Source organism: Panicum virgatum, chromosome 4K, assembly GCF_016808335.1.
Source record: "Panicum virgatum strain AP13 chromosome 4K, P.virgatum_v5, whole genome shotgun sequence".
NCBI lineage: Eukaryota > Viridiplantae > Streptophyta > Magnoliopsida > Poales > Poaceae > Panicum > Panicum virgatum.
The window spans coordinates 11,313,613-11,383,134 of NC_053139.1; the positions used below are offsets into that span (position 1 = coordinate 11,313,613).

Genomic DNA, 69,522 nt, shown 5'->3' on the forward strand with positions numbered 1-69,522 from the left:
AACATCTAAGGAAGGAGCGCAGAAAGGTGGGAGGAGGGATCTGTAAAAGTGGGATTATCTAATCTACGGGCAGGTTCAGATTGTAAAATTATCTAATTTTCTGTATCTTTTGGATGTTGATCCAATGACTCAGATTGAAATTTTTATAATTTGTACGAAGAGATTAGTTTACAGCTGATACGTTCCCATGTTGGGTGGTGCGGCAATAAAATTTCTTTCGTCCGTCTTTGTTATAGCCGAAAACGGGTAACGGCACCGTGCTTCTGCTAAGTGGGCTTACGGCCGTGTACTTTGAAAGGCAGCCCAACTGCCCACGCCGGCCACCCAGTCCATCACAAAATCACCGCAATTACCAAGGTGACTCAATGGACTAGCGCACCACCCCGTCCAGGCCCGCCTCATGCCACCACCGCCGCCGTCCACGGCCGCGGCGGCGGCGGCGCAGCAGCTGGAGTCCCTCCTCCCGCGCCTGGCCACGCTCTCCCACCACGAGCAGTTCCACGCGCGCCTCCTCACCTCGGGCCTCCTCGGCTCCCACCCGCCCCTCCGCGCGCGCTTCCTCGACCGCCTCGCGCTCTCGCCGCACGCCGCCGCGCTGCCCCACGCGCTCTGCCTCCTACGCTCGCTGCCCAGCCCCGCCACCAACGACCTCAACGCCGCGCTCCGGGGCCTCGCGGCCTCCCCGCAGCCCGCGCGCTGCCTCCTCCTCCTCGCCGGCCGCCTCCACCCCGCGACCGCGCCCGCGCCCGCGGGCGCGCCGCCGCGACCCCGCCTCGACGCGCTCTCCCTCTCCTTTGCGCTCAAGGCCACCGCCCGGTGCTCCGACGCGTTCGCCACGCTCCAGCTCCACGCGATCCTCGTCCGCCTCGGCGTGGCCGCCGACGTCCGCCTGATGACCACGCTGCTCGACTCGTACGCCAAGTGCGGCGACCTCCCGTCCGCGCGTAAGGTGTTCGATGAGATGCCCGTCCGGGACGTGGCCACATGGAACGCGCTGCTTGCGGGGTTGGCGCAGGGGACGGAGCCAGACCTCGCGCTGGCGCTGTTCCACAGGCTGGCAGGGAGCTACCGGGAATTGCTGCCAAGGGAGGAGCCCAATGAGGTGACCGTTGTCGCCGCGCTTTCTGCATGTGCACAGCTTGGAGCATTACAGGATGGATTGGGTGTGCACGATTTTGCTCGTAAAATAGGCACTGCAAACAACGTTCGTGTCTGCAACTCGCTTATTGACATGTACTCCAAGTGTGGCTCATTGAGCCGGGCTCTCGAAGTGTTCCATTCCATGAAGCTAGAAGACCGAACACTTGTGTCCTACAATGCTACAATTCAGGCGCTTTCCACCCATGGGCACGGAGCAGATGCATTGAAGTTGTTTGATGAAATGCCATCGTGGATTGAGCCAGACGAAGTAACTTACCTTGCTGTTTTGGGTGGGTGCAACCATGCTGGGCTTGTCAATGATGGGCGTAGGGTTTTCGATTCCATGCGTGTTCCTCCCAATATGAAACACTATGGCACTGTTGTGGACCTTCTTGGCCGTGCAGGCCACCTTGATGAGGCACATGACATGATTATGCGTATGCCATTTCCAGCAGATATTGTCCTCTGGCAAACAATGCTCGGTGCGGCCAAGATGCATGGAAATGTGGAGCTAGCGGAATTGGCTGCCACAAAGCTTGCTGAGCTTGGTTCTAACGTTGATGGTGACTACGTGCTCCTCTCCAATGTGTACGCATCCAAGGCTTGGTGGGCGGATGTTGGTCGAGTTCGTGACGCCATGAGAAGCAATGATGTGAGGAAAGTCCCTGGCTTCAGCTACACAGAAATAGATGGTGTAATGCATAAATTTATTAATGGTGACAAAGAGCACCATAGGTGGAGGGAGATATACAGAGCTCTAGATGACATTGTGTCAAGAATTAGTGAACTGGGATATGAGCCAGAAACAAGCAATGTGCTACATGACATTGGGGAGGAGGAGAAGCAGCATGCTTTGTGCTATCACAGTGAAAAGCTGGCTATTGCATTCGGATTAATTTCTACACCACCTGGGGAGACTATTCGAGTGATAAAAAATCTCCGAATATGTGGAGACTGTCATGTGGTGGCAAAACTTATCTCTAAAGCCTATGGCCGGGCGATAATCATCCGGGACAGGGCCAGATTCCACCAGTTTGAAGATGGACAGTGTTCCTGTAGAGATTACTGGTAAAATGCTGGTACACTGGTCATGAGAAGGACTACTACACATGGCATGAGCTCCTGGATACAGGATCATGTGAGATGACTCCTTTTCTAGTGCGAAATGTGGATAAAATTGGATAATGTGGGAACTTAACTACCATTTGTCAGCTCAGGTTCACCACATCAACAGGTTCTCAGAAGATGCAAGCTATCTTACTTACATTTGCATGACGAGCTCTTGAGTATGCCTATTTGAGGAGCTATCTTGGAAGCAGAAGGAAACTTTGTGCATTGTGCAAGCTTGGAATTTAAGTTGTTCAACGACTGCTACCTACCAATATTCAGTTATTCACTACCCTACAAGGTTTGTGACAACCAACACTTTTAGTATTTTTCATTTGCACCTATGTCTAAGAGGCGAAGTGGACTATAGCTTGTTACTAGCATTACTCAAGTATGGAACTTGAAGAATGTTGAGGTGTATGCTGACAGTGCTTTTACTGATTTTTTTCATCAAAGGAATTAAGCTAAATTTTCCACATTTGTAGATTCTTTACATTGTTGATTCCCAACCATATCCTGGGTTGCCATTTACCAACTTATCATGAGAATTTTACTCATGAAATGATTTTTATTTGTATCCATTTACATCATTTCAGCTTCAACTGTCTGAAATTTGGGGCTGAAAAAAATATGCATCTTTGATAGTTGGTAGTCTTCAAGGAAGACCTAGTCTTTTAAGCCTATGGTACTAACTGGAATCGAATCCACTTGATACTGCTAGGTAATGCATCTGTCACAAAATTCTTCATAAGCTTCATTCTTGTTTACTTAAATTAGCGGAGGAGGGGAAGGGTGGGGACAACACCCCCAGCCTGACAAATTTTCTTACCAAACGTATTGGCAGTAGGTATGGAATTTCACTGTGCAAAATGGAATTATCATTATAGTTTGATGCTTTCATCTACATATTATCTACTTCTATTTTTCATTCTACTTGGAATTCAAATATTTTTTCGCAGAACTTGTTCCTTATGTGACAATCATATAAAGAAACAATATGCAACATTAACTGGATTGTTAGCGAGACATGTATAGCTAGGCCCATGGGCCTTTGGTTAGCCAGCCCTTGTGGCCTTTAGGGTTGGGGCGCCGCACTATCTAGGTGCGCCCCCCTAGTGTTGATTAGGATAGGCAAGGATCCCCCTGATCGGTTACTTCCATATACCGTGGCACCCTTGCCTATATGTACTCATACCTGTGCCTTGCACCCTAATCAATCAATTATCCCTAGCCATATTGCTCTCATGGTATCAAGAGTTCAGGTTGCACCTGAATTCGCTTCCGCACCCTAGCGTCGCCACCCCCCGGCAACGCCCCTACCCGGCGCGCGCAGCTTCCTCTGCTGCGCCGCCCCTCCCCGGCGCGCGCGACTTCCTCTGCTGCCCCGTCCCTCCCCGACGCACAGGTCCCTTCGTCGCACCGCCACACCAGGCGCGCGGAGCCCACGCCGACTCCCCTACTTCGCCTGTGCCGCCAATCTGGGCGCACGAAGCCCCGTCGCCTCCTCTGCTTCGCCTGCGCCACCAATCCGAACGCGCGAAGCCCCATGGCCGGGACCCCCCCATCCCCAAGGCCGCCGCCGCCGCCGCTGCGGCCGCAGAGGCCGAGCGCACGAAGCGCCAGGCCGCGCGCGAGGAGGCCCTCGCCCAGGCCGCCGAGGCCGAGAAGGAGGCGGCCGACGCCGCCAAGGAAATCGACGCCCTCGCCGCGCGTCAGCGTGCCGCCGCAGCCCGCAAGGCTGCCGCCGCCGCCGCCGACGCCCAGGAGCCGGACGGCCAGTCCACCGCCTCCAGCGGTGGCGGCAATGACCTCCACGCCGCCATGCTTCAACACGAAGCCGCCGCCGTGATCAACCTGCACGCCCCGGCTGTGGGCGTCCAAACCATCCGCAGCCTCGTCCACTCCGTCCTCGACCTCGCCACCGGCAACTACAACTGCTGGCGGGATCAGTTCCTCCTCGCCATCGGGAAGTACTCCCTCGAGGATCACGTGCACCTCGACACGCCGGCGCCAAACTTCCCCGACTGGGTACGCATGGATTGCGTCGTCAAGTCGTGGATCGCGGGCACCATCTCCACCGATCTCGCCGAGACCGCGATGGAGCGTGGCGCCACGGCGCGCGACGTCTGGCTCGCCCTGGAAACCCAATTCCCGGGGAACCGGGAGACGCGCGCCCTCCACCTCGACTACCAGTTCAGGAACTTCGTCCAGGGCGAGCTCTCCATCACCGACTACTGCCGTCGCTTCAAGACCATGGCGGACGGCCTCGCCGCCCTTGGCGAGCCTGTCACTGACCGCACGCTGGTCTTGAACGTCATCCGCGGCCTCAACGACCGGTTCAGCGACATCGGTCGTCATCTTCGCTGCGGCCGGCCGTTCCCGGTGTTCAAGGACGTCATCTCTGAGCTGACCCTCGAGGAGATGACCATGGCGCACAAGGCAGCTGCGCCTCCCACCGCCCTTCTCGCGTCCTCGGCAAAGCCCCCCAGCGCCACCCTGGGCGGCGGCCAGTCATCTGACCAGCGCCCTTCCTCGGGGGGGCGGGTCTAGCTCTGGGGGCGCCTCCTCCAAGTCGAAGCAGCGGCGCGGCAAGCAACGCGGCGGCAAGTCCTCCAGCAACCCGCCTACCACGGGCGGCACGACCACTCCTTCTGGGACGGCAAAGGGGGCCAGCTCGGGTGCTGCCACCGCACCCTGGCCTTCGCTGCACAACCCGTGGGCCAGGTCCATTCAGATGTGGCCCGGCCCGCGCCCCCCGCTGGCCCCCTGCCTCTCCCCGCCGGTGCTCCCCAGCAGCAGGAGCTGCTGGCTCAGGCGTATGCCCAGGCACAGGCATACGCCATGCAGCAGCAAGCGCAGGCCCAGCAGCTCTAGGTGCAGCAAACCTGGGCGCCTCCAGGGTTTCAGTACCCCTCTGGCGCCCCCTCCTCCTAGGATCAGCAGTCCTTGGCTTCCTCCTTCAGCACCGTGAGCCTTCAGCAGCCTCCTGCCACCGACTGGTACTTCGACTCAGGTGCCACATCTCACATGACTTTTGACCTAGCGCTCTTTCACATACTTCCTTCTCGCGGTGTCCTTCTCCTTCGTCCATTATTGTCGGTAACGGTTCCCTTTTACCCGTCACTGCCACTGGCTCAACACAGCTTCTTGGTTCGTTTTCCCTTCATAATGTTCTTGTTTCTCCGAACCTTATTAAGAACCTTATATCTGTGCGCCAGTTTACCTCTGACAATAATTGTTCTATTGAGTCTGATCCCACTGGTTGCTCTGTGAAGGACCTTCAAATCCGGAGAATTCTCGCCAGGTGTAATAGCTCGGGGCCCCTCTATCTGTTGTGTCGTCCTGCAGCCGCAGCTCTTCTCGGCGGCCCCACCTCCTCGCTTTGGCATCGACGTCTCGGGCATCCTGGTCATGAAGCTTTGTCCAAGCTTACTTCTATCCTACCTTTTTGTAATAAAGACAGTAGCAATTCATTGTGTCATGCCTGTCAGCTAGGACGACATGTTCGTCTTCCTTTTCATGCGTCATCCTCTCGTGCATCTAGCAATTTTGACCTTATACATTGTGATCTTTGGACATCACCTGTCATTAGTGTCTCTGGTTACAAGTATTACTTGGTCATTTTGGATGATTGTTCGCATCATTTGTGGACGTTTCCCCTACGTATGAAATCTGACACATTCTCGACACTTGCTAACTTCTTTGCCTATGTAGCAACGCAGTTCGGCGCACACATCAAGGCCGTCCAGTGCGACAACGGCCGAGAGTTTGACAACTCCAGTGCCCGAACTTTCTTCCTCACCCACGACATTCACCTTCGCATGTCATGCCCATACACTTCGGCCCAAAACGGTAAAGCTGAGCGCATAATTCGTTCTACCAACAACATTATCCGCTCTCTTTTGTTCCAGGCCAGCATGCCTCCTTCCTACTGGGTCGAAGCTCTCACCACTGCTACATACCTTCTCAACATCCTACCCACCAAGACGCTCCAGTTCGTTACACCGCACTTTGCTCTCCATGGCAAACTGCCGTCCTACGAGCACCTCCGTGTCTTTGGGTGCACTTGCTATCCGAACCTGTCCGCCACCGCTAGCCATAAGCTCGCACCCCGCTCCACCTTGTGCGTCTTCCTTGGCTACTCTCCCCACCATAAAGGATACCGCTACCTTGACACTGTTTCCAATCGGGTCATCATCTCCCGTCACGTCACATTCGACGAGGCCATGTTTCCTTTCTCTCGGGAGACCCCTTCTCCTACCGCGGCAGACTTTGAGTTTTTGGATGAGTTCACTAATGCTGCGCCGGTTCCCATTGGACCGTCTCAGCGTCTTCTGCCTGCAGGTACCAGCGGCCCCCCTCCCGCACATCCATGTGCGGACGACTTCCAGGCGCCCTCTCCCGCACTGCCATGTGCGGCCCCTGGAGCTCCCTCTCCTGCACTGCCACGTGCGGCCCCTGGAGCTTCCTCTCCCGCACTGCCACGTGCGGCCCCTGGAGCTCCCTCTCCCGCACTGCCACGTGCGGCCCCGACGGTCCCGCCCGGCTTCACTCCCCGAAGCCCAGCTCCAGCTGCTGTCCCTCCAGCGCCCAGCTCCACCACGCCTGCGGGCGTGCCCAGGGCACTCGTCCCCTGGCGCCCGTGCAGCCCTATGCCCGTGTTTACACACGCCGTGGTAGGGCTGCGCCACCACCGCCGCCTGCCGCCGGCGCACCTCCCCTGCCTAAGGGAGCTGTGCCGGTGGCCCCCGTCATCAACGAGCATCGCATGATCACTCGTGCGAAGCTCGGCTTCTGACAGCCTGCACTATTTGCTGCAGCCCCCCTGTCACCGATCCCGAAGACCTTCCGTAGCGCCCTCGCCGATCCTAATTGGCGGGCTGCAATGGAGGAGGAACATGCTGCACTTCTGAGGAACCACACGTGGGATTTGGTTCCCCAGCCGCCGCGGGCCAATGTGGTCACCGGCAAGTGGATCTTCAAGCATAAACTCCAGGCTGATGGTTCTTTGGAGAGGTACAAGGTCCGCTGGGTTCTTTGCGGGTTCACTCAGCATCCAGGCGTGGATTTTGATGAGACTTTCAGTCCTGTGGTCAAGCCTGCTACTGTCCGCACTGTGCTATCTCTGGCGCTCTCTCGACGTTGGCCCATTCATCAGCTCGACGTCAAGAATGCATTCCTCCATGGCACCCTGTCCGAGACAGTATATTGTGCGCAGCCAGCTGGGTTTGAGGACTCTGCTCACCCTGACTTCGTCTGTCGGCTCAACAGATCACTATATGGGTTGAAGCAGGCTCCTCGCACGTGGTATAGTCGCTTCGCCACGTACCTGCTCAGTCTGGGATTCATTGAAGCCAAGTCAGATACCTCGCTGTTTGTCTACCACCGTGGTCCTGACACCATATACTTGCTTCTCTATGTTGATGACATCGTCCTCACTGCCTCTTCACCAGCTCTCCTTCAGCGGACTATTCAGGCCCTGCAGCAGGAGTTCAGCATGAAGGACCTCGGTAAGCTTCATCATTTTCTGGGAATGCATGTTCAGCGTTCTGGCTCAGGCCTTCTCCTCTCCCAGCGGCAGTACATGTTGGATATTCTGGATCGTGCTGGTATGGCTGACTGCAAGTCGTACTCTACCCCAGTGGACACCAACCCCAAGCTGGCAGCTGATGGTCCACCTGTTCAGGATGCCTCAGATTTTCGGAGTCTCACCGGTGCTCTCCAGTACCTTACCTTCACCAGGCCGGATATCGCCTATGCAGTTCAGCAGGTTTGCTTGCACATGCATGATCCTCACGAGCCACAACTTGCTGCCCTGAAGCGTATCCTTCGCTATGTCAAGGGGACTCTACACCTGGGGCTTCTTCTTCGTCCGTCTTCGCAGAGTGAGCTGACAGTATACTCTGATGCTGACTGGGCAGGCTGTCCGGATACACACAAATCCACATCGGGTTATGCTGTTTTTCTGGGGGACAATCTGGTTTCCTAGTCGTCGAAGCGTCAGAATAAAGTCTCCAGATCCAGTGCTGAAGCTGAGTACCGTGCAGTGGCCAATGGTGTCGTCGAAGCCACTTGTGATGAGAGCACGACACCTTCGGATACTACCATTGATTATAAGGTGAGCTCGTTCCAAATAAATTTGTCATCTAGATTTGAGAATAAATTACTACCTAATGATTTAATTATTGTTAGAAACCATGGAGATGATGAAGAGGACATTGGGGAGGAGTTTGGAGGCGTGGTGGACCTGCAAGGGCAGCCAAGCCGAGTTGGAGGTCCAATCCAAGTCGAGTTCGAGTCTGCTTCGGAGTCCAGGAGCAGCCCGCACCAAAATCAACGCTCAGGCCGCATACGGAGTCGGTTTGGGATGCTCTTTATATGGATGGAAAGATAATTTCAAGGAGCTTCCAATGGCACTAGTTTGAGGCCCAAATTCATTTGGAGTCGACGGGAATCGTCGAAACAAGTGAACGTCCAAAATCTGTCAAGTTGCAACACCGTTTTTTGGGCTGTTGGCCCGTGTACCGTGTTGGCCCAAGTGGTGGACGCCCCCTTGGCCTCCACCAGCAACCCTAGGACGTCCCTTAGGATATAAACTCAGTAGCCGCCGTCTTTTAGACTAGGGTTTTGTTTAAATCTAGTTTTCCATTGAGGAACTGAGATAGATTCATTGTAACTGTGGCGACAAGTCCTTTTACTGTGATCCAAGGCTCCCGTTCTTGATCTCCTCCACTGTGTCGATTAGTCCTTTGGAATTGAGTTCTTAAACCCCATATTTATCCTTGCTTCATTTATATTTGCAATTTCAGATTGCGTGTTTCTACTTTTTTACTTGTGTTCTTCGATTCGCTTGCAGGAAAAGCCTACTCGGCGAGGTCAATCAAGTTGTGCTTGGTTGATAACCAACGGAGCAGCGGTGTAACGGTTGCGGGACTTCAAATCGTATCTGATTAGAAGCCGGATTGCCAACGTCACATACTCCACCAATCGAATTTACCCCTACCTCTCGGAAGATCGGGCCGCGTCTTCATCAAGTGGTATTAGGATTCCAGGTTGTCCGTGAGGTATTATCGTGTTTTTCCTCCTTTAGATTCGTTTTTGTTCATCACCCATAGTCCACAAAAAGCCCTAAAAAATTTTGTTTCCGCTGTCCTATAACCCTTTTGTGCCCCCACAATTTTTTAGTTCAGTTTGCTTTGCTGAATTTTAGTCCCTTGTTGTGTCGTTGTGTTTGTCGTGTCTGGATCTTGTTCGTGGTCTTTAGTGTCAACTCTGGTTTTTAGTTCACTGGTGCATGTGATTGTTGCACATCATATTTGATTGCTTCAGTTCTGAAAAAAAAAGAAAAAGTCAAAGAGGTGCTAATAAAAAGGAAAAGAAAAAGCCGCACAACAAGAAAAAAAAACAAAGAAAGAAAAGGCAGCAAATAAAAAAATTCAGAAGTGCTTGCATCCTTTTGTGGTCTCGTGGTGAGTTGTTTTGTTGTTTGCTTGAACTAGGTCCAGGACGGGTTTAGGCCGGCGACATAGACAATCTTGGGACTACTTTTCAGTCTTGTAATTCTGAATTGAATAATTGCTATTCCTTGCTACTATATTGTGCCTACCCAAAGCTACACATATACTTCTATCAGTACAGGTTTATCTTGCAACTGTTACACCCAAACTTGACAACTGATTGTGCCGCCTGTTGGCTTTGGTAAGAACATTTGCAAGACGGTGATAAGCCGCTTGAGATATTGCATTCCACTTTCACCACTTTTGTGTTGTCTTTCGCTGTCTTCTAACAATGACAGGTTCTTCATATTCACCAACATATGATGGTGTGGGTGCTGATGCGTACTTGGAGTGGGAAATTGCTATAGATAACATATTTGCAACTCGTTGCATGTGTCCAAGGAGGATGGTAAAAAATGCAGCTAGTGTTTTGCGACACTCAGCTTTAGTTTGGTGGGATTCGTTAAGTTCTTCAGATAAACCCCAAACTTGGATAGATATGAAACTTCTTATGCGTGAAACTTTTGTTAATCCACCTCCTGCTTTGAATTCATATGATGAGGTGCAAAACATAGAGGTTCAATCCATTGTTGTTTCTCTTGCTACGCCTATACTTTTGCAGGATTCTGAACAAAAACAAGAGGAAAAGGTTGACATGGACAAAAATGAGGAGCTCACATCCTCATGTGAAAATTCAGAGCCATCATTTCACAATGCACCTATTACTCCCGCTGAAATTGAGAGCAAAGGTAATGCTCATGGTGCAGCACTCATGGATGGTGAGGCTTCTTTTGATGTGCTAAATTCTTCCACCAATCATGCTATGACAGAGAAACTATGAGTGGGACCAACTCTTGATTTACCTTTGTCACAATATGATCTGATTCATATTCCCTGTGATAAAGATGACTTACCTGGTCATGAACATGAGAGCACTGAACCACACGTTTTTGCTGAATTTACAAATGTGATTCATGTTGCTAGTGATACAGATGAGATGAAATTGTTGTCTTCTTTACATACCTTGGGCTATATTGATTTTGATGTTTTGTGTAATCTAAGTAATTTAAAGGAGAAACTTTTTATGTGTGCTGATTGGCCATGGTTGTATAGACATACATATCATGTTATTGGCAAATATAACAATAAAGGACAATATTTGATACGTCGGGTTTACATTTGTGCAAATCTGAATTATTCTTTTATTGTTCAAGATTGTAATCAACTAAGTGGATCCGACACTATTGATATTCATACGCCATCTATTCCTATGCTGTCTTTTGTTAGTACTAATCTTTTGCAGGATAGTATCGACAAAGCTCATGTGGATTTGGATCAAGGAGCCTACAGGATCAGTTTCGAGTACAATCGGTGCTGAGGACGGCTTTTCTTTCAAGAAGGGGAGGATGATGAGAGCACGACACCTTCGGATACGACCATTGATTATAAGGTGAGCTCGTTCCAAATAAATTTGTCATCTGGATTTGAGAATAAATTACTATCTAATGATTTAATTATTGTTAGAAACCATGGAGATGATGAAGAGGATATTGGGGAGGAGTTTGGAGGCGTGGTGGACCAGCAAGGCAGCCAAGCCGAGTTGGAGGCCCAATCCAAGTCGAGTTCAAGTCTGCTTCGGAGTCCAGGAGCAGCCCGCACCAAAATCAACGCCCAGGCCGCATACGGATTTCGTTTGGGATGCTTTTTATATGGATGGAAAGATAATTTCAAGGAGCTTCCAATGGCACTGGTTTGAGGCCCAAATTCATTCGGAGTCGACGGGAATCGTCGAAACAAGTGAACGTACAGAATCTGTCAAGTTGTTGCAACACCATCTTTTGGGCTGTTGGCCCATGTACCGTGTTGGTCCAAGTGGTGGACGCCCCCTTGGCCTCCACCAGCAACCCTAGGACGTCCCTTAGGATATAAACTCAGTAGCCGCCGTCTTTTAGACTAGGGTTTTGTGTAGATCTAGTTTTCCATTGAGGAACTGAGATAGATTCATTGTAACTGTGGCGACAAGTCCTTTTACTGTGATCCAAAGCCCCTGTTATTGATCTCCTCCATTGTGTCGATTAGTCCTTTGGAATTGAGTTCTTGAACCCCATATTTATCCTTGCTTCATTTATATTTGCAATTTCAGATTGTGTGTTTCTACTTTCTTGCTTGTGTTCTTAGATTTACTTGCAGGAAAAGCCTTCTCGACGAGGTCAATCAAGTTATGCTTGGTTGATAACCAACGGAGCAGCGGTGTAACGGTTGCGGGACTTCGAATCGTGTCTGATTAGAAACCGGATCGCCAATGTCACATACTCCACCAATCGAATTTACCCCTACCTCTCGAAAGATCGGGCCTAGTTCTCATCAACTTGGTTGCGCCAGCTTCTCCTGGAGCTCCATGCTGCTCCTCAGCGCGCCTTGTTGGTCTATTGTGACAACATCAGCGCTGTCTACATGTCCTCCAACTCTGTCCAGCATCAACGCACCAAGCACATTGAGATCGATCTTCACTTCGTGCGGGAGCGTGTTGCTATTGGTGATGTCCGCGTCATGCATGTTCCTACTTCATCACAGTACGCCGACATCTTTACCAAGGGGCTTCCGTCTTCCGTGTTCACGGAGTTCAGGTCCAGTCTGAACGTTCGTGCTGCCGATGATCAGACTGCGGGGCCGTGTTAGCGAGACATGTATAGCTAGGCCCATGGGCCTTTGGTTAGCCGGCCCTTGTGGCCTTTAGGGTTGGGGCGCCGCACTGTCCAGGTGCGCCCCCCTAGTGTTGATTAGGATAGGCAAGGATCCCCTGATCGGTTACTTCCATATACCGTAGCACCCTTGCCTATATGTACTCATACCCGTGTCTTGCACTCTAATCAATCAATTATCCCTAGCCATATTGCTCTCATGGATGACTTATACAATTAGGAAGTTCTGCTAGGGCAGCAGTTCATGTTACATTTTTTTGTTTTATGGGAAATAACCTTTGATGAAAGTAAAGTGCAAGACTATTTCTATTTGTGAAAGCCCCTGGGTTACGCGGCCTGGGAGGCTGTACACGTCGGTCCAATTTTTGCCCACTGTTTGATCTAGTTTCGATGATCTGGATACCTCTTCAGCTAGACTACACCTGCTTTGTTCTATGTGGCCAGGTATTTTCCTGCAAGCATTTTCTTCCCTTTCCAATGTTTTCATTTCCTCGTTCTTGGTTAATGCAGATCTGATTCCCTAACTGTTCAGTTTTGTTGGAATCTGCGGCATCAAGCATGCTGCTGGTTGGATTCTCTGCAGCTCCGATTTTGGTATATCCCACTTTCCTTCTCTGAATTCGGCTCTAAGAAGCACGGCCAAAGCATGGTACTGTCCGGACCTACTTGAACGAATGTTTCCCATTCCTCCTCTTCATGCGCTGCTTCGATTATTTTTTTCCCCTCCTGTTAATATGCATGCTTATTCTTGTTGACGTTGTTTTACTCATCAAACTGTTCGTCGAAAGGGGACCGTCTGTTTGTATGTCTTGGTAGTTAAGCTGGACCACTGGCTCAGTTTATTGTGCTTACAGCAGGGACACCTGGCTGTGTTCTTCTCTTTTACTGGATAATGACCATTCTATCAGCTGTTTGATTTGTGTGATGAGGTTGATCCCACCGTGTCTGTTTGTTAAGGCAGAAAAGAATGTGTCTTGTCTTCTTTCTCCCATATCTAAGATGTCGTATTTATTGTCCTTTGAATAATACAGCTTGCGGAAAGTATTTTTATAGTTCTGATTGCTAAGGATGCTGTCGGTTAACTGACAAAATTTATTAACTGGAAAAACAATTTAATACCAGATACATGTAATTCTGACGTATCACCAGCACCCCCCCTTCCCCTAAGCCAGCCAAAGTGTATTTCTTCCCTATAATTCAATGCATTCATAGGTTGATCTTGCATATACATTACAACGCGCCATCTTTCATAAAACCAGGTTCCTACTTCATGTTGTTAATTAAGACCATTTTTCCATCCAATACATTCTGAACACAAGCATATAGTACTATATAGTGCCAGGCTGCTATAGCTATCAAGACAACACACTGGTCGACCAGTTCATTTCAATCGACAGAACATCTCCACCTTACTATCAGCTTCTTTTTTGACTTTCTTGCAACTCCACTCTGCCACCCTCTCCTGCACGTTCTGACTTATAAACCTTTACCTGATCAGGCTTTGTGTGAACGCCAGGAAAATAAACAAGCACAGCTGTGAAGCCACATCAATAGAGGTACACATTGCAGCAGGTTCATACATGCTCTACTCCTTTTCCCTCTATCTATAATGTTCTAGGCATCTTCATGTTGCATTGAAAGCTTTGCCATTCTAACCAGGACTCCTTTCTTTTTTATCCCTCCTAGCTTGCAACTCAGCCCACCATGGAACCATCAACATTAGTTTAGCTACTATGTGTCAAGCGAACTACACTGATTTAATATGTTGCTTTTATTTGCAAGGTAAGGAGAAGCTAAGGAAGTATTATGCTCTCTTGATATGCCTGCTTCAATTGTAGTAGAGAATTCAGGCAGCAGGTGCAACTCCGAAGGTATGAAATAGCTCTTCTGATCTTTGCCTCTTAGAGGATAAAAACATTGACTATCATCGCAAAATGCAAATGTTCTTTTTTTTTGCAGAAGATCTACATATTCCCGCTACTACCCCTGTGAATATTTATGCTGATATGATGTTTCCTCTACTCAGCATGAGGAAATTACTGCTGAGACTTCTTATTCTTTTCCTCCTCCAACTTCCAAGGATATCGAAGCCCACCATAAAAGAGAGGGTGGAAACAAGCCGGTCAAACCCTACTTGTTGTGGGAGCCCGAGTTGCGTAGGTTGTAGCTATGGCTGGTGGGAGGACGAGGGCGTGGTTCTCGCCATGAGCGAGCTCTCGACGCTGTCCTGGTGTCCGGCGTCGGAACAGAGGCTAGGGCGAGAGGCAAAAGAACGAGAGAGATAACTCTATCTCTGGCTGATCCTTTTCAATCACAATAGTTGCGGTTTTATACAAGAATCCTAACAAACTTCAATTCAAATCTAACAACCCAATCGAGTACTAGCGAGATCCTGAAATCCAGGCGGCCGGTGGCGCCGCGGCCGCGTCGCACTGTGTCGCGCCGTGTTGTGTCACGTCGCGGCTTGTGGGCGCGCACACGAGTTGACTCTTAGCCACTGGCGCGGTTCTTCGCTGGTAGACGCGTCCCACAATAACATCTCTCCTTCACAAACAGCTCGTCCTCGAGCTGGAATGAGGGGTGGGCCGCACGAAACTCCTCCACTGGCTCCCAAGTCGCTGCTGTCGCTGGAAATCCTGACCACTGCACCAAAATGTACCAGACGACGCGTTGGAGCTGCGAATGGAGCACCTTCTCTAGTGATTGTAGTGGCCGACCGTGATGAAGCGGAGGAAGAGGCACCATAGTCGTCGGCGGTGTGCCATGGAACGGCTTGAGGATGCCCACGTGGAAGACGTCGTGGATGCGGGCGCCCTCCGGTAGGCGTAGGCGGTACGCGACGTCGCCCATGCGCTCCGCCACCTGGTACGGCCCGGTGTAACGCGGGCTCAGCTTCCCGTGGCGGCCCGGAACAAGCGACTGCGCCGGTCGATGGAGTAGCCGGAGCCAGACCCAATCGTTAACGTCGAAGGTCAGCTCCAGGTGCTGGGCATCGTAGTGGCGCTTGGCGTAGGACTGCGCCTGCAAGAGCCGCTCCTGGACATCGGCGATGAAGGCATCGCGGTCCTGCAGCAGGCTGTCCACCGTCGATGTCTGCGCGGAGTTTGCCGTGTACTGGAGTAGCGCCGGTAGAGGCCTCCCGTAGACGACCTGAAACGGAGTTGTGTGCAGCGACGAATGGAAGGCGGTGTTATAACAGTATTCTGCCCATGGTAACCAGTCAAGCCAAGCGCGGGGACGATCGCCGGTGATGCAGCGCAGGTACATGGCGATTGTCTTGTTTACAGCTTCGGATTGGCCGTCAGTTTGCGGATGGAAAGCCGTGCTCATCTTGAGTTGTACGCCCGCGCACTTGAACAAATCGCGCCACACATGGCCCGTGAACACTGGGTCACGATCACTGACTATCGAAGCTGGAAATCCATGGAGGCGCACCACCTCGGAGAAGAAAGCTCGGGCCACCGAAGCCGCTGTGTAAGGGTGACCCAAGGGTATGAAGTGGGTGTACTTTGACAGACGATCCACGACCGTGAGGATGACGCTCTTGCCATGCACCTTGGGAAGGCCCTCCACGAAATCCATGGAGACATCTGTCCAGATGTGCTGCGGAATCTCCAGGGGTTGAAGTAGGCCGACTAGATGCAGAGATTCGGTCTTGTTGCGCTGACATGTGGCACAAGAACGAATGTAGTCATGGACTAGAGCACGGTCGCCATCCACGATGAAGTCCGCGCGCAGTCTGTGCAGGGTCTTCTGAATCCCTTCATGGGCGCCGGTGTGTGCGAGTTGCAACACTGTCGGCAGCACCTTGGAAGTCGTTGGGATGAAGATGCGCGCTCCGCGGAGAATGAGTCCATCCTCGACACGCCACAGGGCGCTGCGCGCCGCGACGATGGTGTCGCGCAGCTTGCGCAGATCATCTTGCTCCTGGAGCTCAGCGCGGAGGTCGGCGAAGAACATGAATGACGGTCCAGAAATAGCTGTGAGCAGCGATGCCTCAGACTCACGGCGGGATAGGGCGTCGGCCACAATGTTGAGACGCCCTGGTCGAAACTCCACTGAGAAATCGAATCCAATAAGCTTGCTGATCCACTGGTGTTGGGGAACGGTGGACAGGCGTTGATCCAACATAAACTTCAAGGCATAATGATCTGTGCGGATGATGATGTAACGAACATGGCACCATTTATGTCATTTCGAGTGATTTTGGTGATCGTATGATAACGCAATCAATGGGACTAATGATTTTGTTAAGTGAATATTTCTAGATCCCAGGGATGAAGTAAAAATGCCATACAAAGCAATACACGAAGAAAGAACTCAAAGAAACGCTGAATTGGATGAGTTCTGCAGAAAACAGGAGCACCGGAAGAACCGATGCATGTAGCATCGGTGCATCAGATGGTTGTAGGAAGTTCCGATGCTCTGGCATCGGTGCAAATCTGAGCACCAAATGGAGATCAAGCGAAGACCAAGTCAAGATAGCCATGTCACCGGTTGAACCGACGGCGTCATGCTAGGCATCGGTGCATTGGATGTACTATGTTACAGAGACGATGTCAAGCACGCAGGAGCCAAGTCTTCAGCACCGGTTGAACCGGTGATGCATCGGAGCATAGCACCGGTGTAATGACGTCAGCAGGAGAGAAAGAGGCAAACATCTAGTTGAGTGCTGTGAGTGACCGGTTTAACCGGCACACAGTCATCGGTTAAATCGATGGTGTCGCAGACAGTGCGTCAGAAGCTCAACGGCTATTTCGGGTCTGAGAGTGACCGGATGAACCGACGCCACCCCAGGCAGAGGCATCGGTTCATCCGATGGTATGCTGTTTTCTGTTGACCGTTGGAGCAACTGCTACAAGACTTGGTGGCCTATATATACGCCTCACCCCGGCCATTTGAAGTTTGTTAGAGTTGCTGAACATCCCACACACCCAAGAACATCTCCAAGCCATCCAAGAGCATAAAGATCAAATCCTTAGTCCTTAGCACAAGCTTTGTGAGTGTTAGTGCAAGGTTAGCTCTTGAGTGAGTGATCAAGCAAGGTTTAGATCCTTGTGCTGTGGTTCTAGAGTGAACCATCCTTATATCTTGGTGTGCCGGCCATCCTTGGAGCTTTGGTGGCTCGCCGGCAAGTCAACGACCCTCCGGCTTGGTGTGGAGCGGCGTCGATGACATTGTGCGGGGGATGGAGACCCCTCCTTCGTGAGTAATCTCTTATAGTGAAGATCGGGATCAAGGTGACCGTGATTGTGTTCACGAAAGAGACTTGATTGCCGGGAAGCGATACTCTTCGTGAGTGCTTCAACAACGTGGACGTAGGGGCGCCTTTGTGGCAATCCGAACCACGGGATATATCCTCGTGTCGAGAGTTCGCTTCCTCTCATCCCTCCCTTTAAACTTCCGTATTTTATATTGCAATTTGTGTGCCTTTACTTTCTTAGTGTAGTATCTTGCTAGGATTGGCTATAGGTTGCAAAACTCTTTTGGAATGAGGGTTTTACACTAAGGTGAACCGTAGTTGCACATCTAGATAGCTTATAATTAGTTTCAGTTTTGTGCAAACTAGTTGGAGCCATAGGTTAAGGTTTTTAGAGTGCCTAATTCACCCCCTCCCCCTCTTAGGCTAGAGCACCCGATCGCTTTCAGATGAAGACTCTGCCCCACAAGTAAGGGCGCCAATGGCGGACTGCTTGAACCAGCCCGATCAGTTCGCGCTCATAGGCTGCGATCTTAAGGTGTCGTGGTGCGAACGGCTTGCTGTAGAGGGTTAAAGAACCTGCGCCTTGATGTAGCACCGCGCCGAATCCTGTCCCTGATGCATCGCAGTCGACAACAAACGACTTGGAAAAATCAGGCAGATGGAGGACCGGAGCTGTGGACAGGGCCTCCTTGAGTGCCTGAAAGGCGGCTGTTGCAGTCTCTGTCTAGAGGAAGGACTCTTTCTTGAGAAGTTGTGTAAGAGGGGCTGCAAGGTTGCTGAAATATTTGATGAAGCGCCGGTAATAGCCGGTCAAACCGAGGAACCCCCGTAGGCTGCGCACGGAACGCGGCCGTGGCCATGTCGCCACTGCTTCCACCTTGTCACCATCCATGGCAACACCTGCTGCCGAAATAACGTGGCCAAGATAGGCCACTGATGTTGTGGCGAAGGCGCATTTGGAGTGTTTCACCTTAAGCTGATGTTGCAGGGTATCGAACACCGCTCGAAGGTGCTGCAGGTGCTCGCTCCATGACCGGCTGTAGATAAGTATGTTGTCGAAGAACACCAACACGAACTTGCGGAGGAATGGCTGCAGCACTTCATTCATTAGCTGTTGGAACATTGCAGGAGCATTCGAGAGACCGAACGGCATCACCAAAAATTCGAAGTGGCCTTAGTGGGTTCGGAATGCCGTTTTCTCTATGTCGGCTGGGTGGACTCGAACTTGGTGATACCCAGCGCGGAGGTCTAGCTTGGAAAAGAACTGGGCGCCCTGGAGCTCATCAATCAACTCCTCCACAACTGGAATAGGGAACTTGTCCTTCACCGTGCGATCGTTGAGAGCACGGTAGTCCACACAAAAGCGCCAGGAGGCGTCCTACTTCTTGACGAGCAGCACGGGCGCTGAAAATGGGGAGCTGCTTGGCCGGATTATCCCTTGCTGGAGCATAGCTTCACACTGCCTTTCCAGTTCATCCTTCTGTAACTGAGGGTAACGATAGGGGCGCACTGCCACCGGTGCAGTACCGGGAATCAAGTGGATACGGTGATCACATCTGCGAGGAGGCGGAAGAGCACTTGGTTCATCAAACAAGTTGCTGTGGAGGTCCAACAGGCGATCAAGGAGCTCTGGTTCGGCCGCACGGATGGCATGGAGGCGCCCGGTGGGAGGAATATCCGTGCGCGTTGAACCCAGTCCCTTCCAGAGGATGCGGCGACCATGGTGACGGAATGACATAACAAGATCATCAAAGTCCCAGAGAATTGGCCCCAAAGTACGGAGCCAGCGAATGCCAAGAACCATGTCGTAGCAGTCCAGCGGGATTGAGTAGCAATCGATAGTGAAGAGCTCACCAACGATTTGAATCTCCACATCGCCGGCAAGGCCGGTGCACGCCACACGATCTCCGTTTGCCACCACTACCTGAGCTCCATTGCTGTCATGAAAACAGGCGCGCTCTTGCAGCCGCTGCGCGACTGACGAAGTTGCATGTAGAACCGGAGTCAAGGAAAGCTGTGAACTCGTAGTTGCCCACTGAGACTCGTACTTGCATTGTGTCCACGGTGCGAATCCCAGTGATCGCGTGCAGGGAAATCAAGGGCTCCTCCTCGACTGCAGTTTCTGTTGATTCCCTGGGCGGTATCTCATCGTCGAAGTCGTCCACCTCCAGATAGAACAGGCGTTGGCATTTGTGGCCACGCGCATATTGCTCATCACAATTATAGCACAGCCCCTAGCGCCTACGCTCTGCCATCTCCGTGGGCGACAGGCGACGAAAAGATCGAGTTGGCGGTGTCGTCGGAGCAGGTGACGCCGCGGGCAGTGCAGGCGGCGCTGAGGTGGCCGCGGCCACTGGCTGCTGCTGGGAACGCGTCGGAGCGCGTGTCTGGCGCGCTGGCGGTGCTAACGCCGTTGATGTCGCCCGGCGTTCATATGCCCGTGCCAAGCACATGGCACGCTGCAGATCTTGTGGCATCTGAAGCTCAACGTCGACCCGAATATGATCTGGCAGACCACCCGTGAACAGCTGGACTTGTTGGCTCGGTGCGAGAAGACCCGCGTGAGCCGGGCGCTGCTGGAACGCCTCAATGTAGGAGTCGACGGAGCCGTGGAAGGGAAGTCATTCCAGATCGGAAAGATGGTTGGCACCCAGAGCTGGACCAAACCGTTGTTGGCACAGGGCTTTGAAGGACGGCCACGAAATGTTGTGAACGCCGCCGGCATCCCTCTCCAACATGTCGTACCATTGTTGAGCGACGTCCGTGAAGTGGAAGGAAGCGAGCCAGACCTTCATGTTCTCTCGGGTTTGCTGACCCCGAAAGAAGTGCTCGCATTTGTTCAGCCAGCCGAGAGGGTCCGATCTGCCATCGAACGTCGGGAACGTGAGCTTGTGGAAGCGAGGGACCTCCAGATCATCATGGGCATCATCCCCAAGAGGCAGATGCGGAGCGCCGCTGTGCGGGGGAGGTGGTGGTGGCTGCACGCCATCCAAGTTTGGAATGGGTGACGGCGAGTGGGGAAAAGGGATCTGGTGGATGGGTAGGGGATGGGAGGTGGGAGCAGTATGGACAATGGTGGAGGATAGCGACGGCGCTCCATAGCCAGGCATGCCGAACGGCAAAGACTGCGGCGCAAAGGAGGACCCAGCGGCGGACGGGGTTCCACGGCCTTCCATGGCGGAAAGGCGCGTGGCGAAAGTCCCCATCTGGCGCTGGAGACCATAGATGGCAGTCGTCAGGCTGTCGATGGATCCCACTCTGATCGTCGTAGTTGGAGCGGCGATCGAAGCAGCGATGGTGACAACCGGAGCAGAGCTACCGGCAGGCGCAGCGACGGAAGCGGTGGCCGTGACTGAAGCAGAGGCGGCGGCGGAAGCGCCGAAGACCGGACCCGACATATCTGATACCAGATTGTTGTGGGAGCCCGAGTTGCGTAGGTTGTAGCTATGGCTGGTGGGAGGACGACGGCATGGTTCTCGCCGTGGGCGAGCTCTCGACGCCGTCCTGGCGTCCGGCGTTGTAACAGAGGCTAGGGCGAGAGGCCAAAGAGCGAGAGAGATAACTCTATCTCTGGCTGATCCTTTTCAATCACAATAGTTGCGGTTTTATACAAGAATCCTAACAAACTTCAATTCAAATCTAACAACCCAATCGAGTACTTACGAGATCCTGAAATCCAGGCGGCCGGTGGCGCTGCGGCCACGTCGCGCCGTGTTGTGTCGCGTCGCGGCTTGTGGGCGCGCACACGAGTTGACTCTTAGCCACCGGCGCGGTTCCTTCGCTGGTAGACGCGCCCCACCATAACACTACCACTCCTATTTTTCTACTATACTAAAAGCTGCATGCTGTATTAACTACCATGCCAAGCCAATGAACTAGCTGCTTAGTACTCTTATTTTGTTATCTTTGTATCCCACTTGAACTATGTTATGTTCAGTTGTGTGCTGTATAATAATATCTACGAATTATAAGTATTTACCTGCGTCGTACAAGTTCGTATTGGTCGAGTTCCATAACAAACTCTCTCTTGTTTATTCCCGCATAACATCCACAGTTCAGTTCGCTTGATTCAAATTAAAATGGTCACAACCTGAAACACTTTTGCATGGCATACCGCACGCGTCATTCACTAGTGCATGTAATAAGACAAGTATTTTACTCTTGTAGATGTAGTTATAGCTTCATTTATGTTGTGAAAGATGATTAAGTTCCTGTAGTAGTAATGAACCTTATCATGCATCTGAGTTTTCTTGGTAATAGAGGCATCACTGTCATGTATTCAAACGGAAAGTTATTTCTGCTATGTTGTGGTACTAAATTACTGACTTACTGTATGATGGAGTTCATCTATGCAGATCCAGATAATGTTTGGAAGATTGAAGTTTCTTAGGCATGAAATTGCTTGGTGCTATAAGAGGTTCACAATGGGGAACAGTATGTAGAATTTAGATGCCAAAGTAGTGAAAGAAGGGATCAATTCTAAGAAACAGTAAAATAAATGAGCATGCCTTTGCAAACAGTGAATATTCATATCGTGGTATTTACAGTGGTGCAGCTCTGTACCAAGAGGACATGTATCTTAATTCTTATGCCCGAAGGTTACATCATATGATAAAACAGTTGTGTTTGAAAGGTATTTTTCTGTGATCCATGGAACAGAGCAGGAAGCGGGAAGTATGTTACTGGTTCAGAGCTAGAAATTAATACGACTGACAGTGTCGGCTAGAAAATAGTGCTTTTCACTCAATATTGCTCGAGTTACTGGTGTACTGACTCCAAAACGAAATTTCAGGTCTAGTTCCGACTCAATCATTTGATATTTTTTCCTTGCAATTGCAACTGTCCGCAGTTCCCAGTAACCACCAATTTACCATGTCAAAAATGGAAATGCAAAACTGGCTGTTCAATTCTCGGTAGAGCCCACCAATCTATATGCACGGCCCATCTTTTATTCTCCTCCTCAGCCACCGCCACGGCCCAACGCCCCAGCCCACAAACCGGCGGCGAGCCGGGCATCGTGTCCTCTTCGTCGCAGGCTCGCAGCAGCCCGTCCCGCAACACGCGACCTTCCCTGACGCTTTCCTCCCCGCCATTGCGATTTGCGATTGCGCCGCCGCCGGTGCCGCCTCAGCCCGGAGTTCTCAATCCACCAGCCGCCGCATGCGCGTATCCGAGGCCTAGCCCGCTCGCGGCCGCGGATCTCTCGCCTCGCCCCGCGATGCATCGTGCGATGCGGTTGCGCTGCCTCCTGCGCCCGCCGGTCTGGCGCGGGCCCGCCGCCAACCCCGCGGCGGCCTCCAGCGGAGGCGGTGGCGCTCTGGTGCGGAGGCTCGGCGCGCCGCCGCGTCCGTGCGGCGAGAAGCGGCGGCTCTGCCGGTTCTACAGCTCGAAGGAGGAGGGCGTCGGCAGCGCGGCGGCGGGGGCGGCGGCGGGGAGTGGCGGCAGCGGAAGCAGCAGCAGCAGCGAGCAGGAGCACGCGCTGCTCGGGGAGAGGGACCAGCAGGAGTGGCTCAGCGGTGAGCGGTTCCGCATCGGCTGTAAGCGGCGGGAGTCGCCGTTCCTCACCAGGCGGGATCGCTTCCGCAACCAGTTCCTTAGCCGCGTCGTGCCGTGGGACAAGACCGGCGTCTCGTGGAACAGCTTCCCGTACTACGTCGAGTAAGAATGACCAACACCGGGCATGCACGCCACCTGTTTGCTGTTTTGTGTACGACGAGGCTCACAGTCGCATCGTGTCTTTTCGATTGCCAGCCAGAATGCGAGGCAGCTGCTGAGCGAGTGCGTGGCGTCGCACCTACGGCACAAGGATGTAGCTCTGGAGTACGGTTCCGGGCTGCAGTCCTCCAGTGGGAGGATACTGCTCCAGAGCTTGCCAGGTACTGATCTGGAATGGAGCTAATGCTTTCATCAATATATGCCTCCATGTGCCTATATGGATGTTGGGAATTTTTTTTGTTGCTAAAATGCAGGGACTCAACTTTACCGAGAGAGATTTGTGAGGGCACTTGCCAGTGAGTTGCGTGCGTCATTATTGGTTCTGGACAGCAGTGTTCTAGCTCCATATGTAAGATAATCTGCCCCATCTGTTAAATATCTTAATATCTCAGTTTGTGTTGGTCTGTTGGAATCTAATGTCTGACCTTGTAGGATTGTGGTGAAGACTGTTCTGAGAGTGAGGAAGAGGATAATCATGCAGAGTCAGAGGATGAAGGTTCCGAATCAGAGGAGGATGGCGAAGGCGATGAGGAATCTGGTCAAAGCGATGATGACGATTCTATTAAATCCGTGGCAGACCTAAAGAAGCTAGTTCCATGCACTCTTGAGGAGTTTGCCAAGGTTTCTATTTCTATTAAGCTGCAAAAACTTTAAAAATATAATGACACCTGACAATTCTTACCTATGACTTTTTATTATCAGATTCTTACCTATGTCTTGTTTCAATATATCTGGTTCCTTCTATTCTATTTAGATTTAGGAAATATAATGTGTTTTCTTTTACCTTTACCTAAACCATGTATCTACACAACTAGTTTGTGTCTGATTGGTAGACCTCTAGACTACCAACAATATACTTGTGAAAACTAACACCAGTAGTACTGCATAATATTGAATCCGATTTAAAGCTGTCACATGTGATGCTATTTTCATTCTTTCTACTACAAAGGCTAATCCTTGTTGAGCTGCTGTTTCTTGATTATTTAAATCTTTTGGTTTGTTTTCTTTCTGCCTTACAATCTATACCTTCACTGCTTGTGCTTGCAGAAAGTTGTTGGTATACAGGAAAGTTCTTCAGCAGCAGAATCCTCTAGCACTGCTGAGTCATCCGAAGAAGAGAAGAGATCTCTTCAAAAGGGTAAAATGACTTCATCTTTTCCGTTCTCAGCACTGAGTGCTTTTACCAAGCTGGCTCTAAACTATATAACAATGTTCTGTTTACGCCCAATCTGTGGCACGGTGTGCTTTGTTATGGGATAAACTTTGATTCCTTTGATCATATTTGGCGAGTAGCTATTCCTTCGTTGAGCCTTCTCAGTGCATTTGGTAGGTTAAGTTTTTCTGTTGTGCTTTGAGCTAATATGTCATGTCACAAAAATAAGTTGGCCTTTGGTTTATGTGTTACCATTTTTGTGTGCTTTGGATAACACCTGTTGGCCTAAATCAGGCACGTACCCAATCACACTGTACAGTTACACTGTTAGGGTGAACCCAAGCACCACCTTACCATAACAACACTTCACTATATTGCAGTAGTGCAGTTATACCATGTAGCCACTCTTTAAGTTGAAGCTTATTTTATGAGCTAGCTACAAAGTACAGCTGTACTGTTAACTGTACATACATTGCTCTTGTACAACATGGAATTCAGGCTGGACTCTTTTCTAACTTGTACAAAAGTTGCAGAACACTAAATGAAGGCATAGTCAAATTAAATCTTTCTCATTATTGTTTTCAGGAGATAGGGTCAAATACATTGGAGCTTCAGTGGTTGTTGAAGCAGATAATAGGTACATGTTGGTTTTGTGGGCCACATTTGTTTTGAAGCCCTTTTCATTGCTACTCTTTTGTTCTGTCTACACCGCATATTGTTGGCAATTCATTTTACTAGCTACCCCATTTTCTAGCTAAACAAAGCTGATCACAATGATTGAAGTATCTGATCTATGGCACTTGAAATAAATTTTGTATGCTATAATATTGTGAGCTTGTATGATATAAAATTTTTCCATCTGATAGGAATTTCAATGTGTGGACTTTGTTTATGTGAGATGTCTGTTTATGCATTTGGATACACAATAAGCAGAAGGCTCAAGCAGAAACATGGGTGCACCCTTATTGGTTTTGTAGGGTGAGAGGCACACACAAATTTTTGACCTTACGTGTCTACATGTGCCCATGGCTGTCTACATTCTCTGTTATTTGTGTATGAATGTTCAGTGGTTGTGGTTAAATTGATCCTACCAAAGACTCCAAAGGTAGTCACAGGACAACCTTTCCTAGTTCTAACTTCAAAACCTATAACTTGGTTTGTGATGAGTGTCAGGAGGGCATTTTACCACATGTTTGTACTGCATATTAGCTACCCAACCTTTTTCCCTTGGCCCTTTTTCTAAGCATGGTTATGGTCTTATGGGCTGTCATACTGATCTAGTATTTTTACACTGATCATAATGCATATCATATATGTCAAATCACAGGATCATTTTGGGGAAAGTACCTACTCAAGATGGCTCAAAGAATGCCTATACCTTTATTAGTGGCAGGTGGGTGGATAATTCTTTCTTGTATTTGTATAGAAAATAGTGCAAGACGATTTTGACTTTCTTTTGCGGGCATTCTTTGTTGCATGTTATTGCCGCCGCATTTCAGCTGAATGTGCCTTGATGCATCATCTTTTTACATAACCATCACAAGTTAATTCGTTTTTTTTTACTTTTCTAGCTTTCTCAACAAAAAATGGAAATAAGGACGAAGTAGTTAAGATTAGAACTATGCAGCGTATTTTTGCACATTGTCATGGCATTAGTTGCCAATATTGCTGTCCTTTGGGGTGGTTGCGAGGGCTGAAGCTGAGGGACTTTGCATTTTAACATTGCTTGATAGATGTAAATTGTACATGTCACCACTTCTCTGGCAACACTTGTATTCTTATACTGCTTAGTTTTATAAATGATACATAGATGCAGAATCTTATATAGTTACATATACTTGCTTAGCCTTATTCCCAACATTGTTTTTGATGGATGACTTGGTTTCATGGTTGTATTTCCTTATATTGCATGCTCGAGCCTTTGCCAATGGGGGATGCATTATTATCTCTCAACATTTGTAAGTACAAATCCTTTATAATTGAACATTCTTCTGTCTGTTATAATTGCAGAACTTTATCAAATGGACAGCGTGGAGAGGTGTATGAGATCAATGGCGATCAAGTGGCTGTTATATTTGACCCTCCTGAGGAGAAGGTGGCTGATGGTAACAAAGATGAAGCCGACAAAGTGCAAAATGCTAAACCAGCAGTTTACTGGGTTGACAGTATGCTTCTAGTCCCAAGCGTCCATATTGCTATATTCAGTTTGGACATGCCTGCGATTTACCGTTCTTTTCTTTTTGTACTTCTAGCTCAGGATATTGAGCGTGACCATGATACTCAGGCGGAAGATTGGCATATTGCACTGGAAGCACTTTGCGAGGTATTTTATCTGAATATAACTGTTTATATATAACTTGTATTATCTTGATATATTCCTTTCTCTTGTGTATATGCATCTGCTTGCATAGGTTCACCACTCAGTCTGTTGTACACGTGACAATATTCACGAGTGTTTGTGTCCTTATGATTTGCTTAATAAACTTATCTATAATGTTATGTTTACAAAATAGGTACTGCCATCTCTACAACCAGCCATTGTTTACTTTCCAGACAGTTCCCAGTGGCTGTCTAGGGCAGTTCCAAGATCAAATCGCAGAGAATTTGTTGATAAGGTGGAGGAAATGTTTGATCAACTTACTGGACCTCTAGTTTTGATATGTGGGCAGAGCATAACAGAGGCATCAACGGCAGCACCTAAGGATAAAGAACCTGTAAGCCATATAAGCTCCATTAGCCCTACCTGCTTGCACTCAATTATATATTTTGTTGTTGGTTCTTATGTGGGTTCTGCTTAAATATAGAGGACTCTGCTCATCCATAATCTGGCTCGTCTGTCTCCGCTGGTAATTTTCTTGCCAACCTGCTAAGATATCCTTGTTTTCTGATCCTCCCCTGTTGCAACTGGTCCAGAAAAATGTTTTCCCAGTTATTCATCTATTTGTTTCTGCACATTTATATTTTTTTTACCACGCAAAATGTGCCTAACTAACTTTTAGTTTTTCCATCTAATGCTTGTGGTTGTAATAGTTGCAATGATAGTGACTCGTGATGAGAACCAAATTAGTAACGATTTATCATGCTGATGTTGCTTAGCCCATTCTGCCGAATATTCCTGTAAGCGCTCTTTATTGTGGTTGACGTGGTGGCCATATCATTAGCACGAAGCCATATTTTTTTTAGTTGGTTGCCGTTGCCCGTTGGATAATTTACTAGTTCAGGATTGTATCTAAACTAGATATCATTATGCTTGGCCTAATGGCATGCTTGTTTTGGAGAGAAAAAAAAATGCAAAAGCAATGCCTATTTATGTTTATATTATCCTTCGTGAGTACAAGCTGGGATTTTATCATTATATTCCTGCGAAGCATGGTCTTATTCTGCCTGTTCTGAAAATGAATTGTGCAAGTTGACACTACTTGCTGGCCTTTCTAGTTCTATAGGTGCATAAGGCTGCACAGTCAGGCCTGACTAGATTCCTTCATCCACCCTTTTTCGGTGTTGTACTGCATTGCTTTGAGGTGTGATAGTACAAAGAAATTTACTTATTCTAGTAAAATTACCACTACAGATATTAAAAGGGGCTACTAATTGATTTATGCTCTCTCCAGTAAAAGAAGAGTGTTTGTGCCATTTTGGGTTGTTTTCAATCAGCATGTTTACTCTGACCATCGATATCCTTGATTGGTTGACATATAATTTATTAATATTATAGCTTTGCTACATTTTGCATATACTTTATACTCGTAATTAGTAGTCTTTGCTACATTTTGCATATATTTTATACTCGTAATTAGTAGTCAAAGTAGCATGTTGGTGACTGTCGGTTTCCAAAGTGACCTTTTTGTGACTGGAGAGTATTTTGTCAGGAGCAAAGCAGACGTGCTACCAAAAGCCACTGCAATGGCAAGTGTAGCGTTAGAGCAACGAGGGCTTCTAGATGGCCTCTTTGGCAATTGCTGAACTGTAGTTTAGCCGGTAAAACAAACTAGGTGTAAAGGAAGAAAAGAAGGATACACCAACTTTGTGTCACTTCCCTGCATTGTTGTGCAACTTTAAAGCCTGCTTCTTTTAAATTTTAAACTGTTCTGAGTAGCTCTTCTCTTTCTTAGCACTATATCATAGTTCATTGGCATGGTGGATTGCAACAGCAGTGCCTAAACTCCCTATTACTATGAAATGTATTCAGTCATCATCCTTGAAGCGGCTGGTAAGGGACCTGAAAGGACAGAAGCCTTCAAGGTCCAGTGACATAACGAAGCTTTTCAAAAATAGATTATTTATTCCTCTTCCAAAGGTAAGCTGATATCCTATCAGTTCTTTATTTCCAAAGTGTTGATATGTGAAACATGTTGACTTCGCTCACCTGCTGACATCTGATGATGATGTCTCCTATTTGTTGTTACATCAATATCTGTTGGTGTTCAATAACTTGCTCACCGCATGCTCTCCTACCTTGAATAATGCTCTAGCTCTTGAGCCGTGTTTACAATAATATTTGTCTTTCAATATTCAGGATGATGAGCAACTGAGAGTTTTCAGTAACCAGATTGAGGAGGACAAAAAAATAATCCTTTCAAGGCATAATCTTGTAGAGCTGCACAAGGTATTGAAATTGCTTTGTAGTTTTAATCGCTAACTTCAGTCCTTTCTGTTGATTACCATTTCTTGGCCTACATATATTATATGATCAAGTATCACTTCATGAAGCACCTGCTTTATATCATGATTGGTAAATATAGGTGCTTGAAGAACATGAGCTATCATGTGAGGATCTATTGCATGTCAAGTCAGAGGGTGTTGCTTTGACAAAACAAAGTATGTATGGTATCTGGATCCATATTTTGATTCATTTGCTATAGTTTGGGCTGACTGATGTTACTTATATTCTGTTGATCACGTTATACTTTAGAATTGATCACTTCAACTCGAAGTTGGTTGGAGATTGCAATCTTGGTGGTATGGATTCTTATTTGATGGGTCCAACTAATCGTTATTCTAACCGAAAGCATTGCTCTTCCCGAGGTGCTGGGATTGCCACTGTGCACAGTGCACACTTGCCACAACAAAACTGTACCAGAGGAGTGCACAATCAGTCTGGACCCAACTATATAATTGCAGGCCCTTATGATTGGCCTTACATGATAAATCAAAGTTTTCATTTCTCCTTCCTAGTGAATGCAACTCCTTGACGCCAATCCTAAGGTGTTGCCAGGAGCAGGACCAGTGCTTACTTCTGTATGTACTGTTGATTTCAGGAGCAGAGATGGTTGTTGGATGGGCTAGGAGTCACTATTTATCATCAACAGTTAATCCTTCCATAAAGGGTGATAGGTTGATCATTCCCTGTGAAAGGTAGTGTATCAGTGGGTCATGGCTGTCAGCCATCTGTCTTGGCTGGTCACTAACTAACGCTGTTGTCTGTTTTTTTCCTAGTCTGGACCTAGCAATTAGGAGGTTGAAGGAGCAGGAGGCTTCCAATAAGAAGCCATCTGAGAACATGAAGGTAGTTTTAGTTTCAAGCTTTTATTATGAGAAGACATACTTTTTCTTCCTGGAAATTCTTTGTACTGTGTCCTGTGGTAGTGCCCAACCTTAAAAGGTGTCTTCACTGCAGTTGTTGGCGAAAGATGAGTATGAGCGCAATTTCATTTCAGCAGTTGTGCCTCCCAATGAAATTGGAGTTAAGTTTGATGATATTGGTGCTCTTGAGGATGTCAAAAAGGCACTTGATGAACTTGTTACTCTTCCAATGAGGAGGCCAGAGCTTTTTTCTCACGGCAACTTGTTAAGGGTATTATTTTGCTTATGAATTTGGGTTTCTGATAGTGAACTGGGTTTGTTGTTTCCACTTCCCTTTTGATTATATAAACCGTCTGACTCCTAAGTTATGACTTATTCCTAACTTAACCTGCTGCATGGGCCTGCATAACGTTGCCAGTCTATAGCTAAACATGGAAAATAATGTTCTAGGGAAGAAACAACCTGAGTACAACTCTGTGTTGGCATTTCTGCATGTTCTAAATTCTATGCACTGATATATTAGTATAGTATTTGTACATTCAGTCAACTTCTCATCAATGGAACAAATTACTACAGTAGTTACAAACTTGCATGTCAACGCTTAATGGATGAAATCATGAAAAGACCGCAATATATTTGAAGCTATGAACCAAGTTGCTAAGTCCATGGGAAACAAGCCTTGGAAGTCTTGGATATCCTCTTTTATGTTGTCTGAGATTTCACACCTTTTCTTTTAACATTGTGCATTCTCACCGTGGCTTTTTATTTTGTTTCCAATTTTCACCTTTCTTCAGCCCTGCAAAGGTATATTGCTATTTGGGCCTCCTGGAACAGGAAAAACACTTTTGGCAAAGGCACTTGCAACAGAAGCTGGAGCAAATTTTATAAGCATAACTGGTTCTACTCTCACATCAAAGGTAGTTTATTTGTATCTAGTTAGTCTATGGTTTTGTATGGTTTGATGAGTCACGTTGTGGCAACTGAGAATACATATCAAATTTATATCATCTGAATTATGAATGAAAGTATCCTTCCTTTGTGTCACATTGAGTTTTATGCTATTAGGTAATTTACGGATACTTGCATTGCATGATTAGCCCTTCCTCTTTTTCTCTCTATCTCCTTTATCAAATTTGCTGTAAGCTGCAGATCAATGGTATAGCTGTCATACTTTCTTGGAAGCAGTCTATGTATCACTGGGGGATTCTTTGCCCTGTTTGTTTCAGCTTATGTTCGATTTTGAAGGCTCAATTTTGAGAAATCTAAAAGTCAGATGGCTCTCAGAATCAAGGATCCGTAATCAGCCAGATTCTCAATTCTAGGAGTCATCTGACTTTTGAATTTCCCAAAATTGAGCTTTCAAAATCGGCCAGAAGCTGAAAGAAATGGGGCCTTTATGTAATGCAAGCATAACCATAATCTTTGGGTAAATATGCTGGTGCCATAGGGCTAATCTCTTCTATCTCCCTAGTTAACAGCAGGTAGGGCTTCCTCTATGGTGTACCCATTTGCTGGTGTACCCCCCCCCCCCCCCAAATGAAATAGGAACCACTACCACAAATAAAAAATTCATGACTTTTTTATGAAACTTCTCATCACACAGCTCGAGTGTATCATAATTTTGCTCACCTCTGTTCACTTTGCTCATGTATCTGTGTTAATAGTGGTTTGGAGATGCTGAGAAGCTTACCAAGGCCCTTTTCTCCTTCGCTAGTCGACTGGCTCCTGTTATAATATTTGTGGACGAGGTTGGTTTTGCTTCAATTCAACACAGTTACATGGTCATTAGTATTCTGGAGGATATCCTGAGGGCTTCCATCATTCTTAATTACTTCCATTTCCAATGTTACCCCACGATTCAAATACTATTGCAATTTAATAATGACAGGTCGACAGCTTACTTGGTGCAAGAGGTGGTGCACATGAGCACGAGGCAACGAGAAGGATGAGAAATGAATTTATGGCAGCTTGGGATGGTCTAAGGTCCAAAGAGAACCAAAGGATCCTTATTCTTGGCGCAACAAATCGCCCCTTTGATCTAGATGATGCAGTAATACGGCGTTTACCTAGGAGGTAAGATCTGCATATATTTTTCTTATTCATTTCAAAAAATATTTGGGTTTGATTGACTCTGTAAAATGATGATTGTTCAATCAATTTACAGGATATTAGTTGATCTGCCTGATGCCAAGAATCGGATGAAAATTCTAAAAGTTTTACTTGCCAAAGAAAACCTGGAATCTGATTTTAGATTCGATGAACTTGCTAATGTGACTGAGGGTTACTCTGGGAGTGATTTGAAGGTACTATGCTTAAGCCCTGCATTACTCTTCTTATCTTCCCTCTAGCATCACAAAAATCTACTGGCTGTTGTTTTCCTGTGCCTGTGTGGAGTCATTTTATGCCTTTTTCTGCAGAATCTATGCATAGCTGCGGCATATAGGCCAGTCCATGAACTTCTAGAACAAGAAAGCAAGGTAGTTTGTTCTTGTTTTCTGATATTAGTACTTGCATTCTTGTTAATCACCATGGTCATGGTCCGCAAGCTCCAAGTTTGCTCATATTGTTGCCATCTTTTCTTAGGGAGACACTGGTAGCACGAAAACTTCATTAAGGGCACTGAAGTTGGATGACTTTGTGCAGGCAAAGTCCAAGGTATTGTAAACTACTGTATCTTCCTTCACCTGCGCAGATCTTTCCCAGGATGTGCATGTATCTCAAGTCATGATTGTTTTCACTGTGCAGGTAAGCCCATCTGTTGCTTTCGATGCGACGAGCATGAACGAGCTAAGAAAATGGAATGAGCAGTATGGTGAAGGTGGCAGTAGAAGCAAATCACCGTTCGGGTTTGGCAGCTAACATACTTCCCGTAGTAAGTTTCTCACATTGTTTTGGGAGCGTATGAGCCCAAATTTCATCATAGGAAACCAGCAGCAGTGGCTTGATGTAGGCGAGTAACATCTGCCCCACGCCTCCGGCCCGCACCTTCAGGCTTCAACTGTTCAGTTACTTCAGTCTGGTCTCTTGCCACCCACCCCCCATTTGTTTCTTACCCCCGAGTCATTAGAACAGTGCTGTTGTCATGTATTGATAGGAAAATGGCTTATCAGATGCCAAGTTTTCATGATTTACCCCATGTAGTAGCATTACGGGTTCCCAACAGAGAGGCCTGATCGAACTGTAAATAGCCCCAAAAGTTTTGCCCCAGAGCTGATAATCTGGCTATTTTTGTCAAATTCGATAGTCTTGATTTCTTACCGCCCTTTGTACTGGTTGGACAAATAACTTCACATGACTGCTCTGATCTGCTGAGTGACGCAGGCAGTGCGCTGTTCATTTCTTGGTGCTGTACATTATCTCCCAACTTTTGGAAATGTGGTGGGTTTCCTCGCGTCCAGGATGGTCTTGATGCTCCGGCAAAGTTGCCTTGTGCCGTGGTGCTGGTGCTTGACGGACTGACGGATGCCGTTTGCTTGCCCCTGCTGCCTACGCACGCAGCTACAACCCCGGTAGCAGTTCGACGCCGGCAAGAGGTGCCTTTGAAGTTGGAACCAGGCGGCTTCGTGACCCCGTCCTGCGACCGGCATCAGAAGTGGACAATGCGATGTTCTCATGCAGACAGGTCTCTGCTGCCACAATCTGGCACGACTTGATGTTTGTGCGGCGGATCGATGGTGTCGACGACGACGAGTACGTTGCGGTCCTACTACCTACGGTCCTACGCCTGTCGGCTGTCGACCATCGTTGAGGTTGGCCTTATGGGCAGGCACGATCCGTGCTGAGTCAGTGCCACACATGGATACTAACATAGCTGCAAATGAAACAATAAGTTTACCTCATAATTACAGCTCACATTTCGGAAAACGGGAGTTAACTTAAGTGGTCTACATTAGCCCCCACTCCGCCTGCTGTTGGCTCTTGTCATATCATTATCAACTAATCTAATAGATAGTATTAAAGTTGGCATCCGGTCTAAATTTATCACACCGCTTAAAACTAACGCGTGAGCCATAAATATGATTATTGGATAATATAAAAGGATTGGCCACTAAATAATTGGGAAACAGAGAAGAGCCAATTCATTTTTTCCTTCGCATCTCTCTCCCCTCCTCCACATACGATAATTGATAATCATTTTCCTTCAATAATTCACATCTAGCATGCCTTTAAAACGAGGGAACAATTAAAAATGATACACATTGTAAAATGAAAGCACGTGAGCACCGGGGAAATTGGGAAAACAACAACAGCAACAAAACACAAAGCAAACGTGATAGTTGCGTTTGCCTTAAAAAAAAAGAAAGGTGTGTTTGCTGCTGACACAGTGACACGGAACTGCTCACACACGCGAATGCAGAAGGCATCAGCGACCCCTCCGCGAATCTCGTTTCTCATGTGGTGGTTAATTGATAAATTCCGAGCTGCATGCTGCATGCCACATGCCACACTCCGGCAAAATCCGCTCTCTCGCTCCATTCCCCTTTCTACAGTACTGGGAGAGGCGAAACCGAGGCGAGCCGTTTCCGGCGTCGATCCGCCCAATCCCTCCCCTCCGGCGGCCTCCCCGGCACCGGATCGGGTGGGGGAAGGGGCGGATCGACGGCCGGCATAGCTATAGCTGCTAGGTTATGATGTTCTTTATCTAGTAGGCTAGGGTTTGCTCGTCGTCCCCATGGCGACGGAGCTTAGGGTTCCGGCGGTGGAGGTGTCTCTACCCCGGTGATTTTGGCTCCTCCGGGTCTTCGGCAAGGTCGACAGCGACGACTTCGGCGTGGACTTCGGCGAAGACTCTGTGAGATGCTTTTGCCTTCTCTGCTTCGGCTCTGGTGGTCGAGAGGCGTTCGCGGGCGATGCGTTCATCGGCTCGGGAGCCTTCCTGTTCTCCGTCGGCGGAGGTATGAGACCTGTTTGGCCTCCTTTGCGGGATGCTTGTCCTGGCGGCGTCGGTGAGGCGATGGCGGCGAAGGCGTGGCGGAATAATGCTCCAACTCCTCCTCGCCCCGTTGGTTCTCGACTCCGGTGCCAGCGGCGAGTTTGGGAGCTCTTGTACAGGAGTCCAGGGCCGGTGTTCCATCGCCTGAGTCAGGTGATGCGTTTGCTGCCCTCTTTTCTCTTTGATGCGGAGCTGGTTGTGGGTGATGTGGATGGCGGCCGGCTGGATCGGGCTCGTTCCTCCCTCGGCGGCGGAAGTCGTCGGTAGCACGCCCGGATCTAGGAGCTAGAGGGGTCGGGGCGCTGCCCCGGTCGTTGCACGGTCGCCAATGGCTACATCCTGTTCTGCGGAGCGGGTGTCAACTTCGACTCCTTCCAAAGCTTTTGCGCGATGGGCCTCTTCCAGCTCGTGGCGGGGCTCGATTTCTTTGGCGGCGGCGGTGGCCGGAGTCGAGTCTGCTCTGGGTGCAAAGGTCTTAGGGACCTTGTTGTAATTTTTGCTTTTTTCAGGGACCTTTGCGTAGTTTGGCGGCAACAGCTGTCTCCGTATCCTTTTCCGGACATATCTGTACTAGCATATGTATTTGTACGCTTTCCTTATCTTGCAATACAAATGCGTATTATAAAAAAAATGCTCAAGTCAGGACCGACCTGATCCGATCAACAGGAAAGTGCGCACTCTTTCTCCGACGCCAAAGTGAGTGTACGCCACGTCGCTGGCCTTGACCGATCGCGCTATTTAAAGCAAGCCCCCTGTCTGTCTTCGCCGTCAAGAGGCAGCCACCGCCCACTTCCGTCAAGAGGCAGCCACCACCACTTCGCTCTCCGCCACCCGCGCCCGCCCTCCGTTGCCCGTTCGATCGTCCTCCCTCTCGTGCCCCCTCTTCCCAGCCGCAAGAGCCAGGCGAGAGCAATGGAGGTGGGCGCTAGCATGGCGATGCAGTCAAGCGCGCCTGGCGTCGGTGCCGGGGCCGCCGGCGGGCGCCGAAGCGCGTTCCTCGGCCGCGAGAAGCAGGCCCGGGCGGGGAGCCTGCGGGTTGGTGCTGGAACTGCCGGAGCGGCGGCCGTCGCTGTGCGGGCTCGCGGGACCAACCCCGTCGCGCCGCTGCGCTGCGTCAGGGCATCTCGAGGTGAGCTTTAATTTCTTCCGTCCAATTGATGTGAATTTAGGGACTGGATCGATGGCTCCATGTCCGTTCAGGGTTTGGTTTTGTGCGATTTAGGAGGTGGTGGGCGTGCGTATGGCATTTGATTTCGTTTAGAAAAGAGTCATTTTGGGTTGTTGATCATCAGTTGGAATAAACGTTGTGGGTTGGTGATGGTTGGCTTTGGCTAGGTCAAATCCACAACCTGGAGACTCAAATCGACTTTCGTTATTCCTCATCTCATGCAAGCAGTGAGAGCTTGCATAACTCAGTTGACGAGGCCCTCTTGTTAAAGGTAAACAAACAAAGTCCTGATATGAATTAAATCAAATGTGCCACCATAATTTCCTTTCTAGGCCATGTTTGTGATATATATTCCACTGTAACTGCAGAGGAAATCCAAAGAAGTTATGTTCCAATTGAATGGGCGGTGCATTTACCTAGTGGGTTAGTTCTGAACTTCTGATACTTCTCTCTTGACCAAGTTATATATTGATCTGTCGTTTCGCCTCATCAGAAATTAATGCGTGAGTTCTTACTGCAGGAATGATGGGCTCTGGAAAGAGCACGGTGGGAAAGATATTGGCTGAAGTTCTGGGCTATTCATTCTTTGACAGTGATAAGTTGGTAGAACAAGCAGTTGGCATGCCTTCCGTTGCTCAAATATTTAAGGTTCATAGTGAAGCGTTTTTCAGAGAGAATGAGGTAAATGCTCGCTGAGTTTCTATATATTTTCTTATGTAATTCATTGAACTGTTATTCTCCTTTTACTAATGAAAACCGAAAGCCTTATGGAATGACACTTCCATGTTGCTCTGCTTTCCCATGTTGCAGAGTAATGTCTTGAGGGATTTGTCCTCAATGCGGCGATTAGTTGTTGCAACTGGAGGTGGTGCTGTTATTAGGCCAATCAACTGGTACTAGAATAACTTAGGTTTTTCTGGTCTTGTGAATTGAACTTGTTGTTTGTTCTCAGGAAAATAGTAATTATGATTGCTTTCCTTCTTTTGAAAAAAAACAGGAATTACATGAAGAAAGGTCTATCTGTTTGGTTGGATGTACCTTTGGACGCACTTGCAAAACGTATTGCTCAAGTGGGGACTGCTTCTCGTCCTCTCCTAGACCAGCCATCTGACGATCCATACACAGCGGTATTTATTTTCGTCCTTACAACTATTATGTTTTAGTTTTCCCACAAGACAGATCCCAACTGTCACCAGTCAGACACTCAGGCTTCCTGCAAAGACTTGCAATGAAAATGCCCTTAGCTTTCCATTTACTTGTATCTTACTACGTGTCCTATTGTCTACAATGGTTAAAGTGCACGCTGAACTAAGTTTGCTTCAGGCTTTCACGAAACTGAGCATGCTTGCGGAGCAAAGAGGTGAGGCTTATGCGAACGCCAATGCAAGAGTGTCTCTTGAAGGTACTATTCTCGTTCTATCAATTTCTGCCCCCTTCATGATCCTGTTCTATGACATATACTAAGTACCTCATCACACTATGTATTTATTTGTGCAGAGATCGCAGCTAAGCAGGGCCACGGTGATGTTTCTAAACTGACACCGACTGATATCGCCATCGAGGTATTGTACCATCATTGTTAAATTGACACACTACAACGTGGTCACAGTTCATGTATTTTTGCCCTAATCTGAAACCATTCTGCATTTCAGGCGCTACTCCAGGTTGGAAACTTCGTCAATGAACACAATACATGGCCAAGTGGGCGACTTGCAAGTTGATTCACATAGCCGTAGGGTCCAAACCTTGTAGAGTTTCGACCATGTGTAGCAGTAGAATACAGCCACTCTAAAGTATTTGTTTGTTCTTCATTCTGAAATCTTAAAAGGGGTCATAGAATGAAAGATACCCTACCTGCAAAAGGGTAGACTATACAGCAACTGATGGATGGAGCTAATGAGAGAAGCTCCACGGATGAAAGAAGTTTTTACATGCTGGTTTTCGGCAAGCTTTCTTTGCTCCGCGGAGCCTGTTTCAGAGACAAGAACTTTTACAAGGTTCACATAAAGTTCATGATAAATTGTTTGTTTTTTCCTTTAAATCTGAGTAAGAAAGGAATGTGTAAGAAGATCATTTAAATATCTCCTATGTCAACCAGCTATATTTACAAGCACAATAATGCCTTGGCTATGTTTAGTTTGAGAAAAATTTGAGTTTTGGTACCATAGCACATTTCGTTGTTATTTGATAATTAATATCCAATCTTACTATTACTAATTGGAGGCTCCTTTTGAAGCCTCCAGGTGATGCCACCTAGGATCCTATGTGGACAGTTAGTGGAGTAGAAGATCCATAAAATAACCAAGTTGGTTGGCGGCACCTTTTACCTAGTATGTGTGGTTCTCCCGGTAGTGTATGGGTGACTAAAGTTGGATCCTTTTCATGTGTATGTGTGTATAAATATAAGATGTATATCTAGATATAAGTACATAAGTCCCGACTAGATTCTCTTTTTCCTTTCTCCCTACCTAAAGTCTATTGCAATGAGTTTGAGTAATTTATTTTTGACACTACCTCCATATCCATATATTACTTACCCATGTTTGCACATCGGATATCCAAGCAAAAATAAATCATTAACTCATCTGCCTGGTACACAGATTGTATCTTCACTGAAGATCATTTCCTAGCATTAGGGGGAGAATTGAAGAACTATACTGGATGTTAGAAAATCAATTGGGTTGCCACTAACATCCTAAAGGAGGATCCACGTGCCAAAGAAACTGAACTACACGTTCAGTAAATCATTGAATTGAAAAATATTGCAAACAATCTGCCAGACGCATTTACCAACATCAAAGGTGTCACAAAATCATTACCCCTCGCAATAAATGTGCTAAAGAGAATAGAGGTACCAAATAAAATTATTCAACTTCCATCTTAGCAAAAAAAAAGAGAAATACAACTAATCCTGAAATTGTGACTTCTCGTAAGTGCACCAGGAAACAGAGGAATTAACCCCTCTGAATGGATAAATGCAGCTCAGGCTCAAGTTGAGAGACACCAAGGGTACATACTAAATTCAACTCCCACATCAATTGTGCACCCAAATCCTACTCCCACATCATTAGTGCACCCAAATCCTGATGATGAGACATCAGAACACCTTGATAGTGTTGTATTGAAAAATAGTGAACAGTCAGAAGGGGTACAAGGAATTTTCACTAATTATATTGATTCTGGAGAATCATATAATAGAATTACTACAATTGTAGATGCATATTTCACGACATCAATTGCTGATAACCTTTAAAATGATCCAGATCCTAAATCCATAGAAGAGTGCAAGAAGCACTCGAACTAGAACAAATGGAAGGAGGCAATAAAGGCGGAATTGACCTCCTTCACAAAAAGAGATGTATTCTCATCAATAATACCTACACATCCTAAAACCTTTCATGCGTGTTTTAAATTGGTTTTTGCCCGGAAGTGGAATGAGAACATTGAGGTGGTGTGATACAAAGCGAGGCTCATAGCATAAGAGTTCGCATAGAGACCCGGCATTGACTTCAATGAATTTTACTCTCTAGTAATGAGTGGAATTACTTTTCGATATTTAATATCTCTAATATAAAATTATCTATCTATGTAGTTGATGGATGTTGTGACTACATACCTTTTATTGGCCACTTGATCCAGATATATACATGAAGGTTCCCCATGGAGTCTCTATACCGAATCCGATCGCAAAGTGCAACATGTATTGTATAAAGCTTAAAAGATCATTATACGGTCTTAAATAGTCAGGAAGAATGTGGTACAATCAGCTGAGTGAGTACCTTATACCGAAAGGTTATTGCAACAATGATGATTGTCCGTGCATCTTCATCAAACCATCTCCTACAAAAATATCATTGGCAGCACTCGAGATATTGATAATTCCTGCGGGAATCAGAAGATGGAATTCGAGATGAACGATTTAGATAAAGCAATTTTTTTTCTTAGGTTTGCAAATCGAGCACCTTCCATTTGGAATGCTAGTGCATCAATCTATCTATGTACAAAAAATATTGGAAAAATCAATATGGATAAATCATATCCAACTAAAACCCCATGGTTTCTCGGTCCTTGGAGTTAGAGAAAGATGCTTTCCAACCATGGGAGGAAGAAAAAGAGATACTAGATCCTGAATACCCTTATCCAAGTCTCATTGCAACACTAATGTACCTTGCAAATAGCACCGAACCTGACATTGCTTTTGCAGTGAATCTATTAGTAATGTATAGTGCTGCTCCAACAAAAAACCATTGGATTAGGGGCAAACAGATCCTTAAATACTTAAATGTCAAAAAGGATCTTAGACTATTCTTTGGAAAGACCCAAGATCCTAGTTTAGTTGGATATATCGATGCCAGGTGTATGTCTGATCCCCACCATGCCAGATCGCAGACACGGTTCTTTTTCTTCATTGAGGAACAACCCTTTATAGAAATCGTCTAAGCAAACACTTGTGGCAAAATCCACAAATAATTATGATATTATCGCACTATATGAAGAATCACGCCTGCAAGATGATAAACCACATAGAGAAATCATGTGAAATTAGCTCCATAAAGCACCTACCATTATTGTTCTTAAAAAAAGCACCTACCATTATCTATGAGGATAATACTGCTTTTGTTAGATTATATCAAGAGCCATATGACTAAAGACATCACTCCCAAGTTATTTTTCCCGCATGGTTAGAGCAAAGCGGAGAAATAAACATGTTAGAGACCAAATCTTTTGACAACCTAGCCAATCTTTTCACCAAATCTCAACCAGCCTCCTAATTTGGAAAATATGTCTTGAGGGATTGGCATGAGGCGGCTTCGATAGTTGAAAGATTCAGGGGGAGTGTCTCTTGAAAATTAACTTTGTTAACATCACATTGATCTCTTTCCTTTTTTGTGTTTACCTATAAAGTTTTTTCTCATGTAAAATTTTTAATGAGACAATGCTAGCATAAGCGTATGTCTTATCTCTTGTTTCCCTACTGTTTTTTGTGGAGATATCAAATGGACATAAAATACTCCTTAAAACTCCATGAGATTATTGTAGAGTATTGGTTTTCAAATCTTTCTTCTCCCCACAGGATTTTTGATAGATATTAAACTTCATTAATCTTCAGTGGTATGAAACTGCAATTGGGCCCGATTAATTAACTTCGTGTTGGGCCATGGGCTGGCACACGAGCCTTCATGCCATATGGAAATTAAAACTATAGTTGCGAATAAAAACTTTTGTAAACTCTTAGTTGGCATACCTTAATTTCCAGGGACGACATGGGTGCCACAGTTTGGGCTTCGATCTTTGTTAAGAAAGGTTCTCACGGGTCTAAGCAGGGAATTAGCTTTTCCACTGATAGGTTGCGCCTCTGTCAGCCTCTGTCAGATCGCAATGCCTAATAGGTATTCAAATCGCAGATGGGCGTGAACCTGGCGATTCTTTGTATTCTTCTCGGGTCTTCTAGTTATCTGAGAAGTCATCCTGGGTCTTCTGGTCATCCGGGAGGTCTGGTCGTTTGGGACGTCAATCGACTCCTTCTCGTAGGGCCGTAATCGTAATTACGTATAAAAATGGTGAGTAAAGTGCAAAAGTGCACAAAACGTCTCAAATCCAAATCACATCAAAACCTACTCCAATGGGTATATCATGGTTTTAGAAGAACTATAAAATTGGTTTGATAATTTTTGGAGGTTCGGTTAATTTATTATGACTTTTATAAGGTTAAAGCATTTTTTGAAATTAATAAATGATTATCAAAACAGAAAATCACAAAGAGGTGCCATGTGGCAGCACCAGAGCGTGCCACATGGTATGCTGATGTTAGCACTACATCACCAAAGCGTAAGGATTGCTGATGTCAGCAGTGGGCCCTACTGACATCAATAGTGGGGTCCATGGGTTATTGGATGTCACACCTGGTTTCAAGAACAAAATCGAATGCATCTCATATGTGCGTCAGGATCAAGTTTACACACATATGATAGACGTCATAAGTGAATATATCAAAAACAGTGTCCAAAACGTAGATAATAGAGAGTAAATAACTTTATTACACTCCGATAAATTCTAATCATTCCATTGATAACCTAAACGAGTACTACAGGAGCGTCTTCTTCCATAGGCAGTCGACTGGTGAACGCACGCCTCGAGCTTCTTGAAGTTGTCGTAGTTCTCCACTTTTGTGTTCTCTTCTGAGCAGCAAATAGGCAAGGGTGAGTACACTTATAGTTGATACTCAGCAAGTGGGGGAAGAATGCAAGGCTTTCAAGGAAAGACTGAGGTTTATAGCAGTTAGCATTTTAGTTGGAACACTTTTATTAGTAGGCACCTAATTACTAGGTATAAGTTTATACCAACCCACTTAAGCATAAAGATCATAAAGGATCTAACACATACCTAAGAACCATGGTTTAATTATTCTTCAAGTTCAATTATCATGTGAGGGTCCAGGCCGCTCTTTACCGTGAGCACGGCTGATATATCAGTTTTAAACACTCTGCAGAGGTTGTACACTTTACCCACAAGTCGCATAAAAGTTCTAAAGAACTTTGGACCCAACCACGCTGTGTTGATCAGGCACAATACCACACTTCCGAGGTGTGGTTGCATACGAACGCTACGAGGCCTTTACAAAGATTCCCTAACAAGTGACAATCCGCTAAGATTTCAAGTCAAAGCAGAGCATAAACCTCCCTGATGGTCAGCACCTTAGCAAAGGCTGCTACCCCAAGAGGACCGGGCTATACTCCATCGATGTTTCCCCTCTTGTCCTTTCGGTAAGACTGTCACAAGCTAGAGTTTCTAATTATCAGCCAAGACCAGAACCATATGGTCCTTGTGGTTGTACTATTTTTCTGGGTGGTTCTCCATATTCCAATTAAACATCATGATCTTGTAAAATTACCCACTATACAACATAAAGCATGTTTAACATTTCTCAAAAGTTCATTATTTTACCATCCCAAGATAAAGCATCTCCGCATGTCTACCCAACAAGATTTATTAAACCCAGGTGTTCAAGGTTTTGCGGTAAAAGACTAGGTAAATTCTTAATAGGTGTCCCATCAAATTTATGCAACTTTAACAATAAAGTAAAGTGTTTCATCATGCTATTATTGGGATCAAAATAGAACATGTAGAGGGGGAAATCCACTTACCTTCCTTGCCAAACTGCTAATTCTCTTTCTCGTATACATGTTCTTGATTTCCCTCGAACGACGCGTTGTCTACACGTTCACACAAACAAAAACAAGCAACAAATAAGAAACAACACAACAAACAGTGAAAACAGAGATAGATATGGTGTTAAAGATGTTGTATGCGTTGCAAGGATCGCATGAGCGCAAGAATCGCTGAAAATGGAGTTAGAACGAGAAAGATATGACTAAAACATTGTTTCAGGGGCTTGTTTGTGAAGAAACAGAACTTCCAGGGGCTAAACTTGATGAAACCAAGGACTAGAACATAATTAAACCTTAGTCAGAAGGGTTAGACTGAAATAGAGGGGTCAAGGACGGCGGGTTCTATTTTTAGAAAGCTCAGGGGTTAAAACAGAAGAAACAGGGCCTTTTTGGAATTTTTTTTGAACTAGAGTGGACTACGGGTTGATTCTGAGAAAACTAAGGGTCTCTTTTGCAAAAAGTGAAGGGGCGGCTCAAATCCTGCTCGGATCTAGCGGATCTGGTCCGTTGGATAGAGATCCAACGACCCAGGGGCGTCTCGGCGGCTCGGCTGCAGGCGGGCACGCGGCTCGGCGATGCGGCTCAGCTCGGCATTGGGCGGAGCCGACGGTGGCGCAGGCGATGGCGGGCGGCGGCGGGCGGCGGCGAGGTCATCGGAGTAGGCCGATCTTGGCCATCCGGGGTTGGTTCGACTAGGGGTTTGGCCGAGGAGGGAGAGAGGAGCTCGGGAAAGCCGATGGAGAGGTCGGGGTGGTGGTTCGACGCGGAGGCGGTGCTCCATGATGGCGAGGTGCACCTCCCGCACTCCGACGAGCGATTACCAGCGTGTAGAGACGCAAATCCAGGGGGAAACGGGCGGGCGATGGTCGCTACCCCCGAGTGAAGCTTCGGCGGCGGTCGGAGTCAAAGGGAAGGTGGCGGGGAGGGAGATTGACGGTGGCAGCCGAGCTCGAGTGGCGGCGGCGCTGCGGTGTGAGGTGGGGCGGAGAGCGTAGGCGAGGAAAGGAGATGCGGCGGGCTCGAGTGCGGCTTTTGTAGGCCGAGGAGAGGAAACGGAGGGGCCGGCAGTGGAGGGGCACGACAGAGCTTGGTGACCGGCCATGAAGGCCATGGTGGCGGCATCCGTTATTGGAAAGGGAGGGGAAACGGAAGGGAAAGTGGGGAGGCGGAGCAAGTGCTCCACTGAGCATTGAAGGGAGTGCCGAGGGGAGAGGAGGCGGTGCGAGCGCGGCACAGGGCGGCCATCGGCGCTCGGCGTAGGGAAGTGAACCAGCGGGAGGAAGGGGATGGGGCCGACAAGTGGGGCCCACTTGGCGGTGAGAGTGAGAGAGGGTGAGAGAGGGGAGGGAAACTGGGCCGGCTCAGGGATTTGGGCCGACTGGGCCTTGCGAGAAAAGAAAAGAAAGAGAGAGAGGATGGGGGACTGGGCTGGAAGGAGAAAGAGAGAAGAAAGAAGTTTTCTTTTTTTGTAACACAAACTTCATTTGAATAAAGTCAAATTTTGAATTCAAACAAAACTGAATTTTGGGTGTTACAGTGGACCTACACATCAGCCGCACAGAGCCACCAATAGATGGGTCCCACATGTCGGGTCAGAAAAACAAAAAGGAAAAAAAAAGGCTGCAAGGTCGAGTAACATGTGCAATCACATGTGCTGGCCGTGCGCAATATATCATTTCCAAACCGATGCGGGGCAGCAGTGGCAGGTAACTCCCTGGAAGACGCGCGCTGTGTTGAAGACGATGATGACTCGAGAGAGCTAGCGAGAGGCTGATCACTGATTCACTGATAGATGCTGCCGTGTTGTTTCTCCCGGCCCGTTCGCAACGTGCGTGGGAAGTGGGAATCTCAGCGGGTATATATATTTAATTTCAAGCAAAGCCCATGATGATCATGATGCAGATAAAGATATACTTTACTACCCTAATTCCTGAACTTTCAATCTTTATTAAATATAAGCAAGCAACCTCACGATAGCACGAAATAAAGAGGGACGTACGGTTTGAGCTTAACTCACGGCTCGTTCTCATCTCGGGTCATCGATCATCTTCAACCCAGTGCCTTACACAGTGATCTGAGGGCTCGAGGCACGGTCGAAGCGAACGGTTGCTACCCTAACTAAATAAACATATATGCATACAAACAAAGGAAAATTAAAAGATCCTTTTTCTACTAGAGATGGACTGACGGCTGCCTAACGACGAACGAGAAGAGCCCTTCAGGTTACTGTAATTATTAATTATCTGGCCCTCTAGTACTAGTCTGGCTTCGTGGCAATGCGTTCTTCATGCTCCTAGCATAATCCTCCAGCCGTTTCAGCCCTTCTTGTGAAGATATTGCCTCACCCAACTGTCTCACCATTGCACTGCCAATTATCACCCCATCAGCTCCCCACTCCGCAATCTGTTCAGCAAATGCGAAAAGGTTGCGTTAAATAAACTTGACCAAGAAATTAGCCAATGCTAATTAATGAGTAAATTAAACCAGATGATGTGATATGGTAACTTCTCCTACCTGCTTTACGTGCTCAGGTTTCGATATGCCAAATCCAACAGCCACAGGTTTGTTAGTGACCTGCAAAGAAAAATAAAACAAGTTCAGTGTGTGATCAGCGAAAGTGTTGTCTAATAAAACAAAAAAAAATAGACTTTACATATTTCCTTCCGTAAAATATATGTATACCTTTTTAACCTCTTGAATGAGAGATTCGACACGTGTGCTCACATTTGCGCGGGGACCTGTAACGCCATTGACGCTCACCTGTAGGTGACGAATGAATTGAACAAGGGGATGTTATGAGCAAATTCAGCACAGGAGCTAATAAACTATCAAGAAACAATTATGGTTTTAAACGGGCATGCACTCACAAGGTAAATAAAACCTTCTGAAGCTCTTGTGATTTCCTTCATCCTCTCTTCCGGCGTAGCTGGTGTTGTGAGCAGCACCTACATGCATGCAGCCATTGTTCAGAAGATCAGTACGTCGACAAAATTGAAGCTTTCTTGGTCTCGGTCTCAGCATGGTGATGGCAAAAATGAAGAATAGGAATAAAAAGTCAGATGGATGTCGAATGGACCTACCAGCTCGAGGGTTGTTCTTCATGGCTTCACTCCTGAGGGAACAAGTGCCAGCATAAGGGAGGTCGGGGACTATCAGACCATCTACACCGGCTTCTTTGGCGGCAGCAGTGAATTCAGCCAGCCCCCACCGGATGATGGGGTTGATGTAGGAGAAGAGCACCACCGGGCACGACAGCTCCGGCGTCACCTCCTTGAGCATCGCCAGCACACCGTCTGTCGTCGTGCCGCTCGCCAGCGCGCGCGCCGCCGATGCCTAAAGTTCATTTGCACAAGGTGTGAGGCAAAGCTCGAGCGCGCCCTCGCTCGCATGCGTGGGGAGGGATCACATCGCTTGCTATGTAGGCCTACCTGGATGACGGGCCCATCGGCGTAAGGGTCGGAGAAGGGCATGCCGAGCTCGATGACATCGGCGCCGCAGGCGTCCAGGAGCCGCAACGCCTCCGCCGTCGTGGCCAGGTCGGGGTCGCCGGCGGTGATGTACGGGATGAACGCCGTCTGCGATCACGCACGGCACACCGTCCCGAAGCTCATTAAGAATCCGTACACGCAAGCTGAGGCTCTAATCTATGTACGATAGGAGTGAAAGCACATATATACCTTGCCCTGCGCCTTGATCCTGGACATGGTCTGCGACACCGACAGGCACCGCTTGCCCGCGGGTTTGGCCGGCGTCGGGGCAGGCCGCGGAGCCACCGCGGCGACTGCCTTGATGATCGCCGCAGCCTTCCTCCGCCCAGCTGGCATCTTCGCAACCGACGCCGCCCGCGTCGTGATGAGCGACGATGGCTGGTGAACTGCCGGGGGAAAAGTCGAGTTGGAGGTCAACGACGCAGCTTTGATCTTGATCGTGAAAGCCATGTCGCTAGTTACTATGTGGCACGGGACTGTCGGTCTCGCTTGATCGATCGATGATGGGAACCCAATCCGCTCGCGTGTGGGGAGGAGCCGAGCAGGAACAGGTCACCGTGGCTTGCTTGTTTCTAGTATAGTAGCGGGGGTGCTGTGGCGGGCTTGTTTCTCGAACGCTAGAAAGCTCGGGGTTCCGTGCAGTGGTTGTGGGAGGATGAGATGCTTCTCGCCACGTTATATAGGGCAGGTGCCAGTCGTCAGCGACGCGGCCGCTTATTACTATATTTGCGAGCAAAAACCATGTGGTGCTTTGCTGGTCGCGCATCACATGGTTTTAATTTGTCCGGTGCATATTTAAATTTCAATAATGCTTGCTTGTGCACGTTTTTGTGGAGATAAAACGGGAGAGGGGCTACTGCCTACTGGGCTAGAATGAAAAAAAAACTTTACAGCTCGATGACTAGATCGTTTGAAGATTGCTACCATTGCATCATCATTTATGATCAAAATTAGATATATTTCACTCTATTTTTTTTGGAGATATAGAGCAATCTGTATAGTGCAACTGGAACAATTGTTCCACATTCATAATAAAATAATTCTAACATAATTAAAAAAATACTTAGATATAAAATCATCCAACCACATTTAAGTATAACATTTGCCTTAAATATTTTGTCACAGGCAGGTACATGAACAAGGACACATTTGGTGGAATTAATGTAGTTCAGTCATTTTCATGGGTCCTCCCTCCTCATTTAACTTCGAGCCTCACATGTAGAACCATCTATGAGGGGTAAGAAAGACTAAATCTAGGTAGAAATTGTATCTCAAAGTTTCATCCTTTATAGCATAGATATTTGTCGTAAATTGTCATCGTAAGATGGGAGTCTGCACATCGAATAATGAAACTATGGCGCATGCCTAACGTTTGGCATGACGATAGAATAATTATATTCTTAGAGTTGGTGCCAATCGGGGCGGGAAATATTTTGTCACAAATTGATTTTAGAAATTAGCGAATCTTGGGCACATGCCAGCTATCGAAATGAAGCAGACCAAGTCGGTGGCATCATGTGCAATCTACAGTAATACATCGTCCTCTTTGCTTAAGCCGGTCATGTCAGAAATGAGGTACATGCATGCCGATGACATTTGAATTGAATGCTCACCTGATCGGATGCAGTAATATAGAAAAAGTCGAGACAAATCTACTTCTCTTTTGTCAACACATGTAAAATGCTTATATGCTTATTATTTTTTACTAGCTAAATCGTCGGTGTCAGCCACATGGCGCAAGCTGCGTTCAAATCTCCCAATGGAAAGATGCTCGAGTACAATATAATTGAGTTGCCAATAAAAACATTTGCAAACTATTATTAGTTGGCATACCTTAATTCTCAGGGACGCGAGCAGCGTTCAAATCTCCCAAAGATAAAATACTCGAGTACACTTTAATTGAGTTGCCAATAGAAATTTTTATAAACTCTCAGTTGGCATACTTTAATTTCCAGGGACTGCTTGTTTGGCACAGTTTCGGCTTCGATATTTTTGTATTGTTAAGATTCTATCTAGAGAAAACATTGTTAAAGGTCAACAAAAAATATCTTATTATTTGGTCCAAGGTGATGGCATGCGTGTACACACACTCCGTCTGATTCTAATAATTTTTTGGCGCCGCATAAAAAATTCTTCATTGTGTTCTTAGCGAGTTTTGTTTTTGCCAATCTGATATTATATATATATATAGATAAATTTTTGCCATCAGAAAATCGCATTGAGACTATCACAAGGATCCTTCTACATTTTTATAAAAAATAAAAGCTTAGATTTTTTGGTCTGAGCTTAGCTGGCTAGCTCGCTTTCTCGGATCAGGAAGCTTAATCGTCAAATTAAACACCAATGGAGCTTGAGAGAGAGAGAGAGAGCATATATCTGATCCTCCCTGCCAGTCGAGCTCAAACGAGGCAGCAGGATGTAAAGGTTCGGGTTCTCCAAGCGGAGTGGTGGTGCCAATGGCATGCATGTGCGCACATGTTCCTCGTGCACAGTTCGTTCTATAACATTCCGAATTTATTTGGGTTCTCTCCCTGGAACTAAATGCTAGCCGTTGATTCCTCTCTAATACCTTTTGGCCGAGAAGAAAACATATCCCATTTAGAACATGCTGGATAGTTAGGGTAGATATAACCGGTACTACTATATAGACTTAAATTTTCCAAAGATCTAAATTGGATTGGATCTAATTTTTTTGTAATGGCAGATGCGGGTAATTAAGATGGGGACATATCTAGTGCAAGCCACAACTTCGTGAAAACCCATGCAAATCATGGTAAAAAAGTTGTCTAAATTAAAAAAAATCACACATGTAGATGATATGATGATGCACAACTTTGTAAAATATCTTGTCCAAACTCGATTTCATCTGTGAGATATAAAAAGAACAAATTTCAAGCCAGGAAGTTGTCCAAATGATTTGTTAGAAATTTATTATTTTTATCTCACAAACAAAGTCGATTTTGGACAAGATATTTTACAAGATTGTGTATCATCATATCATCTACATGTGTGATTTTTTTTGATGAATTTAGACAACTTTTTTGTTGTGGTTTGCATGGGTTTTCACGAAGTTGTGGTTTGCACTAGATATGTTGCCAATTAAGATATAAATATAGGATTTAGCTTAGGCTAGATCTAGTTTTTTCAATAATAGCATACGTAGGTAACTACGATATAGATATAGAGGGTTATTTCAAGCTAATTCTTTGTAATAGCATAGGTTGATAAAATTTTAGAAACAAAGTAAATCCAGCTGCTATTATTATCAATATAACGATTACCAATTATATATATTGTTTGACGGCTAGATATTTTGCTTTTGAGAATTTGTAAAATTATTCCTCTCTATTTTAGGACCTCCACGTAAAATTCTAGAAGGCTTCAGGTGGAGGCTTTAAAAGAAGTCTCCACTTAGTAATAGTTGGGGTGTGTGTGTGTGACTGTGTGTGTGTGTTGGTCCACCGATTGTTTCCCATTCTCAGTATATATTTCATTCCAAGCCCGTGGTATGGTAATACCAAGCTATACAAATCCTCCTTCAACCCAACAGCAGCACTTCACGAAAGAGGTCAAGCCTAACTGACAAGCGAGGACTGGTATTGGATTAATAAGGATGGTGCGCTGTGTGCATGCGTACATGTTGAGGGCTTGATCAAGTAGCTAGTGACCACATATGGAAATTTTGTTGCATTTGCCTAAGACGATCGACCACCAAAGCGGAAAGGCAGCTTCAGTATTAGTGGTGCTTCCCTTTTACAGATCGTGTAGTATACATTTATATTTCATGGTAATGCATTCTTCATGCTCATGGTGTAATCCTCTAGCCGTTTTAGACCTTCTTTGGGAGATGCTGCTTCGCCTAACTGTTTCACCATTGCACTGCCGATGATAACTCCATCAGCTCCCCACTCCGCAATCTGTCCAGCGGAAAAAGGTGAGTAAATTTGGTCACGATAAAATTAGCCATTGCTTAATGAGTAAATCAGCACTGATGTGATTGTAACTTCGTTCTCTTACCTGCTTTACATGCTCAGGTCTTGATATGCCAAATCCAACAGCCACGGGTTTGTCAGTGACCTGCAACGAACAATGCAACGGCTCAGTGCTTGGCAGAAGTGTTGGCTAATGGAAAAGGGGCGGACTTTACATATCTCCATTTAAAATATATGTATACCTGTTTAACCTCTTGAATGAGAGATTCGACACGTGTGCTCACGTTTGCGCGGGGACCTGTAACGCCATCGACACTCACCTGCAACGATTGAGTAGGACCAGGAAATGTTATCATCAAATTCAGACATGGGAACTCAAACTTTCAAGAAACAATTGCGGTTTCATATATATGGACACGGCATGCACTTACAAGATAAATAAAACCTTCAGAAGCTCTTGTGATTTCCTTCATCCGCTCTTCCGGTGTAGATGGTGTTGTGAGCAGCACCTGCGTGCAGCCATTGTTCAGGTCAGTCAACAAAATTAAAACTTCCTTGGTCTCAGTCTCAGCATTCGCGATGGCAAAGGTAGAATAGGAATAAAAAATTGATGGATGGCGAATGGACCTACCAGCTCGAGGTTGTTCTTCATGGCTTCACTCCTGAGGTCATAGGTGGCAGCATAAGGGAGGTTGGGGACTATCAGACCGTCTACACCGGCTTCTTTGGCGGCGGCGGTGAAGTCAGCCAGCCCCCACCGGACGATGGGGTTGAAATAGGAGAAGAGCACCACCGGGCACGACAGCTCCGGCTTCACCTCCTTGAGCATCGCCAGCATGCCATCCATCGTAGTGCCGCTCGCCAGCGCCCGCGCTGCTGAGGCCTGAAGATTGAAGAACAATTACACGATGGGTCAGGCAAAGCTTGAGCGCGCCCGATCTCGCATGCGCAGGGTGGGATCGCGTTGCTTGCTAGGTAGTTGTGCGAGCGTGCCTGGATGACGGGCCCGTCGGCGTCGGGGTCGGAGAAGGGCAGGCCGAGCTCGATGACGTCAGCACCGCAGGCGTCCAAGAACCGCAGCGCCTCCGCCGTCGTCGCTAGGTCGGGGTCACCGGCGGTGATGTACGGGATGAACGCTGTCTGCAATCACGCACGCCACACCAAAGCTCATTGGGAATTCGTTCGTACACGCAAGCCGAGGCTACAATCTATGGATGACATGAGTGCACAGTACACACCTTGCCCCGCGCCTTGAGCCTGGACATGGTCTGCGACAACGGTAGGCACCGCTTGCCCGCTGGCCTGGGAGGCGCCGGGGCAGGCGGCGGAGCCAAGGCGGCAACCGCCCTGATGACCGCCGCCGCAGCATTCCTCCGCCCCGCCGGCATCTTCGCGACCGACGCCGCCGCCCGCGTCGTGAGCGATGACGGCTGATGAACCGCCGGGGACAAAGTCCACTGGGAGGTCGATGCAGCCTTGACCGCGAAAGCCATTGTCGCTAGTGGCTAGGTGGCACGGGATTGTCTCGCTTGATCGATCGATGGGTTGAAGCTTATCTCCGCTCGTGTGTGGGGAGGAGCCGAGCAGGAGCAGGTCGATCACCGTGGCGCTGGTTTCTACTAGCGGCGGTGCTATTGTGTTTCTTGAACTAACGCTGGAAACTTTGGAGGTCCGTCCAGTGGTGGTGGGAGGATGAGATGCTTCTGCCCACGTTTATATAGCTGCAGCTAGCAAAGTGACGGCCGGGGAAGGTGCCAGTCATCAACGACGACGCGGCGGCATGCATGCATGGGGCGCGACGTGATTGGGATGATGCGCTTCCGCATCGATCGAGCATCTTATTATATCCATGTGGAAAAAACGTGTGTGGATGCATGATTCTGTCCGGGCACATATTTAAATCACAGCCCAGACCGAATGCTTGCTTGTGCGAGTTTTGGTGGAGATAAAGAAGGAGAGGAGGCTACCGTGCTAGAATGAAAAATTAAAAAAAAATCCCGTTAGGACGGATCGATGACTTGTTTGAAGATTGATACCATTGCACTCTTTGTGATCAAAATTAGATAAATTTTTAGAACATTTTTTGGAGATATAGAACAATTTTTATTGTATAACTGGAACAATAATTGTTCCACATTCACAATATAATTATATAATTATTCTAACATAACAAAAAACCACATTTGAGTATAGTCTTCGTCTTAAATATATCATCATAACAAACCTAATAGTATAATTAAAATATAGACCCCTGCCATTCCGCTCTTTCCAAATATGCCAAGAAACCAGCGTGAAATAAAGTGAAGTCGAGGCCCTTACCCTGTTTTGTATTCAAGCCTGCACGAAATCAAGCGTTTGGACGGAATGTACTCCCCCCAGATTCAGGCCCACAGGACGGTTATATCTGCACATACTTTAGGACGGGAACAGACCAGCGGACCATCTGGCGCGTTCAGCAGCCTTTTCTGCGACGCTCTTGCCTGCAATGGCTGCTATCAGATCCCGGTACACTTGCGGGTACGTGCAACGAAAACATGGGCATTTGGTGGAATTATTTTGCTTCAGTCATTTTCTTGGGTTCTCCTTTCTCGTTAAACATCGAGCCTCATATGTGGACCCATGCATCTATGTGGGGTAAGGAAGAGTAAATCTATGAAGAAATTGTATCTCAAAGTTTCATCCTTTATAGTATAGATGTTATCGGTTTGTCGTAAATTGTCATAGTAAGATGGGAGTCTGCGCCCATCACCGCTATCTGTGGTAGTGCTGAAGAATACTGAGAGCTGCAACATCTGAACACTTGTGTGTTCTCGTATAAAGAAAAGAATAAAAAAAACTTCTGAAAAGGCCAGCACCGCCATCAGCATTGTTTACCGAAGAATGTAGCAACTATCACATAAAAAACAAGAATATAGCTAATGATTCTTTCTCCACGAACACAGAATGCAGCTTCTCGTGATAAGCATTGCATTGGTTGCTGTAACAAGCATGCTACCGTACCGGTGCTCATTTGTTAAATCATATCTAAAGTGTCGCCGCACGCCTTAAATATGCACGATCTTGCAAATGTACGAATTTCACTACATGGTTAGTTGAGAACAAACCCCAAATACTCGTCGAATAATCAAACGACTATATGGCACATGCCTAACGTGTGGTATGCATGACGATTAATTATATTCTTAGGGGGTGGGAAATGATTTGTCACATATTGATTTTAGAAATAAATTAGCGAATCTGGGCACATGCCAGCCGAAATGAAGCAGACCATGTCGGTGGCATCTTGTGCAATCTGCAGTAATACATCGTCGTCTTTGCTTATGTTTTAATAATCCAGCACAAACTAGCTTAAGCCAGTCATGTATGAAATGAGGAACATGCAATGCATGCCGATGACATTAATTTGAATTGAACGCTCAGCTCATGATAGATCTCCCAAAGGAAAGATGTTCGAGTACACTTTAATTGAGTTGCACTAGTACACAAATGCCATTTTGTCCCGGTTTCAAACCCCCCTTTCATCCCTGTTTTTGAACCGAGACAATGAATTCGGGACTAAAGACCCGGATCTTTAGTCCCAATTCCCACAACTGGGACTAAAGGGTCTAGGCGGTAAAACAAAAATATTTACTCCACGTCCAGGAGTCAAACTTGTGACCTCTTGTCTCGCGTATAGGTTTTTTACCATCCCACCTACATAGCTCTGTGACACTAGTTAGGATGCTATCATTTTAAGACAACCCGTGGAACCCCCTTTAGTCCCGATTGGTAACAAAAACCGGGGAGGGTCCTTTAGTCCTGGTTGATAGCACAAACCCGTGAAACTCCTTTAGTCCCGCCGCCACCATCCTCGCTGCGGCGCGACATTCCAGTGGCCAGGTCCTATGCGCGGCGCGACTGGGTGAAGCGGGAGATGGGGGTGGCGGCGCTAGGTTTTTAGCCACCCGTGTCACCTCTGGAGGAGTGACTTGAGGGCCCGTGGCGAAAAGCTCATTTGACGAGCATCTCTCACCTAAAAGATTTTATGTGACTTTATATGATTTAAAAACTGAAAATAAATTTGTAAATGCCTAGAAATTATTTTACTAATCAGAAAATACCAAAAAATCACGAAAAATTACTTTATGTTGTCACTTTCTTGGTTAAAACCTAAACTGATGCTTTCAAATATAATTAGACTGTAGACCTAACTACAGGTGATGGAAGGGCCAAAAAAGTAAATGAAACTCATTTTGGAGCCAAATAGCTAAGTTTAAGAGAAAAAAGGTTAAAAAAAACAAAACATAACAATTTTTAGGGTCAAGGAAATAATTCTTTCAATATAAAATGGTGGGCCACTAAAGAATTGGAAAACAGAGAAGAGACAATTAAATATTTTCCCTTCCTATCTCCCTCTCTCCTACACGTATGATAATTGATAAGAGATCTTTTACGGTGGTTGTGGATGCTTTTTAATGCCTATGAATGCTTATCGAAATTAGTAGTTCTAATTAAACTTAATTGACGAAGGGTACTACGATAATCAGTTCAACCACAGCCCCACCACACATCGTCGCCCAAAGCCCACGGATGCGGGACACCGCCTCCCCGCCGCCGCTCTGCTCTCGAGCCCCCACCGTGCCGGCCAGCCCGAACTTACACGCCGGACACCTCCGCACGCACGACCGGTCGTCGCAGCACTGCGCCGCAGGTTTGATCGATCGCGAGCTGTGACTTCCTTTGATTCCCTTGGCTCGGTCTTCCCCGCTGACCACCTCATCGTCCGGGAGCATCGAGGCGCCGGAGAACTCGAGGCCCGAATCGTTCTCGTTCACGAGCTTCATGGACAAGCTGGGGGCTCCGCGGCTGTCCACTGGTACACATTCGTATATACACCTTGGATCACCGTTGTCTCCCTCATGCTATGACGATCTAGGACGTGGGATCATCACGTTGATCGTCTGCTCCTTGGTGCTAGTGATGATCTTGACCATTGGTGGATCGATGCGCTTATGCTTTCAATTCATTCTGCACAGGCACGGCACCCGGCTGCTCGTCCCCGCCGCGGGCCTGAGCGCGGGCCGGGCAGTGTTCCTCCGCTCCCCGGCGCGCGCCGACACCGGGATCGCGGCCACCGCCGCCGGAACGCTCCTGGGCGTGGCGACCATGCTCACTGGGTCATCCTCGCCACCGACCAGGAAAACGAACGAGCCAACACAATCCACCGACTGGGGAAAGTGCCGCCGGTTGGATGAAGGACAAATCGAAACCCAATTTATCATGAGACTATAGTCCACTAAATCCTCTCTTTCAACTATACTACTCCAAACATTATTCCAACTTATATCAATTTACTATCTTACCCTTGATTAAATAAAATAATTTCAAAATAGAATTATTTAAATTATTTTTTTAAAGTTGGGCCCACCAATTTAATAGGCATATGGTGCTTATGGGCCCACCATTAAATATGCATCCGATGCCTATAGGTGCCTCTCTTTTTGCGCCTCTCGATGCTTATCAATTCTGAACCGTCGGATCGAGCCTCATAAGCCAACCATTTTGCCCCCAACTATTGTAAAAAAGTTGAATTGATAATCATTTTCATTCAATAATCCATAACATGCCTACGAGGGAACAATTAGAAGGATACACATTGTAAAATGAAAGTTGGTGAGCATGCATCTGGGAAAATAATAATAACACGAAAACCCAAAGCAAACGTGAAAGGTGTGTTTGCTGCTGAAAGGGAACAGCAGCTCGCTCACTCGCGGTGCAGAGCAGTAGTCAGCAGAAGTCATCAGTCGCCCCTCCGCGAATCTCGTTTCTCATGCGGGGGCAAATGATAAATTTCGAGCTGCATGCCACGCTCTGGCGGTGGCAGGGATGCTCACCGGCCCGATCCCGATCAACAGGAAAGTGCGCACCCTTTTCCGACGCCGAAGCGAGTGTACGCCATGTCAGCGCCCCTCGCTGGCCGCCTGGACCCATCGCATCGCGCTATTTAAAGCAAGCCCCCTGTCTGTGTTCGCCGTCAAGACTCGAGGCAGCCACCACCACTTCGCTCCTCGCCCGATCATCCTCCCTCTCGTCTCGTGCCCCCTCCTCCCTGACTCCTTCCAGTGTCGCAGGTTGCCTGCACCCGTGCCGCAAGAGCCAGCCAAGAGCAATGGAGGTGGGCGCTAGCATGGCGATGCAGTCACGCACGCCTCGCGTCGGTGCCGGGGCCGCCGGCGGGCGCCGAAGCGCGTTCCTCGGCCGCGAGAAGCAGGCCCGGGTGGGGAGCCTGCGGGTTGGAGCTGGAAGTGCCGGAGCGGCGGCCGTCGCTGTGCGGGTTCGCGGGACCAACCCCGTCGCCCCGCTGCGCTGCGTCAGGGCATCTCGAGGTGAGCTTTAATTTCTTCCGTCGAATTGATGTGAATTTAAGGACTGGATCGATGGTTCCATGTCCGTTCAGGGTTTGGTTTTGTGCGATTTAGGAGGTGGTGGGCGTGCGTATGGCATTTGATTTCGTTTAGAAAAGAGTCATTTTGGGTTGTTGATCATCAGTTGGAATAAACGTTGTGGGTTGGTGATGGTTGGCTTTGGCTGGGTCAAATCCACAACCTGGAGACTCAAATTGACTTTCGTTATTCCTCATCTCATGTAGGCAGTGAGAGCTTGCATAACTCAGTTGGCGAGGCCCTCTTGTTAAAGGTAAACAAACAAAGTCCTAGTATGAATTAAATCAAATGTGCCACCGTAATTTCCTTGCTTTTAGGCCATGTTTGTGAATTGTGATGTATATTCCACTGTAACTGCAGAGGAAATCCGAAGAAGTTATGTTCCAATTGAATGGGCGGTGCATTTACCTAGTGGGTTAGTTCTGAACTTCTGATACTTCTCTATTGAGTCTTGACCAATTTATATATTGATCTGTCCTCTTCGCCTCATCAGGAATCAATGAGTGAGTTCTTACTGCAGGAATGATGGGCTCTGGAAAGAGCACGGTGGGAAAGATATTGGCTGAAGTTCTGGGCTATTCATTCTTTGACAGTGATAAGTTGGTAGAACAAGCAGTTGGCATGCCTTCCGTTGCTCAAATATTTAAGGTTCATAGTGAAGCGTTTTTCAGAGAGAATGAGGTAAATGCTCGCTGAGTTTCTATATATTTTCTTATGTAATTCATTGAACTGTTATTCTCCTTTTAGTAATGAAAACCGAAAGCCTTATGGAACGACACTTCCATGTTCCTCTGCTTTCCCATGTTGCAGAGTAATGTCTTGAGGGATTTGTCCTCAATGCAGCGATTAGTTGTTGCAACTGGAGGTGGTGCTGTTATTAGGCCAATCAACTGGTACTAGAATAACTTAGGTTTTTCTGGTCTTGTGAATTGAACTTGTTGTTTGTTCTCAGCAAAATAGTAATTATGATTGCTTTCCTTTTTAAAAAAAACAGGAATTACATGAAGAAAGGTCTATCTGTTTGGTTGGATGTACCTGTGGACGCACTTGCAAAACGTATTGCTCAAGTGGGGACTGCTTCTCGTCCTCTCCTAGACCAACCATCTGACGATCCATACACAGCGGTATTTATTTTCATCCTTAAAACTATTATGTTTTAGTTTTTCCATAAGACAGATCCCAACTGTAAGGTTAGTCAGGCACTCAGGCTTCCTGCAAAGACTTGCAATGAAAATACCCTTAGCATTCCATTTACTTGTATCTTACTACGTGCCCTATTGTCTACAATGGTTAAAGTGCACAAAGAGCTGAACTAAGTTTGCTTCAGGCTTTCACGAAACTGAGCATGCTTGCGGAGCAAAGAGGTGAGGCTTATGCGAACGCCGATGCAAGAGTGTCTCTTGAAGGTACTATTCTCGTTCTATCAATTTTTGCCCCCTTCATGATCTTGTTCTATGACATATACTAAGTATCTCATCACACTATGTATACCTGTGCAGAGATCGCAGCTAAGCAGGGCCACGGTGATGTTTCTAAGCTGACACCGACTGATATCGCCATCGAGGTATTGTACCATCATTGTTCAATTGACACACTACAACGTGGTCACAGTTCATGTATTTTTGCCCTAATCTGAAACCATTCTGCATTTCAGGCGCTACTCCAGGTTGGAAACTTTGTCAATGAACATCCCACAATCCATAGCCAAGTGGGCGACTTGCAAGTTGATTCACATAGCCGTAGGGTCCAAACCTTGTAGAATTTCGACCATGTGTAGCAATAGAATACAGCCACTCTAAAGTATTTGTTTGTTCTTCATTCTGAAATCTGGAAAGGGATCATAGAATGAAAGATACCCTACCTGCAAAAGGGTGGACTATACAACAACTGATGGATGGAGCTAATGAGAGAAGCTCCACGGATGAAAGAGGTTTTTACATGCTGGTTTTCGGCAAGCTTTCTTTGCTCCGCGGAGCCTGTTTATTTCAGAGACAAGAACTTTTACAAAGTTCACATAAACTTCATGGTAAATTGTTTGTTTTTTCCTTTAAATCTGAGCAAGAAAGCAATGTGTAAGGAGATCATTAAAATCTCTCCGATGTAAACCAACTATATTTACAAGCACAATAATACTAACAAATGATAGATAAAATTTCCATCCCACCTCATTTCCCGTTCCCATCATCCATATCCCACTACCCAAACGCCAAAATTGATTTTATCCTAGTGGAAGGGGAGGGTTTTGGCCTGGAAATGAGTAACGAAACGACATGCCGCTACATGTGGGTGCAGTTTGAGTAATTTGTGTGTGACACTACCTCCATATCTATATACCCATGTTTGTACATTGGATATCCAAGCAATAATGAATCATTAACTTATCAATTCTTTAACTGCCGTCTTCCTTGCAGAAATATAAATACGACATTGAAATTACACATGAGTAAAATACTACAGTGGTATCAAGTGCGCTAGCAGATTTATCTATGATATTAAGAAATACAAATAGTGATCCTCCAACCAAAGCGTACCTCTATGAGCCCTCACAAGAAAAGGGGACCTGCTCACTGCCCGGCACACAGATTGTATCATCACTGAAGATCATTTTCTAGTGTTAGGGAGAGAATTGAAGTACTATACTGAATGTTAGAAAATCAATTGGGTTGCCACTGACATCCTAAAGGAGGATCCACGTGCCAAAGAAACTGAACGACATGTTCAAAAAATTATTGAATTTAAAAATATTGCATGCAAATTGCCATACGCATTTACCAACATCAAAGGTGTCACAAAATCATTACCTGTCGCAATAAATGTGCTAAAGAGAATAGAGGTACCAAATAAAATTATTCATCTACCATCTCAAAAAAAAAGAAGTACGACGCGCACCAGGAAACAGAGGAACTAACTCCTATGAATAGGTAAATCCAGCTCAACCTCAAGTTGAGAGACACCAAGTGGACATACTAAATTCACCTCCCACATCAATTGTGCACCCAAATCCTACTCCCACATCAACAATGCACCCAAATCCTGATGATGAGACATCGGAACACCTTAACAGTGTTGTATTGAAAAATAGTGAACAGTCAAAAGGGGTATAAGGAATTTGCACTAATTATATTGATTCTAGAGAATCATATAATAGAATGACTACAATTGTAGATGCATATTTCATGACATCAATTGCCGACAACCTTTAAAATGATCCAGATCCTAAATCCATGAGAGAGTGCAAGAAGCGCTTGAACTAGAACAAATGGAAGGAGGCAATCAAGGCGGAATTGGCCTCCCTCACAAAAAGAGATGTATTCTCTCATCAATAATACCTACACATCCGAAAACCTTTTATATGTGTTTCAAATTGGTTTTTACCTGGAAGTGGAATGAGAATATTGAGGCAATGAGATAAAAAGCAGGCTCATATCATAAGAGTTCACGTAGAGGCTCGGCATTGATTTCAATGAAATTTACTCTCTAGTAATGAGTGAAATTACTTTCCAATATTTAATATCTCTGATATAAAACTATCTATCTATGTAGTTGATGGATGTTGTGACTACATACCTTTTATTGGCCACTTGATCCAGATATGTACATGAAGGTTCCCCATGGAGTCTCTATACCGAATTCGATCGCAAAGAGCAACATGTATTGTGTAAAGCTTAAAAGATCATTATACGATCTTAAATAGTCGGGAAGAATGTGGTGCAATGTGCTGAGTGAGTACCTTATACAGAAAGGTTATTCCAACAATGATGATTGTCCGTGCATCTTCATCAAAAGATCTCCTACGAAAATATGACTGGCAGCACTCAAGATATTGATAATTCCCGCGGTCATCAGACGATGGAATTTGAGGTGAACGATTTGGGTAAAACCAAATTTTGCTTAGGTTTGCAAATCGAGCACCTTCCATCTAGAATGCTAGTGCATCAATCTATCTATGTACAAAAAATATTAGAAAAATAAATATGGATAAATCATATCCAACTAAAACCCCATGGTTGTTCGGTCCTTGTACTTGAGAAAGATGCTTTCCAACCACGGGAGGAAGAAAAAGAGATACTGGGTCCAGAATACCCTTACCCAAGTATCATTGCAACAGTAATGTACCTTGCAAATAGCACCGGACCAGACATTGCTTTTGCAGTGAATCTATTAGCAAGGCATAGTGCTGCTCCAACAAAAAGCCATTGGATTAGGGGTAAACAGGTCCTTAGATACTTAAATGTCAAAAAGGATCTTAGACTATTCTTTGGAAAGACCCAAGATCACGGACACAGTTCTTTTTCTTCATTGAGGAACAACCCTTTCATGCAAATCGTCTAAGCAAACAATTGTGGCAAAATCCACAAATCATTTTGAGATTATCGCACTATATGATGAATCACGTCCGCAAGATGATAAACCACATAGAACAATCATGTGGAATTAGCTCCATAAAAGCACCTACCATTATCTATGAGAATAACACTGCTTTTGTTAGATTATATCAAGAGCAATATGACTGAAGACATAACTTCCAAGTTATTTTTCCCGCATGGTTGGAGCAGAGCGGAGAAATAAACTTGCAGACCAAATCTTTTGACAACCTAGCCGATCTTTTCACCAAATCTCAACCAGCCTCCCAACTTGAAAAATGTGACTTGAGGGATTGGCATGAGGCAGCTTCCATAGTTGAAAGATTCAGGGGGAGTGTCTCTTGAAAATTAACTTTGTTAACATCGCATTGATCTCTTTATTTTATGAGTTTTCCTATAAAGTTTTTTCTCATGTAAAGTTTTTAATGAGACAATGCTAGCATAAGTGTATGTCTTATCTCTTGTTTCCCTACTGTATTTTTATGGAGATATCAAACGGACATAAAATACTCCTTAAAACTCCATGAGATTATTGTAGAGTATTGGTTTTCAAATATTTCTTTTCCCCACATGGTTTTTGATAGATATTAAACTTCATTAATCTTTAGTGGTATGAAACTGCAATTGGGCTCGATAAATTAACTTTGTGTCGGGCCATGGGCCGGCACATGAGCCTCAGGCCGTATGGGAATTAAAACTATAGTTGGGAATAAAAACTTTTGTAAACTCTTAGTTGGCATACCTTAATTTTCAGGGACGACGTGGGTGCCACAGTTTGGGCTTCGATCTTGGTTAAGGAAGGTCCTCATGGGTCTAAGCAGGGAATTAGCTTGCCACTGACAGGCTGCGCCTCTCAGTTCGCAATGCCTAATAGATATTCAAATCGTAGATGGACATGAACCTTATGATTCTTTGTATTTTTCTTGGGACTTCTGGTCATCCGTGAGGTCCTCTAGGTCGATTGGGACGTTGATCGGCTCCTTCTCGTAGAGCCCTAATCATAATTACATATAAAAATGGTGACTAAAGTGCAAAAGTGCACAAAACGGCTCAAATCCAAATCACAACAAAACCCACTCCAATGGGTATATCATGGTTTTAGAAGAATTATAAAATTGGTTTGATAATTTTTGGAGGTTCGGTTAATTTATTATAACTTTTCTATGGTTAAAGATTTTTTTGAAATTGATAAGTGATTATCAAAAAAGAAAATCACAAAGAGGTGCCATGTGGCAGCATCAGAGCGTGCCACATGGTATGCTAATGTCAGCACAACATCACCAGAGGGTAAGAATTGCTGACATCAGCAGTGGGCCCTACTGACATCAATGTTGACTGGTGAATAGTGGGGTCCATGGGTTAGTGGACCCACACATCAGTAGCACAGAGCCACCGATAGATGGGTCCCACATGTTGGGGCAGAAAAACAAAATGGAAAAAGAAAAAGGTTGCGGTGTTATGGGCCTAAAGTAGATCGGCCGGCTTGGTCGGCCTATAGGTTCGGCTCGGTTAAAGGGGCTCACTTAAGGGTGTGGCGGCTCACAGACCGACTCCCGCCTCCGGCAGATCGGGATTCCTTGCCAAGAGATGATGAATAGTACCGAGGCAACTGACCGGTGGACCCAAGCCCAGGACATGTATAGAACTTCTGACCTTCCCTGCCGGGATGCCGACCCAAAGGGTGAGGCACCCCTTCTTCTCGCAATGTAGCCAGGTCCACTGAGATATATAAGGTAGAGATGGACCTTCTCTCTAGAATGATGCGAAAATAGGCTCACACACTTGGAGCCCACGCACACACACCAACGATCACACTCGTTTACAAGCGTCCCGTTGTATAGAATGCCAGAACATGAAGCACACCGCCCCCATACAGGATGTAGGGTGATTGCTCGAATCAGTCAAAATCTCATCTTTGAGTGTTAGCCATCGAGGTATGGAGAAGCACGGCGTAAATTCACTATCCGGTGATAGAAATCCGACATATTTGATGGTAGCTAGGTGATGGCACATGCGTGTGTAAGCTCACTCCGTCCTGTCCTAGTAATTTTCTTGGCACCGTGTGTAAACAAATTCTTTGCCGTACGTGTTCTTAGTTAGTCTTGGATAGTTTAATTTAGTGTCTTCGAGTTTTTTGTATACATACATTTTCAACGTCAGGAGATCGCATTCAATCACGAGGACCTTCGTCATACATGTTCGTTCAATTCTGCCCTTAACATAGCTGTACGTCTCCGATCTCTTTCCTAGACCAGAAAACACGTCTCGTTCTGCTTCTCTTTCTCGGACCCGGAAGCTCAGCTGCCTCATCAAACACAACCAATGCAATGAGCTCGAGCTAGCGTATCCTTGCTTTGATGATCCTCCCTTCCACTAAAGGTCAAACAGCAGAAGGTGAAGGTCCATGTGTGTAAGGCTGGATATCAAGTCAGCTCGGCTCGGTTCAGAGCGAGCCAAGAGTTAAGCTCTGCTTGGTTTCCTTGCCGGCTCGAGATGGCTGGTTTAGCTTGTGAACCAGCTCAAAAAAAAAAGAGTAGGGATGCAGGGAGCGATCGCGAGGGGATGGGGTGGGCTGCGGAGGCCCAAGACCATGCGAGGGGCCGAGTGTCGGGGACTCAGGGTCAGGCAGCTGGCGGGCAAGTGAAGTCGGCAGGTTTTTTCAAAAAAAAAGTGAAGTCGGCAGGGATGGGGCGTCTTTAGGTCTCAGCCTCTCAGGGACTCGGGGTGTCGGGGACGGGGCGTCAATGGGAAATCAGGAGGGAAAAGGCATAGTCGTCGAGCTGGGTTTTAGGGGGACTATTAGGAGTCAAACATATGACTAACAGTTAAGGTGTCACATAGTTATATTTTTAAAAACCATATATCCAAATCAAAATCTGACTGCACCACTGTGTTTCTCGCACCAAAATCTTCAAAATAAGACCACACTTTGATTGTTTTTTGGAATATTTTTTTTAATGTGGAATGATTTTTTTAAAAATAGAACTTTCAGCAATATAAAAAAATATTCTGCTTTATATGATAGTTTGACTGTCAGTCACATATGTTATTCCTAATATTTTTTTAGATTTTAGAAGTATTTTTTTTGTGAGGGTAGAGTTTTTTAGTTGAGGGGTGTGCTGAGAACAGGGCCCGAATGTTGTTGGGCAGCTCTTGGACTTGGCTTTTAGCCTTTTATTGTTTCGGTTCGCGAGCCAAGCTGGCTGGTTAAAGTATCAAGCTAAAATCTTAGCTTGGCTATGATGTCATTTTCGAATGAGCTGAGGCGATGGCATGCGCGTGCATGAACCATGTGCACAATACTGTCACAGTCCAACTTGGATCCGGCACTCTCACTCTGATCACAGACACACTGGCAGACACCGCTGTGTGATTGTGATTCGACAGTGTAATGCATGGAGGTGTGTTGCATTGGAAGTAATCACAAGGAAGGCAGTGCCGTCTCCAGGAATTCAAGGCCCCAGGACGAAATGTAAAGTGGGGCCCTAAAATATATAAGAATAATATATCGAATATAACTAATATATTTTTTCATACAATTATGTAACTTTAGTACGTATTATTTCAAACACTATTTTGAAATATATCAAACTAGAATGGTAAAACTATAAAAAAATACAATTGACCTCATGTTCTACTAAAGAGCAGCATCCTTCTCGTATTCTTAGAAATGAAATCTTCAATTATATCTTCATAGTTGATCTCCAGGACATCATTTTCAATTGCTATTGTCACCAATCCATTGAGACTTTCTTGCGTCATAGTAGAATGCAAATAGGATTTCAATAACTTAAGTTTAGAAAAATATCTTTCCGAAGATGCAACAGTAACAAGAATGGTTAACAAAATTCTATATACAATAATACAATAATAACAACATTAACTACTTGGGGGCCCCTCCGTTTGGGGGCCTGTGCCGTCGCCCAGCTCGCCCGGGGCCATGGACGGGCCTGAAGGAAGGTCAAGAAACAATAAAAGCACACGCGATGAATGAGTGTGTGAGGGTACGGTGTGCATGTGCCGGAGCTATATGCTAGAAATATATGCGTTTAAAAGAACCAAATATCAATTCGAGGCAAAAATCAAATAACAATGCTACTGCTCTGAAGAAACGACACAGCAAAACAAGCTGAAACAAACTCAAGTAAAATTTCATTTTACTTACGAATCAGCGCTCCATCCCCGTGAAGAATCGATGCAGTGAAGATCGTAGTTGAGGCAGCGTAGAACGTAGTCGCTCGGCCTCGAGCGGTCGCGCAGTTGCACTGCCCAAAAACCTTATTGTCGTCCCTCGTGCAGGCTTCACGACAGTAATGGTTCGGAGATACATCGCTCACCTTTCACCTCGGTGCACGCCAAGGAGAAGAGCCGGCAAGATCCAGCAGCTCAACGCCAGAGCACAGATCACCAGCAGGAAAAAGAAAGAAGAGAATGTGGATGGTTTTCATGTGTGTTTTACCTGGACATCTCCAAGTCTTTTTATAGGCAAGAGGGCTGCTCTCAGCTGACCAATTGTGCTATAAAACACCACATAATGGCATTATAATCATCTAATTACTACTGCTCATTAAACTAAGGATTATGGTATTAACCAGGCATTGATTAGTGCCTAATTGGTGTTCAATGGTTCAAATGTGAGGGACACACACTACCGGACTCGGCTACTTTGCCGAGTGCCACAGACACTCAGCAAAGTCCGGAAAACACTCGGCAACAACTTTGCCTAGTGTAGCTCACGGCGACGCGCACACGGCATTTCATCTCCTGGCGAAGCCGGCTTTGCCGAGTGCCTTATCTCGGGCACTCGGCAAACTTTTGCCGTGTGCCAAATCGCACTCGGCAAAAAAAGTGGAAACGGGACGGGCGAACGGCACCAACGGGACGGGCGAACGGGACGGCTGAACAGGACGGGGGACGGGGACTTTGCCGAGTACCAGACGCGTGGCACTCGGCAAAGATTCAAAGTTTGCCGAGTGCTGCCAGGTTGGCACTTGGCGAAGTTTCACACTTTGCCGAGTGCTGCCAGGTCGGCACTCGGCGAAATTGGTAACTTTGCCGAGTGCCACACGACTAGCACTCGGCAGAGTGTCTAAGTTATAGCACTCGGCAAAGCCGTTTTCCAGAAAATAGGAAAATGGTCGCTTTGCCGAGTGTCTGGGTAATAACACTCAGCAAAGTTTGCTTTTTTTTATTTTCTGCTTATTTTTGTAATAGCCACATACATCTCAAATATAGCACATATATACATTCCAGGCAGTTTATATAGCATATATAAGGCACATCCATCACAAATATCGCATAATAGCACAAATATCTCACGGTACATCACACGAATATCACAAATAGCACAAGTCCAACATCGATGCCATAAGTGCAACGTTCAACAAGCACAAGTCCAACAAATTAAATAAGCCTAGTCCAACAAGCACAAATCTGTAGAACAAATACCATAAACAACTCTACATCAGGTAGGTGGCCACTGCGATGCCGCCGGTGCCGGTGAATGCTTGTTCGAAGGCTCATTTGACCCCCCAATCGATTGATTCTGCAAAAAGAAATTGACATAGGATTACATTTCTAAGTCAATATGTATGCGCAAGCAAAATAAATAGATTCATACTGACAGGAGTGCCTGTAGCGCCAGGTGGAGGAAAGATATAAGGAAAGCCTATCTGTGGCAGTGGTGGTGGAGGCCAGGGCACCGTTGGTGGTGGTTGATAGTTGATCGACGCGCCAAGACCTTGGAGGTAGGAAAACATCGTCTGCATCTATTGTTGCGCGGCCTGTCACTCAGCAAGAAGCGCCTGCTCCATCCTCTGCCGCTCCTGCATCTGCACTTCCTGCCACCTGCGCTCTTGCTCCTGCCTTAGCATCCGCTCCTCCTCCAGCCTTGCCTCGATCTCCTCCCGCCTCTTTGTCTCTTCGTCCATCCGGGCCTATAAGATTTCACCCAAATGTTACAATGCGAATGTCGGATTGCTTATCCGGCAAGTCCACCAGGGGTATGCCCGGTGGTAGATTTGTAGGTGAAGGGGGGATTCCGGAGCCAAGAACTAGATGGTCGCGAGATGACGCTAGGGTTTAGACAGGTTCGGGCCGCTCGGGAGCGTAATACCCTACATCCTATGTTGTGTGTATTGTATGAGCTTGATGATGGAAGATGAGAGATATCTTCTATGGGTCCCCTCACAGCGTCTTTATAGGCCAGGTGCCGTGGGTTACAAGTAAGGGAAGATATCTACTTGGGTTGTTACACGGAATCAGGTTGGTTGAGATCCCTAAATATCCGGAATACATAACCGCGCCTTGATCCTGATCCTCAGAGGAACCTTCCGACATCCAGCCGAGTACCTGTCTGCCGGGTAGTCGTGTAGAGTGGTCCTAACCGAGTAGGTAACCAGTCGGGAGATAACTACTTGGCTAGGAGGTACCCGGATGTACCTCCGTCAACGAACAAAAGATAACTAAAAGCAACAAAACGGCAAATGGAGCAGAAATAACCTGGATTGCACACTCGTTGCATTCCTGGTCTTCATGTGACGACGACTGTAAGCAAAGCGAAAGAATGCAATGATTAGTGAGAAATGCAGAACTTTGAGTTTGAAAGTACGAAAAAGTGTAATGACTTACCCAAACCTCCTTGTACTCGGGAAGGCCTCGGCTGCCTTGATGGTGTGGTGCACCTTGCATCAACAAGAGGCGCTCCCGGCATAAGTTGTGCCTCTGAATCCACTCCTCGCTGAGCCACTTGTCCACCACCATCTCCCAGCACGCGCCATTGCCAGCACACCAGTTCGGAGGCACCTACACGTAATGGTAGCAAAGTGGATGACATTCCAAAAAATCAAATTCAAAAGAAATGAGTAGTGATTTCGTCAATTACCCTCAAGTATTGTTCCCGCGTGAGGAACATATTCCTTGCTACGTCTTTGCCGACCTTCCTTTTTTTCACATTGGCGCGGTAGGTAATTACAGCCTGAACACTTGCCTCGTAGTGCATGTCCTTCACTAGTTTGCGACATGCTGTGTCAGCCACCTGAGCCGCCATGGCCTCATATCCTGGCTCACACCTGTAGTAATCTTGCATATAGACTCGATATTTGCAGTCAATATTCCAAGAGTTTCAAATATATGGTAACTATTGACCAATGTAGTGTGAGGATTTACCTAGAATTCTCTCAGCACCCGCCTCGCCATGTTGCCGAAAGACCTCCCTTCCCGATCTTTTGCATCTGGGACAGCGATGTAGTGATCCCACGTGTATGCCGGTTCCAGGACCCTGGCATGCATCACGAGCCCAGAAAAGAGCTCCCTGCATAGAGCTCCCAGGATGTCGTTGGGCTTCCTATTGTGATCACCCTCCTGCACGCGCACCCAGTACCTGCAAAAGTGTATAACATAAAGTATTAGTGTCTTGTCATTTTCAACATATGAATTGAAAAATAAATGCTGACCATCAAAAGTGACTTACCTATCCCCTACTGGTCGAATCATCGGGCATCTTACAAGAGGTATCGGCCGTTGCGGCAGTTGCGACGGTCCTCGCAACCACACCGCCCTCGTATCTCTTGCTGCCGCCACCTCCTCCTAGTCCTCCTCCTCCTCCTCCACCGCTGGCCGCCACCGGCGGCTCCTCTGGAGAAGGTGTCCTCTCCCTCCTACTCCTTCTCGTCCTCCCCTGGCCTCCACCACCTGTCTTACCTCCTCTTGTTCTCCCTGGCCCTCGTCCCCAAAACCTCCTGGACCCCTCTGAGGCATTGGACCCCTCAGGAGCCTCTTGCCCTCCACCACTAGTCCTATACAAGGAGCTCAGGAAACTCATTTTACCGCCGCCTAGCATTTCGTATCAATAACCTACAATGAATAATAGTGAACGAATCAGCAAAAATGAACAATATGTACTTAGCAAATTATGCAAAATAAACAATATATATATATACACACACAAATATGCAAAATCAGTTCATAGAATTAAACAATTCGGTTCATAGCAAATTATGCAAAAAT

At 46.6% G+C, this 69,522-nt stretch overlaps 6 protein-coding genes and 1 pseudogene across 12 annotated transcripts; 5 read left to right on the top strand and 2 right to left on the bottom strand.

Moving 5' to 3' along the window:
• Positions 1–339: 339 nt before the first annotated feature.
• On the top strand, positions 340–22,284 carry LOC120703098 (pentatricopeptide repeat-containing protein OGR1, mitochondrial-like). 6 transcript variants are annotated; one of them, XM_039987111.1, is made up of 3 exons: positions 340–2,548; positions 2,844–3,090; positions 22,004–22,284. In XM_039987111.1, exon 1 carries the CDS (start codon positions 401–403, stop codon positions 2,210–2,212), a length of 1,812 nt encoding a protein of 603 aa, XP_039843045.1. In that variant the 5' UTR covers positions 340–400; the 3' UTR covers positions 2,213–2,548; positions 2,844–3,090; positions 22,004–22,284. The 6 variants fall into 6 exon arrangements, with proteins under 6 accessions (XP_039843045.1, XP_039843046.1, XP_039843041.1 ...); XM_039987112.1 differs by having other exon boundaries at positions 2,844–2,968; XM_039987107.1 differs by having other exon boundaries at positions 2,969–3,090.
• LOC120701878 lies at positions 3,291–4,797 on the top strand. Its single transcript, XM_039985685.1, has 2 exons — positions 3,291–3,301; positions 3,540–4,797. The coding sequence occupies exons 1-2, from the start codon at positions 3,291–3,293 to the stop codon at positions 4,795–4,797; spliced, it is 1,269 nt and encodes a 422-aa protein (XP_039841619.1).
• A 358-nt stretch (positions 22,285–22,642) lies between the features above and the next one.
• LOC120703099 lies at positions 22,643–33,378 on the top strand. 2 transcript variants are annotated; one of them, XM_039987114.1, is made up of 24 exons: positions 22,643–23,306; positions 23,400–23,524; positions 23,618–23,712; positions 23,796–23,984; positions 24,411–24,501; positions 25,102–25,153; positions 25,844–25,909; positions 26,527–26,681; positions 26,769–26,839; positions 27,030–27,230; positions 27,321–27,362; positions 28,706–28,813; positions 29,033–29,122; positions 29,259–29,334; positions 29,775–29,871; positions 29,953–30,022; positions 30,134–30,310; positions 30,834–30,956; positions 31,704–31,787; positions 31,928–32,112; positions 32,204–32,342; positions 32,457–32,516; positions 32,623–32,694; positions 32,785–33,378. In XM_039987114.1, the coding sequence occupies exons 1-24, from the start codon at positions 22,867–22,869 to the stop codon at positions 32,896–32,898; spliced, it is 2,922 nt and encodes a 973-aa protein (XP_039843048.1). In that variant the 5' UTR covers positions 22,643–22,866; the 3' UTR covers positions 32,899–33,378. The 2 variants fall into 2 exon arrangements, with proteins under 2 accessions (XP_039843048.1, XP_039843047.1); XM_039987113.1 differs by having other exon boundaries at positions 22,686–23,306; positions 26,527–26,839.
• A 2,378-nt stretch (positions 33,379–35,756) lies between these two features.
• LOC120703100 (shikimate kinase 2, chloroplastic-like) lies at positions 35,757–38,308 on the top strand. Its single transcript, XM_039987115.1, has 9 exons — positions 35,757–36,101; positions 36,308–36,411; positions 36,509–36,563; positions 36,661–36,821; positions 36,951–37,033; positions 37,138–37,267; positions 37,464–37,542; positions 37,638–37,702; positions 37,793–38,308. The coding sequence occupies exons 1-9, from the start codon at positions 35,885–35,887 to the stop codon at positions 37,859–37,861; spliced, it is 963 nt and encodes a 320-aa protein (XP_039843049.1). The 5' UTR covers positions 35,757–35,884; the 3' UTR covers positions 37,862–38,308.
• Positions 38,309–45,314: 7,006 nt separating this feature from the next.
• On the bottom strand, positions 45,315–47,427 carry LOC120703102 (annotated as a pseudogene).
• A 2,950-nt stretch (positions 47,428–50,377) lies between these two features.
• Positions 50,378–53,835, bottom strand: LOC120703101 (indole-3-glycerol phosphate lyase, chloroplastic-like). The gene is made up of 7 exons (XM_039987116.1): positions 51,968–53,835; positions 51,723–51,869; positions 51,361–51,612; positions 51,161–51,238; positions 50,972–51,049; positions 50,815–50,874; positions 50,378–50,714 (listed from the first exon to the last, which is right to left on the bottom strand). Exons 1-7 carry the CDS (start codon positions 52,220–52,222, stop codon positions 50,580–50,582), a joined length of 1,005 nt encoding a protein of 334 aa, XP_039843050.1. The 5' UTR covers positions 52,223–53,835; the 3' UTR covers positions 50,378–50,579.
• A 3,659-nt stretch (positions 53,836–57,494) lies between these two features.
• LOC120703104 (shikimate kinase 2, chloroplastic-like) lies at positions 57,495–59,106 on the top strand. Its single transcript, XM_039987119.1, has 7 exons — positions 57,495–57,566; positions 57,672–57,832; positions 57,962–58,044; positions 58,146–58,275; positions 58,479–58,557; positions 58,651–58,715; positions 58,806–59,106. Exons 1-7 carry the CDS (start codon positions 57,530–57,532, stop codon positions 58,908–58,910), a joined length of 660 nt encoding a protein of 219 aa, XP_039843053.1. The 5' UTR covers positions 57,495–57,529; the 3' UTR covers positions 58,911–59,106.
• Positions 59,107–69,522: the final 10,416 nt, after the last annotated feature.

What these genes read in the sequence shown, in the direction of transcription:
- LOC120703098 (XM_039987111.1), top strand. Translation starts at nt 401, where the DNA reads ATGCCACCACCGCCGCCGTCCACGGCCGCGGCGGCGGCGGCGCAGCAG.
- LOC120703099 (XM_039987113.1), top strand. Translation starts at nt 22,867, where the DNA reads ATGCATCGTGCGATGCGGTTGCGCTGCCTCCTGCGCCCGCCGGTCTGG. An exon ending in CACCTAAGGATAAAGAACCT is followed by an intron (nt 27,231 to 27,320) that starts GTAAGCCATATA and finishes GCTTAAATATAG; the next exon opens with AGGACTCTGCTCATCCATAA. An exon ending in TTATAATATTTGTGGACGAG is followed by an intron (nt 31,788 to 31,927) that starts GTTGGTTTTGCT and finishes TAATAATGACAG; the next exon opens with GTCGACAGCTTACTTGGTGC.
- LOC120703100 (XM_039987115.1), top strand. Translation starts at nt 35,885, where the DNA reads ATGGAGGTGGGCGCTAGCATGGCGATGCAGTCAAGCGCGCCTGGCGTC. An exon ending in CTGCGTCAGGGCATCTCGAG is followed by an intron (nt 36,102 to 36,307) that starts GTGAGCTTTAAT and finishes GGCTTTGGCTAG; the next exon opens with GTCAAATCCACAACCTGGAG. An exon ending in GTTATTAGGCCAATCAACTG is followed by an intron (nt 37,034 to 37,137) that starts GTACTAGAATAA and finishes GAAAAAAAACAG; the next exon opens with GAATTACATGAAGAAAGGTC.
- LOC120703101 (XM_039987116.1), bottom strand. Translation starts at nt 52,222, where the DNA reads ATGGCTTTCGCGGTCAAGGCTGCATCGACCTCCCAGTGGACTTTGTCC. An exon ending in GGCTCAAGGCGCGGGGCAAG is followed by an intron (nt 51,870 to 51,967) that starts GTGTGTACTGTG and finishes GCGTGATTGCAG; the next exon opens with ACAGCGTTCATCCCGTACAT. An exon ending in GACCTGAGCATGTAAAGCAG is followed by an intron (nt 50,715 to 50,814) that starts GTAAGAGAACGA and finishes TCCGCTGGACAG; the next exon opens with ATTGCGGAGTGGGGAGCTGA.
- LOC120703104 (XM_039987119.1), top strand. Translation starts at nt 57,530, where the DNA reads ATGTTCCAATTGAATGGGCGGTGCATTTACCTAGTGG. An exon ending in GCGGTGCATTTACCTAGTGG is followed by an intron (nt 57,567 to 57,671) that starts GTTAGTTCTGAA and finishes TTCTTACTGCAG; the next exon opens with GAATGATGGGCTCTGGAAAG. An exon ending in CGACTGATATCGCCATCGAG is followed by an intron (nt 58,716 to 58,805) that starts GTATTGTACCAT and finishes TCTGCATTTCAG; the next exon opens with GCGCTACTCCAGGTTGGAAA.